General features: G+C 47.6%; 3 protein-coding genes across 3 annotated transcripts; all 3 read right to left on the bottom strand.

The window, feature by feature from the left end:
• Positions 1 to 36,667: 36,667 nt before the first annotated feature.
• On the bottom strand, positions 36,668 to 40,599 carry LOC149325931 (uncharacterized). The gene is made up of 3 exons (XM_089564416.1): positions 40,478 to 40,599; positions 37,106 to 37,429; positions 36,668 to 37,022 (listed from the first exon to the last, which is right to left on the bottom strand). The coding sequence occupies exons 1-3, from the start codon at positions 40,597 to 40,599 to the stop codon at positions 36,668 to 36,670; spliced, it is 801 nt and encodes a 266-aa protein (XP_089420542.1).
• A 6,097-nt stretch (positions 40,600 to 46,696) lies between these two features.
• On the bottom strand, positions 46,697 to 58,720 carry LOC149325930 (uncharacterized). The gene is made up of 7 exons (XM_089564415.1): positions 58,599 to 58,720; positions 57,727 to 57,808; positions 54,868 to 55,032; positions 53,636 to 53,856; positions 52,487 to 52,622; positions 49,462 to 49,538; positions 46,697 to 46,984 (listed from the first exon to the last, which is right to left on the bottom strand). The coding sequence occupies exons 6-7, from the start codon at positions 49,513 to 49,515 to the stop codon at positions 46,697 to 46,699; spliced, it is 342 nt and encodes a 113-aa protein (XP_089420541.1). The 5' UTR covers positions 49,516 to 49,538; positions 52,487 to 52,622; positions 53,636 to 53,856; positions 54,868 to 55,032; positions 57,727 to 57,808; positions 58,599 to 58,720.
• On the bottom strand, positions 51,617 to 70,680 carry LOC149325929 (uncharacterized). The gene is made up of 5 exons (XM_089564414.1): positions 70,639 to 70,680; positions 69,573 to 69,917; positions 61,558 to 61,632; positions 52,595 to 52,622; positions 51,617 to 51,846 (listed from the first exon to the last, which is right to left on the bottom strand). The coding sequence occupies exons 1-5, from the start codon at positions 70,678 to 70,680 to the stop codon at positions 51,617 to 51,619; spliced, it is 720 nt and encodes a 239-aa protein (XP_089420540.1).
• Between the last annotated feature and the right edge of the window lie 790 nt (positions 70,681 to 71,470).

Here is a 71,470-nt window from a genome sequence, read left to right as displayed (position 1 = left end):
ATTGTCAACGGTTTGGCCACGGATCGCAGAGTTGCCGCGGCCACAAAACTTGCGCGAAATGCGCGTCGAAGGAACACCATTCTGAGGAATGCGACGCAGCTCTACGCTGCGCTAATTGTGAAGGAGAACATGCTGCGTACTCCAGGGCGTGTCCGTCCTGGAAGAAGGAAAAGGAAATCATCACCATTAAGACCAAGGAAAACATTTCATTCAAAGAAGCCAGAAGGCGTTTTGCACTGACAAATACATTCTCTTTCACAGCCAAACCAAACTATGCTGACGTGGCGCGCAGGGGCGGTGCACCACGCAGCACTCCGGCATCTGCCGCGGCCACTCCCACCGCGCCTGTGGTAGTGCCATCAACGCCCCAGGCAGAGACAGCCAAGGCTGCTCTGCCAACTCCAAGCCAGGGAGTGCCGGCCCATGGGCCAGCATCCCGCAGGACTTCCCCCCGTCGGGGGAGGCCTGACACCAACAAATCCGCGGCTTCGCGGTCCTCCAGCACCTCTGGTGAGGTGATGGATACAACTACCACTCCGCCCGCTTTACGGCGGCGGACCGGCTCTCACGAGCGAAGAAAAGATAAAACCCCGGTAACGGGCCCAGAACAGTAAATTCCTTCAGTTCCATTCACACCCAAAAAAACAAACATGATATTTGCGATTCAATGGAACTGTAGAGGAATGTTAAGGAACTACAGTGATATAACACATATTCTAGGGTCCGTGATACCTCTAGCTCTATGTCTCCAGGAGACCAATCTTGGTCCACAACATTCAAATATCTTAAAGCATTATACAACTTTTAGGCGTGATCGCGAACATGCAAGTAGACTCTCGGGAGGCGTCGCAATCATCATCCAAAGCGGCGTCCCGGCTCAAGAAATCAAACTGAAAACAAAACTTGAGGCGGTTGCGGTTAGCGTCATCAGCTACAAAACCATAACAATATGTTCTGTATATCTTCCCCCACACATCACATTAACATGCCAAGATCTAGAAGGCCTGATCGATGAACTGCCGGAGCCATTTCTGGTAGTTGGCGATTTTAACGCTCACTCTCCGTTTTGGGGAAGCGAACGCTGCGACTCTAGAGGCCAAACAATCGAAGATTTTATACTTTCGAATAATGTGTGTCTTTTAAATACGGGAAAAGCCACATATTGCTGCCCAAGCTCAGCAAAAATGAGCTCTCTCGATTTAGCCTTCGCATCACCATTACTTTTTAACGATTTTAAATGGGATGTTTTAAATGACCCCATGGGCAGCGATCACTTACCTACCGTCATCAGGCTCTCATCATCCACTCCAATCATCCCCACAAGGCCACGGCGCTGGAAAATTCAGCTTGCCGACTGGTCACTCTTTACAAAAAGTGCCACTCTGGAAAAGGAATTTTGTGACGACCTTAGCACAGATGAAATTAATCAGAAGTTTACTGAATGCATAATATCGGCCGCAACACTCGCTATACCACAAACAACAGGACTTGCACAAAAGAAACACAAAGTATGGTGGACAAAAGAATGCACATTAGCAAAAAAAACAACAAAACAAAGCCTGGAGCGCTCTGCGTCGATATCCCACTGCAGAGAACTTACTTACCTTTAAGAAGGCAAAAGCCAGAGCACGGTATGTCCGAAGAAATGCAGAAAAAACCTCTTGGCAGAAATATGTCTCCTCAATAAACAGCTCAACAACATCAAAGAAAATGTGGGAAAAAGTGCGTAAATTTACTGGTGACCATACCCCTTTCACACTTCCTCTCTTGACAGCACCCGGGACACAAACATCTTTAGAAGAACAGGCCAACATACTGGGCGAGCATTTTGCTGAGATCTCAAGCTCATCCAACTACACAAGCACATTTCAAAAACACAAAGCAATAGCTGAAAAACAAAAATTTCCATCTGGAGCAGGTGTTCATGAGGATTACAACCAGCCTCTCACACTACAAGAAATAAATAAGGTATTATCTTCTGGAAAAAAGACAGCACCAGGACCAGACAACGTGCATTACGCTATGCTTGCACATCTCTCCGAGGCTGCTGTAGAGGCACTGTTAAAATTTTTTAATAAAATCTGGATAACTGGAAATATACCTGACGAGTGGAAAAAAGCAGTCATAATACCCTTTCTCAAACCCGGAAAACCACCAACAAGTCCTAGCAGTTACAGACCAATAGCCCTCACCAGCTGCATTGCTAAATCTTTCTAAAGTGTAATAAACATTAGACTGACCTTCGTACTTGAATCTCGGCAACTACTAGATAAACACCAATGTGGGTTTAAGAAAACATGCTCCACCACAGATCACCTTGTCCGCCTAGAAAACACCATCCGGGAGGCGTTCATCCACAAGCAGCACTGTATTGGGGTCTTCTTCGACCTGGAGAAGGCCTACGATACTACGTGGAAGTTCGGCATCCTCCGTGACCTAGCAGAGCTAGGTATCCGCGGCAGGATGTTGAACTGCTTGAACGACTTCCTGGCTAACCGCACATTCCGAGTCCGCCTAGGAGCAACTCTCTCCATGACTTTCACCCAAGAGAACGGCGTACCCCAGGGGTGCATTCTAAGCACGACACTCTTCATAATAAAAATGAATTCCTTAGCTAAAGAAATACCCAAGTCCATAATGTATTCAGTTTATGTAGATGACCTACAAATAGCATGCACATCCTCCAGTATATCAACCTGTGAGAGACAAATACAAATCACACTAAATAAACTAGGTTCTTGGGCAGACAGAAATGGATTTAAATTTTCCCCTCAAAAAACAGTAGCTGTTCTTTTCTCATTGCGACGAGGCCTACAGGTCGATCCCAGTCTATACCTGAATCACACTGCGCTACCAATTAAACAAGAACACAAATTTTTAGGCCTAACTTTCGACAAGAAACTCACATTTCTACCACACATTAACAACCTTAAAAAGAAAGCTTCTCAAGCCCTCAATGTCTTAAAAGTGCTCTCACGGAAGCGGTGGGGGTCCGATAGAGCAAGCCTTTTACAAATATATCGCTCTCTGGTGCGCTCCAAGCTGGACTACGGGTGCATAGTATATGGCTCGGCAAGAGCATCCTACTTGAAAAGATTAGACCCCATTCATAATCTTGGTCTCCGCCTATCATCTGGAGCATACAGAACATCACCAGTAGCCAGCCTATACGTTGAAACTAATGAGCCCGCTCTTGAGGACCGAAGAATCGCACTAACATGCACATACGTCTTAAAAATCCGTTCTCTTCCGAAACATCTCTGCCATCCAGTTGTCACCAAGTGCCCATCTAAAAGATTATTCATCAACAAACCACATTCTATCAGGCCATTACTACTGCGCTTTGAAGATAAATGTGAAGAGCTAACAGTACTAGATGCCCTACCGAATATTGCACAAATGAATGAATATTTGCCACCATGGTACAGCCTGCCTTCAGTATGTGACTTCACAATGACACATTTAGACAAAAAGCAAACGCCAAACGAGTACATATTACAGGAATTCTTTGCACTACAAGAAACGTATGACACCTACATTGAATTTTATACCGATGGCTCAAAAACAGAAAGTCATGTTGGAAGTGCAGTAATCCAAGAAAAAAATAAACAGATAATGCGACTACCAGAATGCGCATCAGTTTTTACTGCTGAGTGTTATGCCATCTTCATAGCTGTAGAAAAAATAGTAAGAGAGAACATCAAAAATAGCATCATTTACACCGATTCCCTCAGTATGCTCAAAGCACTGCACTCCAGGAATGCTACTGAACCCATAATAGGAAACATCATACATAACATAGTTAAAATCACAAAACAAAAGCACAACATTAAATTCTGCTGGGTTCCTAGCCATGTTGGAATTGTAGGTAATGAGAAAGCAGATGTATGTGCTGCACAAGCCCGGAATGGCCAAATAAAGCAAGTGAACATACCGCACAGGGATTGTTTAAAGTTTATCTACAGTAAACTCAGAAATAAGTGGCAGGCAGAATGGGAAGAGCACGCAAACAACAAATTACATTCTGTTAAGCCCATTTTAGGGGAATGGCAATCGTGTAGGCATCAAGAACGTTTTACCGAAGTTATTTTATGTCGGCTCCGCATTGGACACACCCACCTCACGCACAACTTTCTGCTAACCAAACAAAACAAACCTCTCTGTGACATGTGTGGTGCTGAACTCACAGTGAACCACATTTTAATTTCATGTATAAAGCTAGAAGAACTAAGAAAGAAATATTTTACAACATTTTACAGGGAAACCATCCCATTACACCCCATGTTACTTTTAGGTGATCGAGCACTGGTTGACATCTCATGTATTTTTAGGTTTCTCAAGGAAGCAAGCATTTTAAACAAACTCTAAGTATAGAAAGCTTCACCTTTAACAAAAACTCTAACCTTGTGTTTGGCGCATCATAGCCTCAGTTGCTTTTGCGCCATTAAAATCAATATAACTAACTAACTAACTCTTTTGGATTATACTCTTTGATTCTCCAGCTCCTCATCTCTCATACGACTTTCGCGTTCGCATTCTTCTTTGCGCCAAGCGCGCTCGGCATTCCTCTATTCTCGGCGCTTAGCCCAGTCTTGTTGAATCCTCGAGGATAGTTCTTTACCTTCGGAGCCAAAGCTTCCTCCCTTCTCTACCAGTTTTTCCAAACTCGACCTCTGCCATCATTCGCAGGAAACAGCGGACATCTGACCACTAGTACGACCCTGTCTTGACCCTCTTGTTGAATACCTTCGCAGCCTCAGCCTCCACACGCGGCTGACAGGTCCTGTCGCGGACGCCAATTATTGTCACAAATACCGCTCGTCGAGCGGCTGCCTGCCGCAAGCGCAGAGGCACAGGGGCAGCTCTGCGCTTCCCTGTGGCCTAAAAGGGAGGGTTGGACCAAGTTTATTTATTAAGGTCAGTCAGCCCGTGCGTACTGGGCGTGTGTCGGTGCGTTGGTCATCGAGAAGGAATTCTAGGGGCTGAAGGCTCAAAGCAGTCTGTTCTTAATGGTAGGGAGAAAAACAAAAATGCAAAAATGAACTATACAAAACGCGAGAAGCAGGACACGGTCAGCACCAAAGTAAACTCATCCGAATATAGATGAAAATAATAGAGGCGTGCAATGCAGTAAAGGTAGGAATATACATAGTTTGCATAGGCAAGAAAGGAAAAAAATTCAGCGGTCATTTCACGTAGGGAGGCCGAGGTGACGAAGCTGTGGGTGCGATGGCACGAAGGCTGCGTGCCTTGTGCGATGGAGCGCCTGCCTCGGCGAGGTAATTCGGCCCTGAATTACGCCACCCAACCTGTTCCGTTGCCTGTTTTCTCCCGACTGGCCTCAGCTACCCGCAACAGTCACGGGACGGCAGCCACCACACTTTTTCCCCTGTCAGCATCGGGGCGATTTCTCGGGGTTTCTCAATGCGGTGACGAGGGGCAGAGGGGACGCGACCAGTGAAGCTCCTTAGGAGCGCGCCGAACAGGCGCGCCGTATGGGAGGGTAGAGCGCAAAAGACTTCTTCCATGACAGCCGTCGCCGAGGCGGCAAGGCCATGCCAAGATAACGGCGAACACCACTCACATCTTTAGGCGCAGGGAACCTCAGGATCGCTCGAAGCTTCTCCGGATGAGAAGACACCTGTCGCCATTCTACTCGGTAGCTGAGGAAGCTCACCTGAGCCTGGCAGAATTGCATCTTTGCGGGATTCAGCGTGTTGCCAGCCACCCTGAGCTTTCGAAGGACATCTCTCAGGTGATCGAGGTGCTCCTAGAAAGTTTGAGAGTAGATGATACCATCTTCGAGGTAGGCGAGAGCATGATGCCATCTGGCGTCCCCGATTACATGGTGTATCAGCCGTTGGAATGTTCTCGGAGCTGCGAACAAACCAAGGGGCATTCTCGAGAGGTGAAACAGACCTCTCTAACACGTCAAGGCGGTTTTGCACTCTTCGTACGGTCGCATACCGACATGGAAGTACCCCTTGCTTGCGTCAAGAAATCAGAACTCAGCGCCACCGAAATTTCAGTCCGCCGGAGCTGAGAAACGACCTTGTCTCCAAGTAGCGACATGCTTGCTCCCGTGTCCAACAACGCCTTAAAGGTTCTCCCCGCACCTGAGGGGTCCATAAAAGGAGCAGGCGTGTTATTTGGTTCTTCAGCTTTGAATGCGGGCGTGATGTGGGTAGGTTTCCAAGCGTTGGTAGCCTCTACCGGTGCTACCGGCGGCCTGCCTCGTTTCCCGATCTCGAGAGGCAGTTTCTGGCCGTGTGACCGCTATGGCCATAATTAAAGTAGCACACAGATCTCTATGTTTCTCGCTGAGACGCTCTGGGGGTCTCAGAGGCACCTCGGCCATCCAGCCGCACAATGAGCTCCGTGGGTGCTTTCTAAGGAGGTGCGAGCTTTTGCAGCGGTTACATGAGCAATATTCATTTCGATACCAGGGGAATACAGGTCGTCGGCTGAGATATCCCACCACGACGTGTCCAGGAAGGTGCAAGCACCTGCGTGGGCATTTCACGAGCTGGGTTAGCGGCCTTTATTACCCAGTTCGGGGAAGGGGCTTTGTTCCGCCCTCGGTCCCCTCAGACAAGACGACTGGTCAACACTCCTTGTCACGCCAGCAGAAGGGATACCCTATCGCTGGGGTCGTTGTGTCCCATGGTGGGATAAAGACATGAATGGGTGGCTCCTTTCCGCCTCCTTCATCGCCGTGCCGGTGCCAAGGCAAGACAACGGCGGGTGCACGGCAGGACCACGATACCTCGACAATCACTAAGAAGTGTACTCGTATAACCACCAACCTGTAGAACGTAGAATTGTGTGAAATAAGACAGGTGCTAACACGGTGAATGTACGAAGTCGATGTGGTTTTTCACAACTTCGCTTGCACACGAACATCGACGGATATTCCGTGCCAAATAGAATAAAGTTGTGCTCTTCTGTGAGAAAGCGCTGCACCTCTGTCCTCCTTACCAGTGCTCAAGGCTTTCACCGTCTTCTATGCGCATCATTCGCAGGAACCTATATACAGTTACTCACCGTTTAGCTCACCAGTTTAGCTCACCAATTCGTCGCACCACTGCTTCACGCGTATATTACGATAGCACAAGTCTGAGGAAGTGCTCTTCCGTGCAACATCTTCCAAATTAAGCCTGCCTACGTTTTTGGCCACAGTGGTATCACAGGTAATCGACGCGTTCATGCGTAGCCCGGGGAGGAAACTCCTGGGCTCCTGATGATAACCAGCCAAGTCCATCCATTCTCTTGAAAACCGATCTGCAGTTTTCTTAAAAGACGAGCCTCTGCATTAACCGGATGGCACAACCTCCTTTCTCTATCCCCACCTCAGGGTCAACCGGAGAGTTTAGCATCTTTCATTTGGTTGGAGCTGTCTTCTGTGTATATGTTTTCATGTGCTTCCGAGAACATAGAGTACATCATACCTCCCCATTTTTTCAAAATATATGTCTGCCTCAACGGTTCCATCATCCTCTATCCAAAGATATCATCGAAAGATTGGATAAGCCGACACGAGCATGATGACTCCCATCCTCTGCTGCCGGCGACAGCGTCATTAAAGCAGGACACGTTTCCTCGGTACCCTTCACCAAGATGCTCGCAATATACATGAATTATTCTTGTGCCTTGTCTTTGCTGGTCATGTGAAAGACCTCTTGAAGGACCTTGGCACCTACTTGGATAAGTGAATGTTCGTCATTCTGGCAAGTCTGCCGCAGATGATGGTCCTAAACTATAAAGAAAAAACCCTCAAGGGCACTTAACGCATTTTAAGAGTGGAATGCGAAGGCATTACAGATTCCCATTGCTGCTGTTTAGTGCTTATGTGTCATTCTTTCATGCGTTTCGGGGTTGTTCCTTAGCCACTCGTCAAAACCCAACCCAAGGCAGAACAGCGCTAGCTCCACAGGGACAAGAAAGTAGTCGAGACACACACAGCGCTGCTCGTCTACAGGCCAAAACGGGTCAGTAGACGAATTTTCTTGGCGTTTGCTCTTTTTTTAGCAATTTTCTTTCAGTAGAGGTTCTTTCTTTCCTTCTCGCTTACCGTTGCGCAGCGAGGTCAGGCCGTCTCGTTGCCTTTACGGCCCGGTCTTCTGATTGGCATTAGCGCGAAGGATGCTGACGACGATTTACGTTGGAGAAACAAAAAAACTTTATACATATGAGATTAGCATAGATGATATAGTCAAGACTGAATAGAACAAAGGGAGATCAATAACAAAAAACCTCCTGGCGAGAGCCCCTAGATTCCCGCCAACATCTCTTCTTAACCCCTCAGCTCATCGCTGATTCCCCCCTCGTGACGTAGCCGTCGCCTGTGGCCGTAAATTTAGGGGGGGGGGGGGGGGGGCAAGTACTTCCAGCGAGACCCACGTGACTGAGAAAAGGCACAGCATCTTACCCTCAGGAAGTCGGACTACGCTGACGAATCGAGGCAGGAATACACATACACTTAAACAGAATCGTCATTTGCCCTCTGATCGTCGGAATGGAGCCAGGAACAAAAACACACCACCAAAAGAAAAATCGTCTCGGCGCTGCCGTTAGGCTGGAAGTTCGGCCTATGAGCGTAGCTGAGGCGTATATATTTCCGCGCAGCTCTGGAACTATGGCACGCCGCCCATGGAGGAAAAAAAAACTAGGAGGGAGCACGATGTCACGCGCTTGGCCTCTGCAAGCCACCCTCCTCTGACGCCGCTGCCGAGGGCCCCTTTGCGCACAGCCTGCACTTCGTCGCAGACAACGTGTACCTTGACGTCGGCCGTAGCCTGGTCCACCGTCAGCCTCGCTTCGAAGCTTCCCAGGGGTGTTGTTTTCCCCATTCCGAACCCTGTGATAGTGAATGGACGGCTGAGTGCTTCACAAGAGAGGTGTAACTTTTCCGCTTTGCTTTCTCGTAGCGTTACGCATTGGCAGCCCATGTCGATGTACGCTTTAATTGTCTTCCCATTCATGTTGGCATCCATGAAGTACTTCTGATTTCGCACCATGCTGCCAATTGTACTGCTGCTTTCTTGGGCAAGGACGGCTGTTTTAGCTTTGTCGCTGGCTGTCGAGCCTTTCCTCGAATAGCAGTCTTTGCTCTGATGACCTGATTTTCCACAATTCGTGCAGCGCTCTCTATGCTGAGGTTTTGGACATGCTGCCGAGAAATGTCCATATTGACACATGCCTTCCTTAGAAGATGAGGAAGAACGCAACGGGCCATTGGAGAAAGACGAAGTGACTCTGCTCCGTCTCGTGCTGACCTGACTGGCTGCCGGTGTTCCTCGGCGCAGGAGACTTCTTTGTAACGTTACGTTACAAGTCTGGTGGAGGCAGTGCCGGGTACGCTTCCAGCGCATAATCTACCTCTCACTACGGAGCTTACTCCGGTACATCAGCGCCTCGGCCGCCGCCTACGTGGAGAGCCCCCGGAATTTGGACCACTTCCGGCCGCTACCAGGTCGACGCAGCCTCGGGCCCCTGTAACACCTGCGGCAATGACATCTGAGAGTAGGCTTCCCGCAAACATCCTCTGCCATCAGCCGCGAACACCACCGTCTTTTCATGGAGACGTGTTCGAGGACGCCGAGGACTGGCTTGAGGCCTTCGAGCGTGTGGCACGTTATAACGGGTGGACCGATGAGCGTAAGCTCCACAACGTCTACTTTGCTCTTGAAGAGTCGGCGCGGACATGGTTTGAAAACCATGAGGCTTCCTTTCCATCCTGGGAAGCCTTCTGTCGTGACTTGAAGACCACTTTTCCAAGCGCCGACCGCCGGGAGCGAGCAGAAGCTGCGCTGCACTCGCGGAACCAGCGCCAAAACGAGAGCGTGCGCATGTTTTATGAAGACATGACGCGTCTTTTTAAGCGCGCAGACCCACAGATGCCAGAAGACAAGAAGCTGCGCCACCTGATGCGAGGCGTGAAGCAAGAACTTTTCGCAGGACTAGTGCGCAGCCCACCGCGCACTGTTGCGGAGTTCCTCAGTGAGGCTACCACCATGGAGACGACGCTGCAACACCGGGCTCGTCAATACAATCGCGACGTGAACATCATTGGGTCCGACGCACTACCTATGCAGGGCGGAAGCGATATGGATGCACTACGCAACCTCGTCCGTGCTGTCGTGCGAGAAGAACTGCAAGCACTCCGGATGCCTTGCAACACGCCGTCCTTTCCATCACTAGCTGAAGTCGTCCGGGACGAGGTGCGTATGGCAGCTGAGCGAGTTCCTGACGTTTCCTACCAGCTCGACGCGAGACCCACCTACGCGTCCGTCCTACGTAGGGCTCCCACGCAAGACAACAGTATCAATACCGCAGCTCCAGCAATGGAGCCGCAGGGTCCTCCTCGCTACACCCCTGCGCCAACCTATCAGCGACCCCGTAAGAGTCAAGTATGGCGGGCCCGCGACCGTCGGCCCCTCTGCTTCCATTGCGGTGAAGCAGGTCACCTCTACCGGGCGTGCCCGTACCGCCGCGTCGGCCTGCGCGGTTTCGCACCTGACGACCCCTGCCCTCAAAATGGCGAGCGGCCTACTGAAATCGAAAGCCACCTTGCTGCGCAACAGCATCCTGTTACGTCCGGCTACCAAGAACGTCGGTCTACGTCCCCAACAAGTTACCGTTCCTCAAGTCCGAGCTATCCCTGACGCCGACGCTCTCCCAGCCCTCGCCGGGAAAACTAATGTCAGCGGCCTTCGGAGGCAGGGTCGCTGATGTCGCGAAATGTGAAGATCCTCCGTCCTCGTCACGCCGACTCGACGAGATTTCGCTGGGGTCAGGTAGCAACAGCATCCGACGGGCTGCCTTCGACCGATACGACGACATTCCGCTTGGGACAGGTGGCGACAGCATCCGACACACTACCTCCGATTTGCGCGTAAAGATTGATGGAGCCGATGTAACGGCGTTACTAGACACCGGTGCAGATTACTCGGTAATGAGCCACGGTCTCGCCCGCGAATTGAAGAAAGTTTTGACGCACTGGTCCGGCCCGAAAATTCGCACGGCGGGAAGTCACTTGATTACCCCTGTAGGCAAGTGCACAGCGCGTGTCGGCATCCGGGGTTTTGTGTATGTCGGAGAATTCGTCGTACTTCGTGAGTGTTCCAAAGACTTGATCCTTGGCCTAGACTTCCTGCAGACTAACGGCGCTGTCATTGACCTGAAAGAAGCGCGTGTGACGTTCTCGACGAAACGGGCCGTGGAGCGCATTGAAATCGAGGATCCGGAACTCAACGTTCTGCGTATTGTCGACGATGATGTGAGGGTGCCAGCACGGTCTAGTGTGCTTGTTCTTGTGCGTCATGACTTGTTTCACGACTACGAGGGCATCGCGGATGGGCACCTCCCGCTACTTCTCGAGAAGGAGATAGCCGTTGCTCGAGGACTCGTTCAACTCCGTAACGGTTGTGCTACTGTCCTCCTGACGAATTTTGCTAAGGAGATGCGGCACCTCGCCAAGGAAACGGCTGTTGCCTTCCTTCACGACGTTACTGCCTCGCCTCGTTTTGCACCGCCGGGGCCAACCCTCAAGAGGAGGCTACATCTTGCCGTCTCCTTCAAACCGTTAAAATTAGCCCGGACTTGACGCCCGATCAAGGGAATCTTCTTTCGGCTCTTCTGACTGATTTCGCAGACTGCTTCGCCACTGGCTCCAAGGTCGGTCGTACTCCTGTCGCCAAGCACCGCATCATAACCGATGAGGCCACGTTACCGGTATGCCAACGCCCGTACCGGGTTTCTCCTAAGGAACGTGAAGCCATTCAAACGCAAGTGAATGAGATGCTTGCGGACGACGTAATCCAGCCTTCGACGAGCCCATGGGCGTCGCCAGTAGTCCTCGTCAAGAAGAAAGATGGCACCCTGAGATTCTGTGTCGATTACCGGAAACTAAACAACGTGACCAAAAAGGACGTCTATCCGCTCCCCAGGATTGATGATGCCCTCGACCGTCTACGCGATGCCAGGTACTTCTCCTCATTAGACCTCAAAAGCGGATACTGGCAAATCGAGGTGGATCAGAGAGACCGAGAGAAGACTGCATTTGTGACGCCCGACGGCCTATACGAGTTTAAGGTGCTTCCGTTTGGTCTTTGCTCTGCGCCGGCCACGTTCCAAAGTATGATGGACACGGTTTTATCAGGTCTGAAGTGGCAGTCGTGCTTAGTGTACTTAGATGATGTCGTCGTTTTCTCGCCTACTTTCGAGCAACACCTGGACCGGTTGCGCATTGTGCTTCAAGCACTCAAAGGCGCACAATTAACAATCAAGCCGGAGAAATGCCATTTCGCTTTCAAAGAACTTCGCTTTCACGGCCATGTTGTCAGTGCACAGGGCGTTCTCCCTGATCCGGACAAGACTACCGCAGTTTTCCACGTCCCAGCGATAAAAAGACACTTCGGCGATTTCTGGGCCTTTGCTCTTACTACCGACGCTTCGTCCAAGATTTCTCCAAGATAGCTGAACCACTGACAGCACTAACCAGAGAAGACATACCGTTCCTGTGGGGAGGCGATCAAGAACAAGCTTTCCAGGAGCTCCGAAGCCGCCTCCACAGGCCCCCCATACTCGCCCATTTCGATGAAAACGCAGCAACTGACGTCCACACTGATGCCAGCAACGTTGGCCTTGGGGCTGTACTTATCCAGTGGCAAGATGGCGTAGAACGAGTTATAGCTTACGCGAGTCGAACACTATCCCGATCGGAGGCGAACTATTCAACGACCGAGAAGGAGTGTCTTGCGGTAATCTGGGCCATAAGCAAGTTTCGACCATACCTGTATGGACGACCCTTCCGTATTGTCAGCGACCATCATTCGCTGTGCTGGCTGGCCAGCCTCAAAGACCCGTCTGGACGCTTGGCTCGATGGAGCCTTCGTCTTCAAGAGTATGATGTTACCGTTGTTTATAAGTCGGGACTTAAACACCAAGACGCAGATTGCTTATCACGCGCGCCCTTAGACTCCGCTGCAGTGGAAAACGCCGACGATTTTCCCTTCATTGGGGCCATTACTCAATCTCATATGGCTGACCTTCAATGCAAGGACCAGGAGCTGGCGCCGCTCATCGAGTATCTAGAAGGCCGCGGTGGTCGGGTACCGCCTGTTTTTCGTCGTGGCTTGCAGTCATACACTTTACGAAGTGGGGTTCTCTACAAGCGCAATTTTGAAAGATCACAAGAGACATTCCTGCTCGTAGTACCTATGGATCTACGGCCTGACATCTTGAGCGCTTGTCACGACGAACCCTCCGCCGGCCACTTGGGAGTTAGTCGCACGTTTGCCAGAATTCGGGCGAAGTATTATTGGCCGAAATTATTACCTTCAGTACGATCCTATGTTAAAACCTGCCGTGACTGTCAACGTCGAAAATCTCCCCCCATGAAACCAGCCGGATTTCTTCAACCTATTGCTCCACCGAAAACTCCTTACCAACAGGTGGGAATGGATCTTCTTGGCCCTTTTCCAAAGTCAACTAATGGAAAGCGTTGGATTGTTGTCGCGACGGATTACCTGACCCGGTATTCTGAGACCGCGTCGCTCACAAATTGAACTGCCACCGAAGTCGCCGCATTCTTTGTTCACGACGTCGTATTGCGCCATGGCGCCCCGGCTATTATTATTACCGACCGTGGGGCAGCTTTTACGGCCCGCCTGACTAAGGAAGTGCTGAATCTTACACACACTAGCCATAGACAGGCCACGGCGTACCACCCGCAGACTAACGGCCTGGTGGAACGGCTAAACAGAACTCTGGCCGACATGCTGTCCATGTACGTGGATATAGAGCATAAGACCTGGGATCAAATTCTCCCATACGCCACGTTCGCATACAATACGGCACTTCAAGAGACGACGCGGATTACTCCCTTCGAGCTTGTCTTCGGCCGCCGAGTGACCACTCCCCTGGATACGATGTTGCCCGTATACCCCGACTGCGAAAGTGAACTTGATATGGACGTCGCTAGTTTTGCTCAGCGTGCAGAAGAAGCGCGGCAGCTGGCACGGCAGCGCATATACCTACAACAGCAACTAGACGCTGATCGCTACAACCAGGGACGGCGCTTCGTTTCCTACGAGCCTGGAGATTATGTATGGATTTGGACACCCGTTCGCCATCGCGGACTGTCTGAAAAAATTACTGCGCCGGTACTTCGGACCATACCGTGTCCTCCGCCGCATCAGTGACGTTACTTACGAAGTAGAATATGCCACCCGAGACCCCTCAAGCCGCAGACGACGCAAGCTCACTGACGTTGTACACGTCGTCCGAATGAAACCGTACCACGGTCGCCCTGCTGACCGATCTGGAGACGGATAGTACCCCGTTTTGTGTTGTGCTCCTCCTGTACCAACCAAGCCCACTATCTGTCAGCCCGTAGCTCACCAGTATGCTCCTAGTCGGCCGCATCGAGGCGATGCTGCAAACGAGGGGGGCAATGACACATGCCTTCCTTAGAAGATGAGGAAGAACGCAACGGGCCATTGGAGAAAGACGAAGTGACTCTGCTCCGTCTCGTGCTGACCTGACTGGCTGCCGGTGTTCCTCGGCGCAGGAGACTTCTTTGTAACGTTACGTTACAATATGAAGAACAATTAAAACAAAGTGGCTCGCCTTCGTCCTTGAATTTTCGTCGGGGAGCCCTCGTCGATCCGTTGTCTCCAGCGCAGTGTTGAAGCTGAGGCGCCGCTGGTGACGAATAGTTTCCTCCTAGGACGCATTGAGGGTACCGAATAGCTGGTGGTTCATACAGCGTCTTGGCTGCAGTTTCCTTTATGACATCTGTTCGCTCGTAGAGCCGCTTCATGCACCTGAGCAACTTGTCCGGGCTAGTGTAGTATCTGACGCTGAGGGACCGCACACGATTTTCATTGTCGAGTCCAGTGATCAGGTATTCAACACAGGCCGTGTCGCCGACATTGCAGCGCCTTGCTTTCGCCAGCTTCTCGTAGAAGTACGCCTCTATACTTTCGTGGCGCTGTTTCTAGCGTGCTTCCATGTCCCGGAAGGTATGCTGGAAACTGGATGCTAACGGAAATGCCTTCTTCAGCTCGTGTTTCTACTCTTCCCAAGTGCGCTGGACATTCTTCAGGCCGTCGTACCACGTCTTGGCAACGCCTTGCAGCTTTGTGAGTGCGAAGCACGTCGTTTGCTGGTCGCTCCAACCGTACGCTGCAGCCAGGTTGTCACCCTTCTTCAGCCACATTTCGACTGTTGGCTGGTCGTTAGATGACGGGTCATAACTTGGCGCCAGTTGTGGGCTTGCCTCGGCCAGTCGTCCATGCACGACGCATGATGTTCCCGTCGGTGGGTGATGTGGCGTTTGAGCTGCCTGCAGAAGCTGCGCTGCTCCCTGCAAGGCCCCACGTACTGCCATCTGCACAGCAGCCTGCATCAGCGCCTGGAACTCGAAGGCCCCGGGGGCTCTTCCGTTGTGGTTGTCCAATCCGTGGCCGTCTAACGTGTCGGCGTTCATGGAACCCCGCCCTGAATTGGTCTGCGCCTCGTCGTTTCGTAGAGTAGCGCTTTCGCTGAGTTCCGCTTCCCTTGCCCCCACAACGTTGGGCGCGTCGCTGTCTGTTGAAAGGCCCGGTCGTGGTGCCACCTTGCTCGTACACTATAAAAAAAAAGGTAGTTGAGGTTACTACATTTTGGGGTAGTAACGACTGTCACATATATGACTACCTAGGTAGTAACTGTACATAGTAACTGCGAGGTACCACCTCTGGAGAGAAAACACCTTAAGAAATAATCTAATGACTTTTGACATTAGAATGTTATGCATATAAGATAGTAATAGTGCAAAATAAGAGCCAAAATAAAAAAACTAGAGCAAAAACAAAAGATAAATTAAAAAAAATGCCCACTTTCAGGAGGATTCGAACCGCCGACCTTTGACAAGTTGTTTCTAACCTGTCTCTATACTCTCTATCCTACCACGCTAACGACTACGCCACGCCACCTTTTTTTTTTTCTTTATTGCCTGGCTTTGACACAAAAAACTGGACAACACAAACAATCAACAAAAGACAATAACTATGTACACACGACTTGTGGTCAGCCAGCATAAATCTGGCTTCGTCCAATTAAAACTCACGCAACGTACAGAGCGGCTCTATACTTGAGAGCCACTCCGGAGGCTCCGCAGCGGCTTTCTGAATGGCCAGAAACATCTCCATACTTTCGCGAAAGTAAATTCTGGCAGGTCTTGCGTCACTGTCACAATGCCAGCCTGCCATTCTGGAGCGCCATATACAGTGGAGGCCTGTCAGCATTATTAAATCGAAAGGCACCCCATCCTCATTTTCAACACATAAGAACCGGATGCCATACGGGTCTAGTGGAAATTCTTTCTTTAATGTTCGCTGCAATACATCCCAAAAATAAACCCCTTCCCAACAGTGTAAAAATACATGGTCTATTGTTTCCGGCTTTCTGCAAATTAAACAGTGAGATCCCCAGGGTAAAAACAATTCCTTTCCCTCTAAAAATTTTTTAACGGGTAAGGTCCCGGTGTGCAACTTAAAAAAGAAGGTTTTTGTTCCAGGCGGCACCTGCATTTTTTTAACTCTCTTTAAAACATCCTTGCCTGGGCCTCCACTGTACAAGGCCCTGTACAAGGGCTCGGGGAAAACTACATCGCACAAAGCACGGTACAGTTTCTTTCGTTTCACACTGGACAGAAAGTCATTGGAAAATCGCGCGGAAAGAAACCTTACACTGGCTACGACTTCCCGGTAAAAACCGGTGACCCTACTATACACCTCAGCAGTTCCGACTATGTACTCTGGAAGTAGATGCCGCAGCCTAACTTGGCATACGGTACGCAAAAAAGGGTCTCTTGTGTCCCTAAAAAACAAAAAACGATTGACCAGCTGTCGCAAAAACAAATGGCCCAATCCCAACCCGCCGTGTTGTACCCGTCGGAACAGGTTGGTCCGGCTGCAGCGCTCCCATTCAGACGACCAGATAAAGACGGCGAAAATTCGGTGTAGCTTTTGAATACTTAACCGTGAGCAGTGCAACACCTGCATTACGTACCAGAGCCTGCTGATAAAGAACAGGTTGCAAACAGTGGCTCTGGCGAAAATCGACAAGGTCGTTCCTTTCCACTTATCAGCTCTCTCCCGTGTCTCTTTGACCTGTCCTGTCCAATAATGTTCACTGTCACGGTAAGCATCGAGCGGAACGCCCAAGTACTTATCTGGTGTTGTCGTCCACGGTACGCCACGCCACCAGACGTTAACTTGTCAACTTATGTGCCGTGATATGTGCAGCCACAGTTTGTTTCTTGTTCTTTTCATTGCGTGCAAATGTAGCAGCAACATCTACATTCTCGCACGGGACAACATTGTTGTTGAGAAGGACCTTTCAGTGGCTGATGGCCAATGACATAAGGAAATCTTCTGTGTTAACGAAAAAGAGTCTCTGCTGAGTTTTTATTGTCGAAAGACATGAATACCTGACTTCGTGGTGACTTTCTAATGTGTCACAAGGAGTGCATGAACATCACATCAGAAACTCAACGCCCATTTTTGGTGCATCTTGTAGTAAACCAGAAGGAAAAATGAGCACAAGTCAGGCACAAAAATTCAGGGGGCACTTTGACTGTCTAAAGTGCGTAGAGGCGAAAGCGTTTTCCGCACCACTTTCACTGCTTCTGTGGCACTGGTGGCGTCACATGTAATTGAGTAGTAATTACGAAGTGATGACAAATCACTAATTAATGGTTAATGACAGATTAATGCCTGAATACTAATTAACTGCTAATTAATGACGATTAAGCTTCGCCTTTAGGAGTGGAACGCGACAGCGTGTTGTAGCGCTGCCAGGGAGTCCACGGAACGCCATCACCCGTTCGGCGCGATGCCTTGCCGTTTGAACGCAACGGTTTTTGAGGAAAGGAAATGGCGCAGTAAAGCTGTCACCTCGATGGACACCTGAACCGCACCGTAGAGGAAGGGAGGAAGTGGAAGTGAAAGAAGAAAGACGAAGATGGCCCGTAATTAAGAAAATGAAAATTGTATTTGAAGAAAGAAAATTACGCAGTAACTGTCTCACATATCTCGGTGGACACCCGTCAAAATTCAGGGGGGGGGGTGCACTTTTTTGACCTAAAGTGCGGTCACTGATGTGTGGTTAAGATGTTAAGCTTGGCCTCTAAGAGTGGAAAGCGAGAGGGTCTCGCAACGCTGCCAGGGAGTCCATAGAACGCCATCTCCCATTCGGTTCTACGCCTCGCTCGTCGGTAAATTGGTTTTTGAGGAAAGGAAATGTATTTCTCTCTCATATCTCGGTGGACACCTAAACCTCGCCGGGAGGGAATGGAGGAGGATGGCAGTGAGCGAAGACACCGTATTCACTAGACGTGCCTTTGTTCATTCCAAACCATCGAGCTGGCATGGCGGAGTGGATAGCATACTCGTCTCGCACTCCGAAAACCGGGGTTCGATTCCCGAGGTCGACCAATTTCTTACCAGGTTTTATTTACTTATATGGCCTGACTAGAAAAGGTAATTAGTCTAATTGGGTAATTAAGCAATTAACTAAGCTCAGTCCCACTTACTTGGAGCATCACTATATGATCCCTTCAATTGGCTGCATGGTTACTAGGCAAAGTACAATTGGCCCCGTTTGAAATTGGCGCACTGTGACGTCACGACCGTTTCGACCAACTGAAAAGCGTGACATTATCTGTCGACAACTGCTGCTTACAACGATGAGACATTAAAGGCTTTCGCCTTAATAGCTTGGGGTTGGTGAAAAAGTGCAATTAAGAAATCAAATTAAAGAATGGAACACATACGCGCTGCGTATATTGTATTGAAAACAAACAACAAAACTGGCAATTTTGTTAGATTTGCTGCCAATTAGGAAACCCTTTTCATTATATAAAAAAATAGGGCATTGAGTAGCAATGTCACCGGGAATGTTAGTATACGTACATGTGCATATTCCGATCATCCATTTCCAGATCAAGGTAGTAATGGATACTACCAGGGTTATAATGAGGTAGTACAAGTGTAGTAACTGCCAAAAAACGTAGTAACAGCAGAAGTTACTACCTTGTTACTACTTAATTTTCTTTCGAGGTAGTAACAAGGTCGTAGCAACATAGTACATAGGTAGTAAGGGTTAAAAAAAGGTTGTAACAGCAGCCGTTACTACGTTTTCACTACCTTTTTTTCTAAGAGTGTAGGACCGTCCGTCGTTGGCTTCGACCGGAGCATCATCGTGGCTTTCGCGGTCGAAGCTCTCGTTGAAGGCGCCAGTTTCGCAAGGCAGTCTTGATCCCACTTCTGAAGATGTTTTTGCTGTAGTGGACACAACAAACTTTCGGCCAAAACAAATAAATGAGCAGATTTATTAGCCTCCGAAGGTTACATGAAAACACTGAAGAGACGGAGCACAGCACGCATCTCCTTTTCCGGAAGAGAGTTCGAACGGCACTGCCCGTGTGTTTCTCCCCGACCGGATGTCGAGGGGGCCGCGGTAACCGGCTAGCAGTGTTCAGGTGTGGCTCCGCGCCTCTCGGGCCCCCCGCTCGTCTTCCAAGAAGGGGAGCGTGGTCGCCGGTGCTCGGAGAATGCGGACCGCCGCAGGGCTCGAACGGCCGGCGTCGCCTGTGCACTTGTTCCCAGAATCCGGAGCGCCTCCGTCGACTACAGCAGGCTATGTAGCTCATAAACTGGCCACAAAGTTGATTTGTGAGCACAGCACAAGTGCGCTACTTACAATAGAACGAGGAAACATTTACTCACTAATCGAGGCGAAAAGCAGAGGAGGGCTGAAATACCCATCGGAAAGTGTATTGGAGAAGTGTTAAAAATCGGAGGCGCTGATCAGGTCGGCAGTGCGCCTGAATAAATTGGCATCATGAACACTACCCTCCGATCTTCTGCATGAGATTCTTCAGACATTCCACGGTAGAGTGAACATCGTGAGCACATGTTCGACAACCCTCCGTTCGACAATCATTACATACGCCATGTGAGAAGTATTACAGAAAATTATATCACCTTGCGCTTGTTTAATGTTGGCAAGCAGGCAACTGAGAGCCCGCACACAGCTCGGGTCCGGCAGGTGTCTAAAAAAATAACTCAATTAAAGGGGCAGTGACTGATGCTGCAGTATGGATCCAAGAATTAGAGCTGGTTTTTGTCATTACGTGTGGTATTAATTTACTGTAAAATATAAACGCAACCAGCCCATACAGGTTCTATGCTTCTTGTTGACACTGCATCTTGCTGCCACAATATGTGCTTCAGGATTAGACTTTAAATGTGAATAAGAATCATACATGTAACAGACTTTCATGTGTGGCTTTGGCACAAGAAAATTCTGTTCAAAGGCTCGCTCACAATTTAGACTACATTAAAGCCTGTCGTTCTGAGTATTGAAATGTAGAGCTTTGTAATATGAATGTTTCATGTACACCGACGATGCAGGCTCAGGTTGATGGCAGTCACTGTCAGTTTTTGCAGGAGTAAACAGGACTTCGATTTAGCTTTATTGCTACTGAATGAACCAGAAAATACCTGCTTTCTAAAACCAGATTTTCATCTGTTGTGGTAGCTAAAAAGTACGTACATTTCCAAAAACAAATCAGTTAAGTAACATCAATAGTAGGTGTGCACAGCGAAAATGCTAGTTCTTGTTTATGAATCTGTATGATGTGAGCTTTACACATGGGTATGTATTATTGTTCACTAATGCTTAAGAACAGGGGCTGAAGTTAGCAATCTCCCAGAGCCTTCTTTAAAGCACCATGCCTGCACAACTGTCATGTGGGGTACAGGGCGTTTGAAGTATCTGTTTTTGTAAAAATATGGAGTGCGCGTTTTTTTTATACTAGAAGCGAAATAATCAAGAGGGTAGTGTACCGTACTTGTGATCAGCATAAGTTGAAGGTGATTTTGGCCTTTCAGTGTAAAAGTGTTAAACGGGGATGGTCATCCCTCTGTACACTACAGAACAAGCACCAGTATATACGTTTTGCAACCTGGAACATATTCATGCTCTCAAATGATCAAAACACTTTTACATGCACTCGGTAAATTAATGCTTACCGCACGCCTAATCCTGTATCGCCGACCTACTGCGCGCCCAGTTATTCATCGGGTATAACCTCCGCCTACCCGAATCATGCCCTGGCTGAAGAACATGTAGATTCGTTGGTCTGTTAAGATGTCCGATGATGCCGGCTACAGGAAGCATGACACTGTGGTCGCATGCAAAAAAAAATTCTAATGACATTTCTAATGCCAAAGACATGCGGTAGACGCCGAACGTGCCTATGCGGTCGCCGATGATGCCCGTAAGGGTTACTGTTAAGGTGAAGGTTGCGCAAACATAGGACGACCCACAACAAAGAGGCAGAGAAACACACAAGCGCTAGAGACACACACACAGCGCCTCTGTGTGACTCTGTGTCTCTTCGTTGTGGATCGTTCCGCGTTTGCGCAACCTTCATCTTCACAGTAACATGAACCAACTAGGCCCAACCGAAGTTTTATTAAAGTTCCGGTAAGTGTTGTCTGACTTCCGCACTTTTCCTGCACATTCTCCCAGTTTAAGTTTCTACCTGTCAGTGCACCGCGCTTTAATAGGCTAACTTTGCAACCTGTGTCCACGAGACACCTCACAGGTCTTCGTGACACCTTGTCCTCAATTATCGGGCTCGTCTTCCGGCACAGATTCACAACTGCCTCGCGCTTCACCCGTTCTCCCCGGTTGACGACGGAGGCCATACCCAGTTTCCCTGCACCTTTGCTGCCGTCTCGTCCTCGTCGCGTCCCCAAGTCTTCAAGCTCCCTGGCAGCCGCAGAGCGTGTACGCCAAGTCTTCTCAATTTCCTCCTCCTCCCTGCGTCCCGCTTCCAGAGCGCCGGAAAAAAAGTTTTGGGGTCCCGCAACAAAGCGAACCGCCGGACTTGGTAACGAAGGCCATTAAGAAATTGGGAGAGAAGTTGCTGACTGAGGATCTTGTGTCTTACACTTTTCTTCGACCTATCCTCGCCATCAACGTCCCTCAAGGTCTCCGACCCGAGTCTCTTCAAATGGCTCAAGAAAGAGCGTGCATCTGCACTAAAGTTCCGGCACGGGTTCAATAACTTTTTGTCCTGTCCGGTCGCTGTGTTCAGTGCGGCGAAAGGCGCACACTGTACATCAAGACTCTGCTTATTTCAAGCTGATGAGGGGGCGACCAGCGTCGACCGAGGCAGTAGCCGAACTCTAGTGGCAGGCGGCTTAGCGCATCAGCATTTTGATGTTTATTCCCATTGCGGTAGACCAGATCGTAGTCGTAGGCTGAAAGTTTTATGCACCAACTTGTCATTCGCGGAAACAAAGTTGGTGGCATAGGCGTTCGTGGTCCCAGAATGCCGAATAGCTGTCGGTGATTGGTTATAAAGGTCACCTTTGGTTGCGCATTGTCCAAGAACTCCAGTGTGACTGGGGGCCCTTCGTTTCCTGCAATTTCTTCCGAGAATACTCTTTCGCATTTCTCTTGCAGTTGCTCAACCACGTTGTGGCTCGGCGTCTGGTGTATGCCACATATCGTCACGCCTAATGAAGAAATCCAGTTTCTCCCTGGAGGGCTTCATCGTAAGCCCTTTACAACAAGCCGAGGTAGCGTATGGGTCTGGCCTTTGTAATTAACCTGCACGTTGGCAGAGCCCAATAGTGGCAGATTCTGTCCAGACCACGTTCGTAGGTGCGTGTCGTCTTGTTGTAGGGCTGGTGCGTCAGATGGCCACGAAGTTCGGAACTTGTCCTGACTGATCAGAGTACAGGCTGCGCCGGAGTCCACCTCGAACTTAATCAATTGATGATGTACGCTTACTTTGGTAAAAATCTTCGGTCGCGTACCAGGGTACATGGTGTTCAGGTCGTACAACACAGATGGTGCTGCTGATGTTGTTCCATGGACATCAGATCGCGGCGTATTCTGTGAGGTGTTGACGCTGTGATTAGGTTAGTACTTTATCTTGGCAAGTCTCGGCTTCGCAATGTAAGCTCTTTCGATATGCCCTCGCTTGTGGCAAAAATTACACTTGGCTGACTGGAATCCACATTCCTGGGGGTTGTGCTGATCGTCACGCCGCCACCAGCGTTGTGCTTTTTTAACCGATTTCGCAACAACAGAAGGTTTGCGCACCTGGTTGCTTGTCTGGTGCACCAGCTCGGTGTTCTGGTGAATCCCTCTCTGCTGTTGACCGGCGCTCTCTGCTCGTAGGGCGATGTCGTAAGCTTTGTTGAATGTGAGATCCTTCTCAGCGAACAGGCGCTGCTGCAGTGACTCGTCACTCAGTCCGCACACAAATCTGTCACGTAACATCACGTCCAAGGGAAGCATGATGGTGTTAGCAGAAGAAACTGCGTCTCGTTTCTGCCCGGTAGCCGTTGTGGTCAGCGCCCCAACATTCCAGTCGGCAGCGAGCTACTTGAGCGCTGCTACGTAGGCGCTCAGAGTTTCTCCTTCGAGTTGATCTCGTCGTTGGAAGCGAGCCCGTCTGTATACCTCTGATGGCCTTGGTTCGTAGTGCTTTTGCTGCGCTGCTACGATGTCGTCGTAAGACGCTGCCGCTGGTGCGCTTGGCTGAATAAGGGCGCAGACAGTGTCGTAGGTCTGCTGCCCGCGCAGCGTCTGCAGGCTGGCCCTCTTCAAGGCTGGGTCTGTGGTGTTGTTAGCTTCAAAGTAGAACTGAAGGCGTTCATCCCACGATGAGCCGTTGAATTCTGGTATTTGATTGGCAAACCTTCGCGTAGCCATGGCTTGTCAACAGCATTGCGTAGCACGGGTCGTATCCACTTTCTCGTCGCCACTGTCGTGTCCGGTCGCTGTTTTCAGTGCAGCGAAAGACGCACACGACATTTTAAGACTTTGTTTATTTAAAGTTGATGAGGGGGCGACCAGCGTCGACCAAGGCAGAAGTCGAACTCGCCGCCCGAAGAAAGGAGGGAGTGGTGAAGCGTCCACGGGAGGGAGTGGCTTCCCAAAACAAGAGGAGGATGCGGGGGCGCACCGTGGGGGGGTCATCTGGCGACAGCGCACGAAGAGGGGCAAATGGCCGTTAGGACGGAACACTACACTGGTAACACACACAAAAAGGAATTAAGGAGACACAGCACTTAGTGAAGAAGGGGACACAGCACTTTTCCACTTTTGTGCTCGCCTGTTCACTGTCGAAGCGCTTCAATGCGAGCAGCTTGAAATACTTGTATTTGGCAGCGCTGGCCAGCTCCTCATTCCTTCATGCGAAATCCTGAGCCGCCGCGACCATTTTGCACAGTGCCATCCCAATCGTTTGTTTTTCCTGCCATCCTCCCAATTTGGCCGCCTGTTTTAAAATAGTCCCTGATTTTAGAACTGTGCACTCCACTGTGAACGTCGGAATCATGCTTCCCAACATTAGTGCACTCCCAAAGTTCGGTCGTGAGAATTCTGTGAATGCGGTAGCGAAATGTTGGCCCTTTTCTCCCCGAGTACAAGGGTGAATGCCTCGCACCACAGCTTCACCAAGATCCCACCGCTGCCACCATTTGTGACGTTCCCACCTGTCGGGGATCAGTCACAAAGCAATGTAATTTGTTGCTATCTACGGGTCCTGCTGAAGCGAGGAGAACTAAGCCAACACACACCTTCGGGCCAACCTTATTTATTAACGCTCTGCCTTAAGCTGAAACTGGGGCTTCCGCGCACCGCTGGTTCGTATGAGGAGTCGGTCCAGTCCGGCCAGCAGGTGCCTCGCTCTCGACTGCTAAGGCGGGGTGGCGCTCAGCCTGGTGACGGTCCCGCGGTTCGGCGAACTAGCCCGGCGACCGCTGACTGGGGACTTTGATCTTGACACGGTCGGTTCTTCCAGGTGTCTCGGCTGGCGGTGCTATGATGGGTCGAAGACCCAGGCTCCTCGGTTGTCTCGGCTGGCGGTCAGTTTGGTACGGTCCCCTGACGTTCGGCTTCACCAGCTTTAGACCTATGCGATCTAACGTCTGTTCACCTCACCCGTCTTTGCTCGTCCGTTTTCCGTTCTCTTTCTTTGCCGCCGCAGGGTGTATTTAGGATTCTCTTTCTCTCTGTCGAGGTCCTCCTCGCCCAGCGGTTTCTCCACGTCGCTGCTCATTTTCCTGTGCCTTCATCGGCGATAGGAGCCTATTCGTGTAATTCTATAAACAGCTTGTGAAAGAGAGTACAATTTAATGTACCAGCAGTGTCACCGTCGCCATCATGATCAGCTGGACTCTGCGCACAGGAAAGCAAAGGCCTCTCCGATATCTCTTCAGTTAACCTGGTCCCATTTTCCAGATGATCTCTGGCTGTGCAGGTGCTCACTAGTGAGACCATTTCCGTACTGAAGCTAGACCATCACTGAAACTACTCCAGACACAGCAGTATTTACATGAAACAAAACGGACTAAAATTTTGTTCTTTGACAAAAATGTGCGGCTCGTTTATTGTTTTTTTTTCTCTCCCTTCAATAGTTGAGTTTTCATCTGCAGGAGATGGCGTTTGGCTTTTTTATCTCCATTGTGAGTTTGTGCTGCTCCAGCTGCCCCCTTGACAACTTCATACCGTGGCCAGGCCGAAAGGAGAAGTCGCTTATGCCAGCCGCTAAAGCTATACTATTGGCTACAGAACTGCTGGAAGAAGGGAATGCAAGTAATATTAGTAATAAGGAGCGTAGAAGTAAATGAAAACATAGATAAGGAAGTGTGAAAACCAAACATGGCAACAAAATAAAGGCACGCGGTGAACTTAATTCTAGATGAACAGCAAATTGAAGCAAACCTTCGAACTGGTGCAATCACAATGCAATAGATAAGCGGTTCGGTTCCCAGTGTCTCTCTGTTTTCATCTGTGTGCATTCATACGTGATGTCCAATGCAAAACCAACTCACCGGATAGTCTACGCTCTTCAGCTACAAAACAAAACAAATTGCGAAGGTAATACTTGGCCAGCTGCAGTTTTTGAGCTAAACAACTTTGAAGCACTTGTCAGAAGTACCCGCAATTCGCTGCCTTTATGCAAGAGCATAAAGCATGTGGCTTTCTGAGTGGACACAGGCCACCAACCACCGCGGGTTCGAGCTTCGCGCTAGCCAAGGGCCCCGATCAGCTGTCACCACACACACCCTAGGGAACCGCTGCGGCGCACTCAACCTCCGCTGGGAGGAGAGCGATTCGCCGCAAAGAAATAGGCCTCCAAGTTCACAACGGAGATGTTTATTCACGTCGTCCTTCAGCACATACACAAACACTCAATAGTCAGCCCGTCCCGGGGGCGCGCGAGGAGCAAGGCTCCGCTGCGCGCACGAAGCGAGTAGAGTAATGCGCGCCGCTAGCACGCCGCTGCAGGAGAATGTCCTTGCGGCAGTGCTGTGATCTCTCTCGTGTCGACCGTTGGGCCGGTTGCGAGAGAGAGTGGGCAATCAACGCAAGGTACGCCTGTCGGAGCTCGCTGGACCCCGCTGGACAGGCTCGAGCCACTTCAGGTCGGAGGACACGTGCGGGCGAGCTCGAGTATGCACTGGTCCGAACGGCAAAGGCCGGCTCGGACAAACAGTAGCGTACGAACTTTACGCTGTCTCGGAGCAATCTCTCTCTGGGCCCCGCTCGGACGGTCGCGCGGCGCACGGCCGCCCAAGCGGGTCCCGAATTCCCGCCAAAAGGCGCCAATGGCAAAGGCCCTTGGGGAGCCGGGGCGGAGCTGTGGCCAAATGAAAGTGATTATTCACTTAGCCGCCTCTCCACCGCCTGATGCGGGAGCAAGGGAAAGAGGAGAAACAACGCGGGAAGCCGGCAACAGCCACGCAAAGGCAACGGCGGGAAGCCAGCATTCCCACAAGCACGAAGTATCCGTATGCATGCTACTTCTCAAATACTTAGTATGGCATAAGGGTTATGCTGCATGGCTAGGAGACACCCATCTAGTGTGGCAGGTTTTTTAGCGACAGGTCGATGTGGTGATGCGCTGACCAAAATGTTTTGTAAATGTCACTAGTGTGCTTTGATATTGTGCCAGAAGCCAAAACCCTTAATTTTTGAAGCGTACACATTTTGGAATGAAGTGAAAACGGGGACCACGCAGCTCAGCAAGGAGCACACAAAAAGCTTACCATTTGCCTCTTGGGTCGCATGTAAGAGGGCCACGAGGGGTGCTGCTGCAAAGGTCGGTGCTTGCCGTCCACGGTCACTGTAGTAGCTGTTGCCCACTCTAGCATTCATATGACACGCCACGGCACCAACCAGTTGCAGTTATCTGGCTGCATTGCGGGCTGCTACCACCTGGCCCAGTGGATGTTTTACAAGATTAGCAACCTCATGGCAACATCTGCCACAAACATTTTGACACATGCATTCACCTCAGTCCACTGATGTTATTGCAGTGTTTCATGCACAGCTAAGTGTTTCATTGTTCAAGCAGTAGCATCAGTGAAAAACACCAAATGGCGTTAACGTTGTTTACATTTGTTCACTCAATGTAAGTTAATCAGTTTGTTGAATGCGCAGTCAGAACAAGGTTGCACAGAAGCACGTCCCACTGTGATAGGCTGAACCATCACCTCCTGTATTGGCAAATACAGATGTGTGTCAGAAGACGCAAGGTTCACCGTAGAAATTTTCTGCAACTGGTACGGGAGTAGTTAAACGCATAACAATATGCTAACGCGATAATGAATTCCTTTTACGCTATATTCATTGGTTATACCTTAGCCTCACCCCCTTCATAAAATCTAAGCAAACATCTTTGCCACTCCTGCGTCTAGCTGTACCGCTTCCGTTCACACCCGTCGTGCGGGGCCACTGCGTCCTTCCAGCCCTGTCGCTATTCAATCACCCCATTTTCCTTCAGACCTGCTTGTATGGCAGCCGCAAGACGACGGATCGGGTGTTGCTCACAAATATGCAACAAACTTGTTCGGGTCCTAACATTGCACTAACAAATTTTGTATCCTGTGTTTTCGTATCTGCCGTCTCTGCTACTGCACTATTGATCTCGATCACAACAGGTCGCAGTCTGCCAAGTAAAAACCAGGAACTTAGGCGTTTAACACGCGCGCAACGGCCTTTCATCTGGTGGTGATCTCTCGTGTGGGTGATACGGTAATCAGCAAAGCAATAATCCTCACATCCCTGGAGACCACGGATGTGAGACCACGGAGACCACGGATCCGTGGAGACAGCGATCAGACTAGATCAAGCGGCAACCACGAAGGACACATCTGACGGCAGATGCGAGCGGGATCGTGAGTGGCCGTCTGTCACGGCTCCGAAAGGAGCCCCAGGCCTCTTCCCGAACCGAGGCAAAGGGTTGGAGCTTTGACGCCCAGCGGTAGCCGGTTTATGTTCAGCCTCGCGAATGAGGACAGAACCACGAAGTCAGTCTCCGAAAACAAGATCTATTCTCAGTATCAATCACAGGAGAATAAGACGCAGGCATTTACAAAGTGAAAATAACAAAGCACAAACTACTACTTCGTACACGTATTAATAAGTAACACACAGGAAAAGCTAGTAATTACCAATACAACAGCAAATTTGAACTCATGGGTTACATTCACATTGCAGAGAGACACTGAAAATTACAGAATAGGACTGGAGGGAAACTTCAGAGTGAATTAGGAAACGGTCCAGCGAGGGCGGCGGCAGTCCACTCACAAAGGCGACACAGAAGGGGAGCTCTCGAAGGTGACGGTCCTTCCGGAGTCCTGTGGCGTTCTTTGGAGTGCGATGCGGCGGCGGCTCGGGCAGTCCGGAGTGCTCGGAGGCGAGAGGCGCACTACCGTTGTGTCCGACTCGGCTTCTTCTCCAGCCGTCGGTTGTCAACGCACAAGACACGCCCATCCAATAATTCACTCTAAAGGACAGCCCCCATAAAAAAATACCCATAAGCGCACCAAGTAGTCGATACACACAGGACGGAGCACGTAGGCTTCGCTCCTTCCACTCTGCATGGCCGCCATGTTGAGGGTGGAAAAAAAGTAGGACAACCAAAAAAAAGGTAACGTACGCCAACATCTTCTGTCCTGCAAGGGGGCACCTTGAAGGCGAGGAAAGTTACAAAGATAAAAAGGAAGCCCAAAGTTTTGGGCTGTTAGGGGTGACTTTGAGCTCGAAAACCTAACACATAATAGACAACAAGCCGGGTGTACTTACCCGCTTGCGCACTGCGGGGGGTCTGCCTAACTGGACGGAAACCAACACGCGAAGACGACGCGCACGTACTCGCGCTCTTGCAATGATCAACCAAGGCACAGACATACTGGACACATTGACATGCACTTTTAACCAACTCTAGAAACTTACAGATGTTTAATTACCCGATATTGAGAACATATAAATGCCTGCCACTTTTGTGACACGGCCCCCCACTTTCAGGATATGGAATAATATTTTAAACTAACGAAACGTTTCACGCAGGCCGACACAATACATGGAAATGCAGTAAACCATAAGTAGCACATAACAAAACGAAGTTCAGACAACATATAGGAGTACAACCCGATACTCCACGCTGCAAACAAAATCACAACAAATCTACAGCCGGCTAAGGTAGTCCGCCCCTACGTTCTGACTACCCTTAATAAATTGTACGCGGAAATTATACTCCTGGACGAGCAAACTCCAGCGAAAACTCGGCTGTCCAGCTGCCTGCTGTTCTATATATAGGCCACCGGCTGGTGATCTGTCTGCGCAAGAAACTCGACACCATATAGGTAGGCCGAAAACTTCTGGACTCCCCAGACCAAAGCAAGGCACTCTCCTTCGATAGTTCTGTAGGCTACCTCCCTAGCCAGCAACTTTCGGCTTGCATACGTGATAGGGTGTAGCATTCCCTCATACTGCTGCAGGAGCACAGCGCCTAAGCTAGTGGCGGAGGCGTCGGTGCGCAGTAGGAAGGCCTCTTTGAAGTTCGGCAGCCGCAAATTGGGGGGATTAGATTTACAGTGCTTGAGCTTGCGGAAGGCTTCCTCGTGCACGGGCTCTCATTTCACAGCGTTACTTTTACCCTTCAGGGTCAGCTGGGTGAGGGGTGCACTTATCTCTGCATAGTTGGGGATAAACTCCCTTTAATAGCTTGTCAATCCTAGGAAAGCTTGCACCTGGCGCTTTGTCTTTGGTGGCTAGGCCGCTTGTATCTTGTCCAGAGTTTTTTCCAGGGGCTACAGCTTTCCTGCTCCGATTTGGTGACCTAGGAAATTAATTTCTGTCATCCGCAGTTCACAGTTGCGGGGTCGCACCGTGAGCCCGGCTGCTTCGATTCGACCAAAAAGTTGTTGTGGTGCGGCAATGTGTTCTTCCCAGGTCGAGCTGGCGACCAGTATGTCATCGTAGTAGTGTTCTACTCCAAGAATGGCGCCGACCACCTTGCGCATCACTTTGGCGAAAACTGCGGGCGCCGTATTGATGCCGAACGGCATGAAGCGGAACTGGTAGAGTCCCGACGCAGCGGGAAACGCTGTCTTAGCCTTGGCGTCGTGAGACAGCGGGATCTGCCAGTATCCTTTTACGAAGTCCACCTTGGAAAAAAAAATTCAGGGGGGCTTAGCTTTGGTTAAGCCTGGTAGGTTGTGAAAGCAAAAGCGCAGCGCCTCCAACTGAAGGAACGCAGTGCGCCGCGCCTACAGGTCACGCGTGGCTACCGGCCGCCGCTGCGCGACGACTGAAAGCGTCTTGGAACGGAGTGCGCCACGTCTACAGGTCACGCGTGGCTACCGGCCGCCGCTGCGCGACGACTCAAAGCGTCTTCTTTAATTCTTGTTATATTTTGTTTTTGGTGTTGTTGCGACTGAGAGAAAGAAAACAATCTACAGCTGGTATGACGTCACAGCGGCAGTAGCGCCACAGGTGCGCGGCGCGGCGTAACTGCACCCGGGCTATCTGAAGGAGCGAGTTGGTCGCCCATATTCACTCCGCTAAAGGTCAAACGTAAATGCGGCCGGGTCACGCGAAGGCTTGAAAGTGCGAGTAGTATTGCTTTCGCAATAATATCTCTTGTCTCCCGCCGTGGCAAAATCGGTTCTGGGCATAGGCTCCGAGTCTCGTCGATGCAAAGGCGATTACTTCCGTCCGGCTTTTTGACCAGGAGTACGGGACACTGACTTCTCAAAAATTCCCAGCCTCTCGATTTCTTGCACTTCGCTCTCGATACCTTGCCGGGTTGCGAACGGTAGAGGTTACTGCTCGACGTGTACTTGTGCGGTTGTCGTAAGTGGGAGATTGCACTCCATCCATTCTGTTTTGCCCGGAACATTAGAGAAAATAGCCGCGTGCTTCTCCATTGTGGACAAAATGAGTTGTTTCTTCGCGGAATGGAGGTGTGGGGGTAGTGTCACTTCTGCCACTCCCTCTGTTTTCTCAAACTCTGGAACCGGCAGCTTACTGTCCTCATCACTTTCAATCAGGCTGCTGATCACCAGGCACAGTCTGTTGGGGGGTGCGTCTCCCCTCCCTTCGTACGTTTTTAGCAGGTTTTCTTGAAAAATTTTTGACCCGCTAGCTGTCTCAATGGCGTAATCTGCGAAAATAGCCGCGCGCTTCTCCATTGTGGACAAAAGGAGCTGTTTCTTCGCGGAATGGAGGTGTGGGGGTAGTGTCACTTCTGCCACTCCCTCTGTTTTCTCAAACTCTGGAACCGGCAGCTTACTGTCCTCATCACTGTCAATCAGGCTGCTGATCACCAGGCACAGTCTGTTGGGGGGTGCGTCTCCCCTCCCTTCGTACATTTTTAGCAGGTTTTCTTGAAAAATCTTTGACCCGCTAGCCGTCTCAATGGCGTAATCAGTGAAAATAGCCGCGCGCTTCTCCATTGTGGACAAAAGGAGCTGTTTTTTCGCGGCCCGGAGGAGTGGGGATATATGGGGATAGTTTCACTTCTGCCACTCCCTCTGTTTTCTCAAACTCTGGAACCAGCAGCTTACTGTCCTCGTCAGTTTCAATCAGGCTGCTGATCACCAGGCACTGTCTTTTGGCGGGTGTCTCCCCTCTCTTCGTAGCAGCACTAACTGTTGAAACTCCGTTTTCTTTTCATATTTACCCTGTGTGTCCTTTGTATGTCATTCTCTTAAGCCCGCCTCCCGAGACGAACAACCAGACACCTCTCGCTTGTTTATGGCAGGCGGCGGCTCCCCTCGGGCGACGGGACTCTGGCAACCCGAGGGAGAGGGGCCAAAGGTTGAGACAGGTGGAGAGCTGCTCTGTCTAGAGGAGCTATTGAAAAGGGCAGAACGATCGGGGAGCCCCAACGATGAGCATGTAATTTCTCGAGCTCTTGCTCCCCTCCTAACGAACAGTTTGATTGTTTCTTGTTTCTTGCAATAAACGAAGTTACATAAACAATAACAGTCTACTGCCATCAACGAAGAACTAAATCAGTTTAGTTTCTACAAATGTTTGGTGCCGAAACCCGGGAACGGATAACTCAGGAAAATCGACCGGACCCAACGACTCAGCATACTAACGACAGCAGCATAGAAGTTCTCAGGAAAAAGAGGAAGGCTGCCAGAAGCCAAGCGACGCGAGTGACCAAAGAAACGGACGACATCTTGGCTGCCAAGGAAGCACCCACCATCGAAAAGGTGAGCGTGCTTCTTGAACGCCTACAATTGATCAAACACCAGCTCTACGATGTAGACGCAGCAATCGAGCATAACATAAAAGAAGATGAAGCGGAGGTTGAATTCGAGCAAGTCATCGAGTATAGTGACAAAATTGCTACCTGCATTTGCCGACTAAAACTCAAAAAAGAGCAAACCGAACAAGGAAGCAGAAATCAGGAAACCCGGATTCAAGCTACCGTTGGTAGGGCTTCCGTGGCTCAAAGGATTAAATTACCGAAGCTAGAGCTAACAAAATTCGATGGCAAACGAAAAAACTGGCGGCCATTCTGGGAACAATTTGAGGTGGCAGTCCACAAAAACACAGAACTCTCTAACATCAACCGCTTGAATTACGTGAAGACGCTGCTGACCGGAGAGGCCGTGACAGCAATTGCCGAACTGCAGGCTTCAGGTGGTTGCTACAACGACGCGGTCGATATCTTGCGGCAACGATTCGGAAATCCGGAAGAGTTGATTCAGGATCACATGCAGGGCCTAATCGATGTGAAACCTGTGTTCTCTGCGAGGAACGTGCGAGCTTTGAGAGGGCTTTACGATGAGATACACTTTCACATGCGGGGGCTGAAGGCACTGGGCATCGAGGAAGATGGCTACCAGGCGATGCTGTACCCGGTCCTTCTCCGCGCTCTTCCGAAGGAAATGATCTTGGTCTATCATCGTTCACACTCTGAGACCCAAGAGGAAGCGACGTCTGCGGTGGTCGACGATTCAGGGTCGATGACATCGTCATCGGACAGCTCACACTTGACGCCGCTTCGTTCCCTGCTCAGATTCTTCCGCTTTGAGCTAGAGAGCCGCGAGAGGACGCTGGAAGACAGGCCCGACGACGCACATGGTAAGCCTGCTTCTCATTTTGATGGGCACGCATAGAGGAAACGCATCGAGGGAACGCTCACCCTTCTTCGGCCTCAGCCCTGCATGGTGCAGCCAACTGCATGCAATGCGTGTTTTGCGAGTCAAAAAGACATGAAAGTCAAGAGTGCGAGTCGAAGATGACAGTAAACGAGAGGAAGGCAATCCTCACAGCGAAAGGCGGATGCTTTCGTTGCGCGAAGCATGGACAGCGTTCAAGGCAACGCAGGGTTAATATCAGTTGCAAGAGATGCAAACGCATACATGCGACGGCGATGTGCGACCCTGCTATCAGCGATGCCGAGAACGCATGGTCGGCCAACGAAGGGGTACAGCCAGTGAGCCTGCATGCCTCAGGAGCAGAAAAGGACCCCACTCACCGCACAGTCCTGAAGCCTACTGTTATAGCCTTGAACCAAGGGACTAAAGCAAGAAAAGTCTCTCGAGTTCTCTTTGATAGCGGCAGTCAGAGAACCTTCATAACAGAAGACTGCTCCAGAAAACTCGGGTGCTAATTGCTTGGGACAGAGTTAATGTCGGTGGGAGTATTTGGAGGCGGACAGAGCAGACGCACATTCAGGCGAGTTGAAGTGTGCGTTCTCCGACGAGACGACCCAAAAACGCTGTACAGAATCGAAGCCTAATGGCTGTTTCACATGGTGCGATTGTTGACGCAGCGCAGTGCGATTTCTGCCGGTGTGCGACAGAAATGCGCGTCGTTCTCGTCGCAGGGCCACTGCGACAGAGTTTCAACAAGTTGGTCGCACTGTCGCAGCGTCGGTGCGGTCGCAGCGATGGTCACAGTAGTCAGCCAATAGCAGCTCAGGCTACATGACAGGAAATGACGGAAGGGAAACCGACGAAATTTGGCGTTGGCGCTATTTTGACTATCCTCTGGCTCTGGAAAGGCACGCCCGCCGCGAACTTCTGCTACCCAACGTTTATAGATACTTTTTGCTGCTACCGTGTCACGCACGCTATTCAACGAAATTCTGATTGACGAGATAGAGAAGCGACCACTTTGGAACATTTCATTGAATGACTACCGAAAAACGAACCGCAGCCACCTGTGACAAGACGTGCTTGATGTTATGAAAAAAATTGACCCATCAGGTATGTACTTTTGCTGTTCTCTCGCGTGCTTAGAAATCACCTTGCGTTTCGTTGGCGGGCGCTGTCACTGTTTAATTGGGACGCGGGCGCCTTGCGTTTCGCCTGCACCGAAACGCGGCCGCCACTGCCAGTATCGAACCAGTGCCCCCGGGCGCAGGCCGATCGCCCTAAAAAGTGAACCACCGCTGCAGGGCAGCAACTGTTCTAGCGTTGCGCTAAAGCTTTCTAATATGCGAGCATGCATGTAAACCATTACTGCGCAAAGCCGTGCACTATTAAACGAAGCCCTTCCGTTCGCATTACAGTCTGGTGTTTGTAGCTCTGGCATGCTAAGCATGTTTTAACTGCGGTAGTTTGTTCTCTAAACCCAAACAAACGAGGGACGCCGCAGTGAAGGGCTCTGGAAATATCGACCACCTGGGATTCTTTAATGTGCACTGACATCGCACAGTACACGGGCCTCTAAAATTTCGCCTCCATGAATTCGACGTATCTTGGTTACTATAGTAAGATGCAGCTTAATAACAGCAGCAGTTGGTAACATTAGCCCTGTAGTGCGCTAATCGTTCGCAACAGTAAACTAAATCATCATCGTAATGTGTTACTATATCAGACAAGCCACAGGCATCGAAATTTATTAGTTTATCATTTCATCTAGTGGTTGGCTTCTCTTTTGGGTAAAATGGAAATCATGCACTCATCAGGAACGCTTTTTTGAAGTTATTTTATGTCGTTTACGTATTGGACACACACACCTTACCCACAACTTTCTACTAACAAAACAAGACAAACCTACCTGTGAAAAATGCGGAGATGAACTCACAGTAACTCACATCTTAATCTCGTGCAGAGAACTTGAAACATTGAGAAACAAGTTTTTTACCCCATTTTACAACCAACACATCCCTCTTCATCCGTCATTGATTTTAGGTGAAGAAGCTCTTATTGATAAGTCCAGCGTTTTTAACTTTTTAAAAGAAGCCAATGTACTTGAAAAACTGTGAATTCCTACCCTGTGCTTAACAATTTATTGACACACCTCATCAACCTTCTCCATCGTGAGAAGACGGCTCAGGTCCCTATTCCATCGGGTGGGAACCTCGAGATCCTTGCCCAGTCAAGGATGGCTGCTGAGGTGCTGACCCTCTTTAAAGCTTTTACCATAAGTCACTTCTAAAATTTTGTCGTACGTTTTTACTAGGCTGCATGAATTATCTTTTTAGGCCCTTTACACCGCCGTTCATTTAGACTTTTGTATAACATCTATATAAAAATATTTTTTATACCCTGAGCTTAGCGCATGATAGCCTTAGTTGCTTATGCGCCATTAAACTCAACTCAACTCTCTTTTGGGTAAAAAGAAAAGCTATAACAACAAACTACTCCTTTCTCGTGGCAGAATTGTGTTTGTGTGCAATGCAATTACGTAAAAATGAATTTTTTTCGAACTCAAGGTGTGTCTTCTGTAATCGCTAGACTGTGTGGCATATGTTTTTGGTACAATTGTTGCTGTCAGTTTTTGTGGTTCTTTGTTGCAAAGTTTTTTTTATCACGTTTTTTTCGTTCACATGGCAATTCACCTGTACATTCTTAATGTGATACCCTCCCTCCTACTGTAATGCCATTTAAGGTGGTGTGGGTACTGTGATAAATATATTAATTAAAAAATGACCTAGTGTGCCATTATATGAAGCAGTAAGTTGTTTCTTTGTAACACGTATGTTTGCCCAGTACGCCTCTGCTTATCTGCCTACTCACCCTCAAGCAATGTATGCTTAGATGCGGTAGAAAATATAATCGAGAAAAAAAAGAAGAGCTACAAACAATTTTATTATATAAAAAATCAAGTACAAGGCTAATTATAGCTGTTGACCAGGACAATCTTGACACAAGTGTTTCCATGGTGAAACATTGGTAAATACTGAAAGAATGTAATGCACAGGTAAATAAATTATATACAGCGAACTTATACAGTAAAAAATGAGGATTATTTCACTATACAGAAAATAACAGAGACCAAAGAAGGGTACAAAACATATGAACTGTTCCAATTGAATTATCCACTAATGACGCAGGCCAGCAGATGTTCGCTGCCATGGCACAGCACCACAATAACTTGAAAAATATGTACAAAACAAATCCCTGCTTTCTGCAGCTGTCCGGCTGTAGTTGTGTCCAGATGGTGGCTGAAGATCAAGCATACCCGATCCACCATCTGAAGACAACTGACCATTGGCTGCATCTCGAGGTTCATCATCAAAAGTAGCAGACATGTACTTGACATCGTCACGAAGAAAGTTGTGAAGCGCACAACATGCCATCACAACATAGTCGGCATTGCTTGGCAGAAGGTTGATGCTGCGTCGAAAGATGCGAAACCGTGACACCATAACCCCGAAAGTATTTTCCACGCACCTTCTGAAAAGCAAATGGTAAATGATAAATTCGCACGCTGCGTTAATGTGACTGTAAAATAGACACAGCAGATTCACCACAATCACCTTGCTCTGCTGAGCCTGTAGCTGAAGATTCTTTTTTCTTCACCTTGGCTCCTGCCAGAATAAGGCCGGAGAAAATCCGGCCGAAGCTGGAACGCTTCATCTCCCACAAACACATGGGGTGCTGCCGTCTGTGTGCCTGGCAGGTGTTCTGGTCCAGGGAGCCTAAGACTACTTCTTTCAAGGCACTTGCCAAACCGTAACATGTTTAAAGTACCCCCATCGCTTTGTCGACCATATGCACCAACATCAACCATCACGTACTTTAAGTTGCTATCGGCAACCGCCAGCAACACAATGGAGTAGTCATGATGTGAACAGCGCGAACTACAAGGGACAAGAAAAGAAGGGACACAGGACGAGCGCTGACTCGCAACTAAAAGGTTTATTCACTGAAACCTTCTTATATGAAGAACAATGAAAGGGAAGAAACAACACAAAAAAACTAAAAACCATGAAACGCAACATTCGTCAGGTGCTCCCGAGAAAATTCAACTCCCTATCGCAAAGGAAAACAGATGGTTTGCTGACGCAATTCAGTTGATCCCCTGCGATGTGAAAAGCCTCGACAACTTCTCGTGTCGTCTGATCACTGTGGGTGTATAGTACACGTGTTTGATTGAATAATGCGGTGCATTTTTCTTTTTCTTTTTCATGACTACATTCTAGACAATGTTTGACCAAATGTGAAAGGTCATCACCAATGTTTAAGTTGTTCCTGTGCTCTTGTAGGCGCTTGTTAAGGCAACGCCCTGTCTGACCAATGTAACGCGCTCCACAGGAAAGGGGTACACTGTATACAACACATGTTTTACAGGCCACAAACTTATCCCTGTGCGCAACGCCACATCCTTCTTTTTTCTTCTTGGCCTCTTTCTTTCTTTCAATGGCAGGGCATATCTGTTTGAGCTTGACGGGGGCTGAAAGGAACACGCCAACTTTGTACCTACTTGCTACGTTCTTTAGTCCGTGGGAGACGCGGTGTACATATGGCAAAACGGCAAATTTCTTCTTTTCAGGCTGGACGTCTGTCGTAAGCGGAGTGGCCTGACGCTTTAATAACTGAATTAACCGAGAACACGCCCCTGCTATCATCTGGTCTTGATATCCAGCAAACTTAACCCTAGACAACTGGGTCTGGAAGCTATCTTGAATAGTGTGATGACAGGATTTGGTCAAAGCACTTCGCAAGCAGGAACTGATTATGCTATTTTTTACCAATTTGGAATGACCGGAGTGAGAATTAAGAAGTGTCTTTGACGACCTCGGGTTATACTTCCAGCAAACATGGTTCTCCTCGAAATGCAGCCGCAGGTCTAAAAACTGCAGTTCGTCGTTAACTGGTGCCTCAAAAGTGAACTGTATCCCCGACCCACACTCCCTGAACACTTTAGAATGTCAACCATTCGAGCCGGAAAACGCCCACGTTCTACAAAAATAAGATAGTCATTGACATATCTGACGGTCTTGAGATGTAGGCCAGACAGGTTCTTTTCCAGATCCCTGTCAACGTACAACAGAAAAATGTCACTTAAGACCGGGGCGACGCTGGACCCGATGCACACTCCTGATTTCTGCGCAAATAGCTTGCCTTGCCACCCTATGAAAGTGGAATGCAAATAAAACCGTACCAGTTCTAGGATGTTTTCCACAGACATCCCGCATTGTGTTACGAACGCCACTTCGTCATTATTATCTGTAATGTACCTTTTCACACGCTTTAACAGGCAGTCATGTGGAAGGCTATAATACAGGTCTGTGACATCGATACTGAAGGCTGCACAGGCACCCGGGTTGTTCTACTTTAAGAAGGACACGAGGGCGTCGGAGTTGGGGATCTTGAGAGGGTCGAATGCATCCAAGGACGAAAGATGCCGTTGCAGAAATTTTGACACGTGGTGTTGCCATGTGCTCCTTTCCGATACAATCGCTCTGAAGGGTACGTCAACTTTATGTGTCTTCGCGGTGAAAAAGATGTCCAGGTGCAATTTCTTGCACTGCCCAACCTGCTTGGCCAAGCGTTCGAGGCCGAGAGTGCTTAGAAGGGAGACGCCTTGCTCCTTGACCTTGGCCTCTTTCAGCGGAGTCACCTCGAAGTTCTTAATGACCGCGGCCAGGGCATTTCTTGGAATTGGCTTTCAGAAAAGATGGTAAAACAGCCTTCCTTGTCAGACAACAGGACCCTTAGGTCCTTTGAACACATCCACTTCGCTATGGTGCCGACTGGATTGCGTTTGGCTGCTTTTGTCTTGGTGCGCTCTAGGACTTCGACGACCCTCTTGCTCGTACTCGAGCACGTGCACGTACTCGAGCTCTTGCAACGATCGACCAAGGCACAGACATACAGGATACATTGATATGCGATATCAACCAACTCTAGAAACTTAGAGATGTTCAATTACCCGTTATTGAGAACATATAAATGCGTACCACTTTTGTGACACTTTTGTGAATAGGTATTTGTTAGACCCTGCAAGGCCTTCCAGCATTGCGATGCCTTGATCGATAAGGATACGGTTTTTGGTTAAGTCCTTGACCACATCCTCTAGATGGTTGACTTTGCGTGCAAGCCGGTGTCGGGACTGCTGCAAACTTTCAATTTTCTTCTTGATTGCAGTTTGTAGATTCGTGTACCGCTTAACTTTGCTTCACAGAAAATCCATTTCGGGAGGATCTTGTTGGGCCTGCAGCTGAAATGAGGTTTGACACAAACTAAGCACTACCTCATCACATAACAGCGAAGCAAAACACTTCCACGAGCGCGCTGGTCTCCCAAGAATCCTTGACCTGGACGGCTCTCGGAATTAGGGTAATTATCGGACCCAAACGCGAGCCACGACTGTCGTGCACAAAAACCGGGAACGCCCCACGGCGTCTCACGCGGGTCGGATTACCCTGGAATGCCGACCGAGCAGCCGCCCCCGGGGTCCGAGCGGCGTCATAACTCAACTGGCCGTCACTGTCCTTAAATAAGCAGGTGGCTGCGTTTTCTCTGTCTGGTGGCGTCTTCTGCACGCGCCCGTTTCTTCAGAACTGTTGATGTTTCAGCTTTCGGGCCATGGCACCATACCGAACGCCAGCCAGCTGGACTGCCGCCGACAACTCCCATTTATGTGGGCGCGCGCGACCCCGCTTCGTCTAGCAGTGTCCTATTTTGAAAGAAAAGCTGTCGAACGTCCGAACGACGCGTTCGCAGCTGGATTGAGCCGCATCTGGTATCCGTCAAGACGTGCTGACCCGTCGTCGTGCGATACGTTTTTATAGCTCTTTGTACACTGGCGCGAAGTGTTCCTGGCGAGAAACAAGCTCTGCGACCCCGACACTCGCGGCTTTCCCCGAAAAGGAAGGGGCAATGGGAGATTTGGGCGAGCAGGCCGCTCCCTCTCTGGCTGCTGCCCGCCTTCAGCTCTATCTGCCGCCTCCTGCTTGGCGCCCTCCTCGCAGCCCCCCGCCGAGAGGTCTCCAGAGTCTGCAGCGGCGGGACACAGCAGAAACATGGGCGCTTCTAATGAGCCCGCGCTCGTCCACAGGTCTCTTTCTGGCCCGCTCAAAGGCGAAGCTCACCTCCCTAAGCCGCGAGGAAAGAAAGGGGGGGGGGGATAAATACACATGGTGCATGCTAACACTCTACACGCACCTCTCAAATATCAGCTAAAGGTTGCAGCGCGCTTAGATGAATAAACACACACAAACAAGGGCTGGTAGCTTAATTTCAATACAATGCCAGCAGTCCCGCTAATCCGTTACAGCTTCCGCGTTACATGCTACCCCCGCGGCTGTAGTCGGTCGTTCCCCTCCCGCGTGGCGAACAAACGTCGCCTAAATACATGGCGCGAGACAAACACAAACGGTACTTAGCACTTTCTGCCCATGCCAGCGAGGAATTGCCGTTCAAGCCGTGCTCACAAAGCGCGTACAAACAATGAAAGCTACTACTTCACGATCTGCATGCAGTGTCCTTCACAGTCCGCGGCACAGTGTTCTCATGTGCGAACTGTGCAGTTGGCAGAGTTCGAACTTTTCATCACATGTTCACATCACTGTTGCGGATGACACCAGGGATTCCTCCGCGTCCTCCGCACGGCCGGTACGCCGCCGTCCGAACGCCAGAGTTGGGTCCCTCGCATAGTTTCCCTCAGACTGGTAAAATATAAAGGTTTAATTACATGATTAAGGTGAGACAAGTAAGGTAAAGTAGGGAGACAAGGTAACAAGATTGAAGAACCCCCTGCTCCATGCCGAACCGCGGCTTAAATAGGGTGTCCTGTCCCCAGGTCATCAGTGGGGGAATTTGGTTAATTAAAAATGCGTCCAATGACTGAATTGGGTCACGTGTCCATTTGTAGTGGTCCGCCCATAAGGACGTCCCCCCTCACCGTCGCCACTTTCTCGAAGATGCTGTCCGGCCGATCCCTCGCAGCAACGATGACAACCTGCACTTCACAGCGAGCCGTGGGAACGGAGGGCTGGTGTCGCACTTGCGCCGAGAGGTTCCAGGAAGACAGGAAGTCGTTACCGAAGCGCGAGCACGCCAGCACCCGCGCTGGCCATAAACAACACAGACCAGCCGCCGACACACCATGACGTTGCGTTCCGTTTGGGTTTGGCACCGCTAATGGGAGTTAAGCCGAGGACCGTTCCCGCGCAGCGGATGTCCACCCCATAAACCACCAGGGGGCACCCTGTTGACGCCGTCCCTTGCTTTTGGGGTGCCAGGGCCACCACGCCGACGCCTCTTCGAAGTCGTGTCTATTGACAGTTTGCAGATGTCTGGAGATTCTTTGTAGGCTGGCGTTTCCTGTCCTTAACACATTGTAGCATACAGCACCAAGAAACCGTTCCGATGCGTCGGCGCTTTAGCGGGAGGCGTCGAGCGTAACAGCCAGCAACAGTTATGCAGATGAGATAATGCGTCAGCGTTGCTGTGCGAGCTCCCTTTGCGGTGCTGCACCACTATATTGAACCTTTGCAGCACTAGCGCCTAGCGTGTTACTTAGCCCCGTGTGGAGTGCTGAGCGTTAGAAACGCAAGGGGGTTGTGATTCGATACGACTGTAACCGGTGCGCCGAAAAGCCAGGTGTCGAACTTATTTAGACCCCAGATTACTGCAAAGGCCTCCCTCTCAATAGTGGACCATCGGGTTTGCGTCGGAGAGAACTTGTGCCTCGCGAAGGCTATCGGGACCTCTGCACCGCCCTCATCCCGCTGAGAAAGGCAGACACCGGCGGTGAACGCGGAGGCGTCTGTTGCGAAATGTGAGAGGACTCGAATGTTGCGACGGTGAATATTGATGAGTGAGTGAAGACACGGATACAAATTCTTTAGCAAACAAAACAGGAAAACTGTAATTAACTTTACGGACATCTACACAAAGAGTGGTAGGACGGAACGCACAACAGAAACGTCTTTCTTGCCGTCGCAGAGGCCACTGTCTTGCCGAGGTGGCCCGGCCTTTCTTTCCTGGCCTGGCTGTTTCGCGCCCAATCTCGCCTCGAAGGCGCCGCCGACGAAACCCGATCCCCGGGCCAGCCACCAGCGCTCAAAAACAGGGAGTGTCCCCGCAATGCTGCCTTTGGCCCCCCGTTGCGCACTCACGCGTAGGGAAAACACACACCCACACAACCGCAAAGGAGGGCACACGGGCGACGACAAACACAGGCATGTTTAAACGACGCCGTTCGTGGAAAACGCGCACTCCCCGTTCCGCAGGAAGAAAAAAAAAGGAAAGACACAACAACCTCCCGGCCCCAGCAGTGGCAGCGCTACGCGCACAGCTCGAGGGGATAGAGAAGCTGCACCGGCCTTCTCAATGTGCATCGGTTGGGCTGCTTCACAACACACGCTCGGACGTGGTTATCTCTTCCGTGAATCACTTCAACGATCCTCCCCACCTTCCACATCTATCACGGCGCCTTTTCCTCGTAGATGAGAACTAAGCCTCCCACCGAGGTCTTTCGAGCTTGCTGTTTGTCGCAAGTGTGCGCCGACCGTAGCGTCAAAAGATATTCCTTCTGCCATCGCCTCGAAAATTGCTCCAGCATTCGTTTACGGTGCATCCATCTTCGTGTCACAGCTTGCGCTGACGAACTGACATCACTACAAGGAGACGGTAGCGACGTCAATCTCTTTCCTGTTAGAAAATGCGCCGTAGTTAGAATTTCAGGGTCTTCTGGCGATGCAGAAATGTAGGTTAGGGGCCGAGAGTTAACGATGCTTTCCACCTCTTGCAGTACCGTGGTAAGCTGTTCGAAGGTGAGTCTTGCCTGGCGTAGGATTTTACGGAGACAAACCTTCACAGTCCTCACCATCCTTTCCCAGAATCCACCCCACCATACTGCTCTTTCCGCGATGAATTTCCATTTGATGCGTGTCTTGGCACAGTGGTCGTGGAAAGTTCCGTCAAACAAGGGGTCTCTCAATGCTGCCAATTCTTTAGAGGCGCTGTGAAAAGTTTTGGCGTTGTCAGTGTATATCACTGATGGCAGTCCTCGTCGGGCGGTAAATCGTCGGAGAGCCAACAATAACATTTCGGACGATAGGTTCGAGACAAGCTCGAGATGAACTGCTCTAGTAACTGCGCAAGTGAAGAGAGCAATGTAAGATTTGGAGACCGTGTCCTTGTCCTTAGTGAAGAGGGACCCGGCGAAGTCAATGCCAACCACCTGAAACGGTTCCGACCGGCAAACTCTTTCTGGTGGCAAAGGCGCTGTCGGAGCTTCTCGACGCTTCGCGCGACCATTTAGACAGATGTTGCATTTGTTTACAACCCTTTTTACTTGTAGAAGTCCTCGTGGGATCCAAAACCTTTCTCTCACTTCTGTGGGGGTGTCTCTAGCGCCGCCGTGTAAAGTTCGTAAATGAGCGTCTCGAATAAGGAGCTCCATGAACGGATGGCTGGGAGGGAGGAGCATTGGATGCTTCACCTCTTCATTTTCATCAGAGAATTGCAGCCGCCCTCCCAATCGTAGCAATCTCTCTGTGTCCAAAATGGGCTATAGCTTCTGTAAGCTCGATTGAGATTTCACTGGGAGTCCTTGGTCAAGACGGGATATGTCATCCGTGTAAGCCTCTTCTTGAACGGCTTTCAACCAGTAGGCTTCGTCCCTTTCTATCTCTTCCGCGGCTAGACAAGAAGCAACCTTGCCTGACGGACTCCGGCAAGCACATATGAATCTGAAAACCCAGGCAGTTATCCGTAAAACTCCGAAAAAACTACTCAGGTGGGCCAAGTCCAAGATCGGCATAAATGTCCTTACTTGCAACACCTTTACTCCTTTCCTTTCCACCGAACTTTCCTCAGCCGTTGGAACATAAATCTCATTTAGAGCTGGCCAGGAATCCTCCGTCTCTGAAAGCCATGACGGTCCAAACCACCATAGTCGATCTCCTTGAAGACTCTGTAGAGTGACTCCGCGTGTCACACGATCTGCGGGGTTCTGTGAACCGGGGCAATGCCTCCATTGGTGTTTCTCCGTGCAAGTTTGGACGTCGGTCACTCTGTTTCTCACAAACTGGTTCCACTGCAAAGGGTTTCCTTTCAACCAATGAAGGTTATGCTGGAGTCGGTCCAGAAGTTCATTTTCAGTTGGCCGGTATGCATCATAAGCAGCCTTTGCTATTCTAGCACCTAGCAGCGCAATCATCAGTTCAAGTCGGGGAAGGGTCATAGCTTTCAATGGTGACACTCTCGCTTTCGCAAAGAGAATTTTCGTGTGAACGCATCCGCTGCTGTCCTCTAGTCGTAGGTAGGCGCAGGTCCCGTACGCTCGCTGACGCGTCGCAGAAGATATGTAACTGTACAGTCTGCGGCTGAACTGGAGCAACAGATCGAGGTACGGTCAGTGAACAAAGGTCTATCAGCTCCGACTTCCAGCCTTCCCACTTCCTTGCGATATCACTGGGCAGTTTGTCATCCCAACCAATGTGTCGTTGCCACAATTCCTGAGTATTTTGGCTTGCATGGTAAATGGCACGAGCAGCCCAAGGGGATCAAATATTCTGGCGATGGTTTGTAGAACAAGTCTTTTGCAGTTGTTCTCTCTGTCCAAGACGCTTGAGAGGGACTTGGTGGCCACGGTGATTGTGTCGTTTGCAGGATTCCAAAGAAGCCCAAGAATTTTTACTGTTCCAGATGAGTCATTCAGTGCCTCTTGCGACACAAATAGGTCTTGCAAGCGCCTAGAGTTCGACGACCACTTTCGCAGACTCATTCCACAAGCTCCAAGTATATCGTTTGCCAGCGCGAAAATCTCCTCCGCATCCTTTTCATTGTCTGCCCCAACCAACAGGTCGTCAACGTAGAATGACGCCGCCAGAAGCGCAGCTACGTTTCGCTTTGGCTCCTCAACTTTCTTAAGGTGATATTGCAGAGTGGCATTTAGCAGGAAAGGACTAGTCTTGGTGCCGAACGGCACACGCTTCATTCGCCACTCTTCTACTTCAGGTTCAGGTTCCTCATTTTTCGGCAATCCCTTAAACCAGAGAAAACGGATGGAGTCTCTGTCCCCTTTTCGGACACTGATTTGCAAGAATGCCTTTTCAATGTCAGCTGTAAAAGCGATAGAATGCAGTCGAAAACGGATCAGCAACTTGATTAGATCCGCAAGAAGACAGGGCCCTTTCTCTAAATGTTCGTTCAGGGAGGGAGACCCTTTCTCATGTGAGCAGGTGTCAAAGACTATGCGTAGCTTTGTCGTTCTTGAGTCGCTGCTCAAACCAGCGTGATGTGGCATATAATAAACCGGGTCAGTGGCTTGTTCGTCAGGTGTTACATGCTCGGCGTAGCCCATCTCTATGTAGCTCAGCATTGTACTTTCGTAGTCTGCGCCGAATTCAGGAGTGCGCTGAATTCTGTTCCCCAGGCTCTTCAGTCGCTTTAGTGCCTGGGAGCGGTTGTCACAAAGATGTCCACTGTTTTCTTTCCAAGGAAAGGCAACTTCGTAGCGGCCGTTCTTCATACTGATGTTTCTTTCAAACTGATGAACAATTGCTTCCGCTTCCACATTTGGCCCTCCGGAGTCCACTCTTAGAACTAAAGGAGTACAGAGGAGTGCCCAGAACACACTTTGGAGGAGTATTCGCTTGTCCTATATTCCACTCCTTTTTCCAGAATAAAATTACTCCCTCTGGACAAAGAGTGATTGAACACCTACTCATGGAGTACTGTCCTACTCCTACAATAGAGTACAGGCACTCCTCCGAGGGAGTAAAGCTACCACATTCAAGCAGCATCCAGGTGGAGTTCCAGGACTCCGTTCATTAAGAGTGACTGTACTCCTTCAAGGAGTATCAGCCCAGATGTTATTTTACTCCTTCGAAAGGAGTTTCACTTGTTTTCAATGTATCCTACCAATTTTCTGATTTCACATATTCTTCAGAGCAAGTTATTCATATCTTTTGCAGGATCCACCTGCTCTACATCTACAAAAGAGTAATGAGCAAAATGGATTGTGATCTTTGAGCAGAATAATTTTTGCTCATACAACTACTTTATGGCTACACTACAGTTTGCACATTAGTATGGTGCTCAGTCTGTGTTGGGAATAACAATGCTTCAATAAATAGTGCCACAAATGTACAGCACTCATAGCTTTTTTATTTTTCACTCATTGCTGCAATTGTTGTGGCTGCCCGAAACACACTCGGGAGGCGCTCGCTGGGATCAAGACCCATTAGCGTTTCAAGAAGCAAACAGGTCCGCTTTGCTTTTGGGGTGTACTTGACATTGAATGCCCAGAACACCGCCAAAAGCAAAGCGAACCCATCTACTAAATCCACCGCAGTGAGCTGTAATCTCTCAAAGGAAACAAGGACGCTAGATGATTCTGCAGCTTGCTCGGCCGAGTGAAGGACCTTCGGGTACATATGCATTTCTCCAGGTGCCTGCAAATATGAACAACAATAATGCAAGTAAGGGTCAAATTCAATGCCCTTTTCATATTATCCTGCATATAACCCCATGAAAAAAGAATGCAACTAGAATGTAGTGATCGCGTGCGTCATGTTGCCACTAATGTGCACCTAAGGCAGTAACATATCGTGACCAAGTGCAGACACCTTTCATTGCAAACCTTTATTCACAGCTACAATTTTATGAAGCTCAATACAATTATCACTGCACTAGTCCTTTCAAAAGCTGTGTGCAAGTAAAAGAAGCACATATTTACCAAATGAAAATTGCAACATGAGCAAGCTCTTCTGCAATTATCAACATGATCAGCCTGACTACGCCTATTGCAGGGCAAAGGCCTCTCCCATGTCTCACCAATTAACCCTGTCCTTTGCCAGCTGCGGCCACCATATCCCCGCAAACTCCTTAATCTCATCCGCCCACCTAACTTTCTGCCGCCCCCTGCTACGCTTGCCATCTCTTGGAATCCACTCCGTTATCCTTAAAGACCAGCGATTATCTTGCCTTTGCATTACATGCCCTGCCCAAGCCCATTTCTTCCTCTTGATTTCAACTAGGATGTCATTAACCCGCGTTTCTTCCCTCACCCAATCCGCCCTGTTCCGATCTCTTAACGTTACACCTATCATTTCTTTTTCCATAGCTCGTTGTGTTGTCCTTAACTTAAGCTGAACCCTCTTCGTTAGCCTCCACGTTTCTGCTCCATAGGTGACTACCAGTAAGATACAAGTGCGGCATACTTTTCTCTTGAGGGATATTGGAAAAATGCCATTCATGATCTGAGAGAACCTGCATATTCGCTCCACCCCATTCATATTCTGCTAGTTATTTCCCTCTCATGATCCGGATCAGCGGTCACTACCAGCCCTAAGTAAATGCATTCCCTTATCACTTCCAGTCATTGCTAAAACCACACCTATTGTGCATGATGGTTGCTTGTGACATAATACATTGTACAATTTAAAATATACAGTAACCTTGAATCTGGAAAACACTTTAACCAATGACAGTTTTCTCACTGAAGAGAAATGGCTGTTGCAGTTTCTCTTTCTCAGATACCATTAACTGAATTTCATGCTCTAAAAATTGTGAAGGAAAAATTATAAATTTTCATCTTAAAGCTACAGACAACAAATTTCAGTTGCACATTTTTTTCTTTTTAATGATGCATAAGGCATTACTATCCATGGATAACCACACAGCATTTGCCTATGACTGCTGTATAATTTGTAATTAAATATCTCCTCTCTCCTGCTTCACTTTTAAAAACTGAGCAATGGCAATGGCATCAAAGATCAGTATAAGCCAGGTGAGGCATGAGGAAAACTGCAATATAATTAATTGCTGCCTCTTCATTCGTTGTGATTCGAACTCTTAAGGCGGGCTGGCTTTAGCATAGAAACTAATTAAAACCATGAAGTAGCGATATCATAGCTTTTTTTGTGCCTTCCATGACCTATACTGAACACTAATGTGATAGCAATTGCTATGCTATTGAAACTGAAACAGGCAAGAAAAGAAATCTGATTGTAATTATTCAGTAATCACAGGCGAATACCATGCAACAATTGTATGCATACGAATGCCCAGCACGTCGCTACAAAGAACATACATAACCAAAAATTTGTTTATACTCATTTAAGGTAATACTACTTCCCATGCAAGAACACGACAGCGGTGTGTAAAGTTTTTGCTTTCATAATAATTAAATCTATCAATTGGCAACTTAGAAAAAGCATGTCTGCTCTTTATAAGCACGCAATACTGACATTGTTTGACACTAGCATTTGGCATGAACGAGAACTGTGATTACTTTGCACATTATGTGCCAGTTCATACCATTATGCACAGTTTAGATTTGCAAATGTAATATGTAATTCCTATGACTGCCACACTAGTGCACTGCAAGCCAATGAAGCTGTCTTGCATTTGCAATGTGCTCACTACTTTTACGCAACACTGATCACTTCAGTATATCTGCACCGTCCTGTTAGACGGCCACGGGATAGCTAAAATTAAGGCTACTTTATGTGATGGAAACCAATGACTAGACAACAAAGATGAAAAGCCTCAACCACTGTCCTGGTGCTGGGATGTCTAATAAGAGACCAGAAAGACTCGGTTTCAATATGCCAAACCCTCTGCATAACTTTACCCTGTGCGAAAATACCCCACCCCACCCTAGCTTAATTTCTGTCCACGTGCAGAAGACACTGGGAGACCATGTGCATCATGCGATCTGGGCATGAAAACTTGCTACAAATGAATCATTTGTAATCAAATTACTGGGCCCTTACTTAAGCCAGAAACTCAAGCACTCATCAGAGCAATCCTATAAGGAAGGAAATGTGAACCAGCAAGAATATTCCACTGCACAAAAAACCAGGTTACATTTATATGTCACTATTTTGAAACATTAAGTCTTAGAAGCAAAAAAGCAGGTGCATACCAGCTGAGCAATGATTGCAGCAGGGCTTTCCTTGACTAGTCGTGGTATAGCCATCAAGACTTCTGCAGCATAGTGATCTGCAGCAAAAAAGGGAACTTAACAATATACGTGGACCGCATGCAAACAGTACAGATCTTTACATGGCTGAAAGAAAGTATTGAGTGATGAGCCACAATGCTGAAAACCACACAGAGCTCCCTGTTCATGGCTAGGTATGGCAAGCTCCACTGGCATGCATCATTTGGAAATCTACCAAAACAAACAGCGAAGGACATGCAGTTAACCCCTCAAAACAGATGCTTCCAAGGCTCACTGCACCTGTTATAAATATTACCGTAAATATTGCAATCAAGCTGCCCGTGTACTGTTCTGTCAGTGTAATATTGTGGTCGACGATTGCCATGGGCTCAAGATTACACGCGCATCCAAATTCTGCTCTAAACTATCACAGAGCCAGATTACGATAGCAACAGGCATATGTAGTCACCTGGCAGCCTCCCAGGAAGAGTGCAGTGGAAAGTGCCTACGTATGCTGAACACAGTTGCTATTTGTGGATTTTTTCCCCCATATTACAAGCTCTCAAGTTGGGGCGTGTGGCCTTTAGTTGAGTATAAATGTTGTCCTGTTTTCTTTGCATGGCTGATGAGACTGACGAGGCTTTTTGAGGGATTGCATGTCATAACACGTTTCCCTTTTGTCAATAACCAAAGTCTGCCTACCATTTCTTGCCATCCTGTTTGAGAAACATTTGTTGTTTGCCTCTGGCATTCGATGCACTCATCAGAGCATTCTTTTTGCCTCCTCACCAACAACGTTGAGCATTTAGCCTTCACAACGACCTCTATTTGTGCTCTTTCAGCCACTTGCGTGGCTTTTCATGAGGCATTTCCTTGCATTTTCAGTTTGTCAATGAAAGTGGCCACACACAGATGCACAATGAGGATGAATAAATGAAGTGGAGTTCACTAATTCAAGCGTATTAAATGCCTGGGGAGATGAAGATCACAAATATAATTCATTTGCCTTAACGGTACTTACTTCTTAAGATTTAAACAAACGAAAATAACACAATAAAAATGAAAACTACTGTTCGATACAACTCAAGATCAGAGTGGGAAATCCCCTCACAAGAGACCCCCCCAACCAGTGGCAGTGATCCGCTGTTATGACGTTGCAATCAACTTTTTGATCCTGCCAGGCCACAAGCTGTTGGCTGGCAGGTGCAAGCCGACTGAGTGTGATGTCATGCTGCACTGCAACAGTGTAAGAAGCCAGCGCCACACTGCGGCTCCATAAGACGCACGGGGTGGCGGATGAGGAAGAGAAAAAGGAAAATGATACGTGGCAGAGAGGACGCGTGGCAAAGTAGAGGAAGAGCGCGGTCTGCGACGGATGTGTACGAGCTCTGCCGGCTCCCCGAGTTCCCAGGCTTGGGCATCAGCCGCAGCCGTCCGGGTGACCAGACCCAGACAGCCGTCATCGGGAGCCTCAGCCACCAGAACCAGGCGCCTCTCTTCCTCTCCGCTGCATACCCGGGCTACCTGACCTGGGGGCGTGCCCGGAGTACACCAGGGCCTAAAGACTGCCCTGACGCCCAGCCACACCTCCTCGCTCTATGCAACAGGCTCATCACTGGGACACAAAAGAAACGTAAGTGTGCTTTTCCTTTTTAACTCTCTTCTCGCAACTGTTTTGTTTTCCTTTTCTTTTTCTTCTTTGTTCTCTTGTCTCTTGGTTTTCTTTTTCTCGTTTCATTTCAATACTTAAATAAGAGTTTCCTTTCCTGCAAATGCCGCCTCCTTTATTTCTTTCCTTCAACTCATGAATTTTAATGCGTAAATTTGACCTGAAGTCTTTCCCCTCAAAAATTAAAATTCATAAGTTAAAGGAAAGAAATAAAGGAGGCGGCATTTGCAGGAAAGGAAACTCTTATTTAAGTATTGAAATGAAACTAGAAAAAAAACCAAGAAACAAGAGAACAAAGAGGAAAAAGAAAGGGAAAACAAAACAGTTGCGAGAAGAGAGTTAAAAAGGAAAGGCACACTTACGTTTCTTTTGTGTCCCAGTGATGAGCCTGGTGCATAGAGCGAGGAGGTGTGGCTGGGCGTCAGGGCAGTCTTTAGGCACCTGGTGTACTCCGGGCACGCCCCCAGGTCAGGCAGGCCGGGTATGCAGCGGAGAGGAAGAGAGGCGGCCCGTGTTGAGAAGCTGTGGGCTGGGAGGGGAGAGAGGCGCCTGGTTCTCGTGGCTGAGGCTCCCGATGACGGCTGTCCGGGTCTGGTCACCCGGACGGCTGCGGCTGATGCCCAAGCCTGGGTACTCGGGGAGCCGGCAGCGCTCGTACACATCAGTCCCCGACCGGCCAGCCACAATGGTTGGAAGGCCTCATTTCAGAAAATTTGCCGCTGTGTTCTTGGGTTAAGTGATAAGAGACAACAGCAAAGCATAAAACTTAATTCTAAACTTGTATGTTAAGAAGCACCTGAAACATGCATTAAAACTGCTAATGGAAACACATGCAATAACTTTTGTTAACATGCTTTTTGAGAGGTAAGTAAGAATAAGAAGCTAGTGACAAAGAGAGTTAGTGCATGCAGATGTGTTTCACGCTGAAGAGCGCAGGTCCACATGTAGAGGGTGTGATGAGTAGACTTGATATGGAATGCAGGGAAGCATGGTCAGCCTGTGAAAATAAAACAGTAGCGTCAGTAGCCGCAACTTTTAAGAGATGGCACCTTTCAAAGTTTTTGCTGGGCATAAGTGATGCTAAATGCTTATTATGGCTGCTTCACAAGACTTTAGTTTGGACAGGCCCTAATTTGCTCCCTGAACGTACTAATATGATTGTTCCATGAGATTAGATGCATTTTGAACACGAAAGCTTTCAAGACTGCTACTGAAAGACTGATGCCATTAAATGTTCAGTACAGCACAAAAACAACCTCAGTAGAGAGGCTGGCATCATGACTAATTTTATGTTTTTCCTAATGTCAATTAGATATTCAGACCACATGGAAAGCTCACACTCATTGTCGAAGTCTTGTACTGTATGCTTGCTTCTGCAAGCTAAAGCAAGTATTGTTTCGCCGTATTTTTCCACAAGTTCACAAATTTTTTGTTTCCCATTCACACCAGTCAGCCTCTGGAACTCGCTGTGGAGCTGAAAAGGACAAAAGAGAGGCCATGGTTCAGCATTTACTTACATTGGATGTTGTTCTTGAAATATTACTGAGTAGCTGCATGAACTACACTTGTATTTAGGCTACCCTCTTTAACTACTGAGTTAGTGAATGCTGATTAGTGAATGCAGAGACCGGAGCCAGTGTTCGCGTCTCAGCCATGAAAGAGTTTTAGTTCAGAAAAAATGTTTCTGTCAATATAGCCATTATGAAAAGGCTGGCTTTTTAATTCTCTATACTGATTCAGGAATAGTAAAAGGTATGAAAAAGTTGTACAATCAACAAGGACAGGTTATAGGGACTTGCTGGCACCAAGCTACCACGTGTTTTAAGTTCAGTCTTGCACACAAAATATGCCCATACACAATGGCTGTTAAATTAGAGTTAAAAGAAAAAAGTCAACAGAAAAAAAACCATGCCAGTAGGAGGTGAAGCACATAAAAAATGGCATGTTCTTCCTCATTATTGCAGGTAATGCATTAAAAGTGAAATAAAAAGCTCCATAAGAACAGCGACCACCTTATAATGATATGGTGCAGCACGCATATGAAAACCGAAGCTAGAAAGTAAGCAGGTGTTGAAAACAAATCCCAAACCAAACTTAAAATTAATTTCAAAAATGAAAAACAAATAATGGCACTGCTAAAGAAGATAAAACTATGAATTTAAATTTGTTTTAGAAGAGGTGCTTGTCATGGTTATTTTCCTTGCCAGGCTTTAGTTTCACTATGCATGTGTAGCACTGCCATTGTAAGCTGGTCTCTATTCTTATCGAACCTTAGTCTTTGTTCCATCCTTGCACAATGTCTCTAAGAATGCAAAACATGGCATTTTTTTTATTTATTTTGCTCTAAACAGCTACACTTCCTATACTTTCTAGCATCACTGTAAAAAAATTCATAGCATATCAATTAAAGCACAGTAAAATGTAAGATGGCATTGGCACTTAGTGACAGCAGCTTATTCATGCAATCAAAAAAGATGTTGCACTCGCCTCTCGCTCAGTGCCTAGGGCTGGGTATACATCAAGTAGCTCTTCCAAAGCTGGTTTTTTTTTATGTAATCCCTTCGAATCTGAAAAGTTTTATCCATTGACTGTCTGATCTTCTCGGCATTTCCACCTGCCATGCGGATTTCTTTTTTCATCAGTTCAATGTGCCCTGCAAGGCTCCTTTCGTCATCCGAATGCAAAAAAGGGGCATTCCAAAATGCTCTCTGCAAATTAAAAAGCAGACATGACATACGCGTTTACATACAAAAGGTATCACAAAAGACTTAATTCAGCAGTAAACTTCCACTGAGGTTTATGATTGGCTTTAGACCATGCCTATCGTGTGGCTGCTGGGCTAAAATTTTCAAAATAGCTGTACAATTTCTCTGTTATAGTACGCATTACAACTGCAGCCCTTATGTGAAATTGCGGACTATTACCGACGTCCTCCTACCGCGCCAAGCTTAGACTACATAGAATGGACATGACAAAGAGAAGAAGTCCTGAATTCCAAATAAAATTTCATTAAATGCACAATAATTTATATAGACCACTTTGACAAGGGGGCAGCCATGTTAGCGACATGGTGATCCAGTTATGAATATTATACCGAAAGAAAACAACTCGTCGAATAAGGACACAAGATCCACATGAGCACTAACTGAAGTTTTACTTATGTACAAGATGAGTAAATAGGCAGCAGGAAGGAGCGGAAAAATGTGGATTGGTGCGTGGTCACCAGGAAGCAGTGTAGTCACGTCACAGAGTGAAAAGATTATAAAGGATGGCGCAAAACTGAAGTTAATAGCAATAAGAATCGACAATATAAAGGGCTGTGACAGGTAAAGAACTTTGAAGAAGGTAAAAACGATCATGGCGAAACGCCGGGGAAAAAAGTGAAAATTGTAAAGGCACAAAAGAGAACGAAAAAAAAAGAAAAAAAAGAAATGTTTACCGCTGGACAAGATTTCACTTCACGTTAACACAGATCACTAGGTAGCCATCCTGGGCGACACCACCAGAGAAGTGCAACAAAACAAGTGCATAAAAGTTTGCTTACAGACAACACATGATGCACATGAAATGGCAACAAAAGATGGTGCAGTGCTCATGCATTCCTGTAGTGGGGTAGTCTAGGCTTAGCACAGACCGGACTACAAGCTTATCTTTTATACTTTTACTAAAGCAGAAACCAATATTTTAATAAAAAGGCATGATTCGGAGGGTGTGTTTACCTTTCTTTCAAGGAACTGTGGTCCCTCAGTACTGGTCACATCCTCCCCACTGGCAGAATTGCGTTCTTTTGCTTTTCGCCTTTTCGCATCCACTTCAATGAAGCCTGCTGGGAGTTTTCTTCTGGTATTTTTGGCTTTGAACTTTAGGGCAGTCTGCCATGTGAACTGCAAAGTTGTTTTTTTTAAATGAAGACAGATCAGTAAATCAGTACTTTCGCTTACATCAAGAAAATAACAAGCAGTAATTGACACAGTAAAATGCCATATTTGAGAAACAAGGTATTCTGTGCAGCCAAGGACTTGTACGTCCACACACAGATGCAGAAGCAAAGAAAAAGAAAAGTTGCATGATATTTCTTTTAGGCTGCTTGCATCAGTGAAGAAAAGTCAGCCCGAAAATTTCAGAGTACAAAAAAAAAGCCCAGAAAGTCCAATTATTTTGTTGTGCAACTAAGCGAACATTAAGAAACAATAATATGTGCAATGATGAGCTGCAGCCAATGGAAAGCAGCGCATTTTTGCTTTTCATAAGTAACTGCATTCAACTGTCATTCATTTAAACTAAGAAGCTTGATTTGGAAACCCACCCAACACACAACTGCTTTCAGTTGCTAGCAATTTATTATTCTTTATCACCGACTAGTTCCAAGGAGATAAAGGCAATCAAAGATGTTGTAGTCTTAATCAAAAAAGGGGCAATTTCAGCAAGCTTAAAGTCGCATTGAGAAAAACTGCAGCAGCATTCAATTTTTGTTCTTAGTAAAATTCAAACGTTTGGTTCTTGTGGCTCTGCTAACATTTCTTGGTCAAAAAAGATATCCAATAGAGAGAAATTCGATCTTGAAAATGAAATATTTTCACTGCAACTCAGCATAAACTTGTGATGATGACACTGTGACTATTTTGCGGACTTTGTGAACCCTGACTGGAAATGCATGGGTGTGCACTATCATTTCAGAGGTGAAAGAAAAAAAGTAAGATAATCAGACTAACGTCATTGCAGGTTGCTTGAGAAAGCGACCAGTGGCATTGAGACTTGTCTGTATTTCATTTTTGGTCTTCCCTAGATTATGGGAGCGGTGCATTCAGTGAAAGTTGTCTCTCATCAAAATATGCAAATCAATTGACTCAGGCTATCTAACATTGGCCTTCACTGTTTCTTAAAAATGCAAAAGCATTTTCCATTGCTTACACGTTTCTGTAAAAAATTCAAAGCCAGTATGCTAGTATCAGGCATCTGTTAAATCCACACATTGGATGGTCATGGATGGCGTACAAGCAGACTTTTCATGAGCTCAGACTTAAGAGAAATTACTGCTGCTGTGCAATTAAGTCAGATGAAATCCTAGATAAGCTGCAGACTGAAAACAGTTACGAATGCACAGCCTGAACATATCCCAGATGCCACTGACATGCATCACTCATAATTTCCACTCCTGAAAAGAAGCCAACCTCAAGACTATGACAGTGAGCTAAATTCCATAGTCACTATAATATCAGTACTACGTAATTTGATTTTACAAAACACCAGATCTTCGGTAATGATAACTATGTGACATGTACATTGTAAATGACTTATTTACATTACTCACCTCATTATTTCATGAGTTTGGTTAAAGTGTCAGTTCTAAATTTCGTGAAGCAAAACTGGCAGGCCCCTTAGTGCTCCTTTCTTCCCTGCATACTACACCTAACAAGCTGTTTGCAATGCTGTGAAGTCTGTGGCAATATGAGCCAATTCGAACGCTGTTCACTGCGAAACATGTTCCTCCGCATCTCACCCCACAACTCGCGGCTCAATCACTGGGAAGGAAAGAACACCAGTGACCAGCTGTGCTGAGCAGGAAGCTGGGCTGACTCGGCAGACCCCATGCTGACGAACGGCAGTGCACTGTTTCACAGCCAGCCTCTGCTGTGCTGCGTTCGTGTGAACTTTCTTTGCTAATTTAATCAGTGAATGAAACACTCTCTGTACTTTCAAGGCAACATCCCTAATTACACTTTCTATTACTGCAATAACTGTTTGAAAAAGAGTCACAACGCCACTCAAATAGTTAATGACTATTGGTTGCCTTCCTTAGCCCTGAGAGCTCGAACTTTCAATGTGCGGCAAAAACAACTTGTGAGATAAAGAATAAATGTGCAAGCTCTTGGATGCTGCATAGGCAGGAAAGTGGCTCAGCAATGCATCATGCCTCGTTCTTGTTGCAGTGGTCGTAACAGAAATTCGGCAGAATACATAAAGAGAAAAGCACCAATGGCTGTTATTCCTGAAAGGGGACATTTCTTAAAGTAATCCAAATGCCTGCAAAACCCTCTCAAAGTAATTCAAATGCCTGCAAAGCTCTGTATCTTGAACAAAGACCTAAACATTCCTTTTTATGGCAAACTGATTCACATAGCAAATACAATTTGTTTTGCCAAAGCCACCACGAGCTGACAGCTTTTATGCTCGTTGCAGCTGCTTTAGAGAGGAGAGGCACTCAACACAAAGGAAAAAAAAAGAACAAACTTAAGCAGTCAGTAGGTAAGATTACTTTTCAACTGCTACCTGTCAGCACTCACCGACTGAACAAGTTAGCCATGAGGAGAGAAGGGAACCATTTTTAGAAATTTGGAAAGAGAGAGCTCATGAGGAGTTATTGCCACATTTTTTTTAATAAAGGAACAACATGCCAATCTCAGACACATCTCGTCTGCAATATTTTGCCTCTAATTATTCGTGGGAACAATTTTTGCAACTTATGTGATTTATAAAAACTTGAAAAACAGATCACAAAAATAATTTATTTACAGCATAGAGGTCCAAACTGTCCAACCACTTAAAGACAACTGTGAGGAAACAAGAAAACTACTCACATGTCCTTCACCACAGGCATCCCTCAGATGAGATCGCAGCACAAGTTCTTTTGCTACCTGAGCATACTGAGGTCCTGGGTACCTCCAACAACCAAAAGTATAGCGACAATCTCGCCCCTATACAGACTTAATAGTTCTAAGTTCTCATCCCTCCTCATCTGGGCACATGGGGCAGTTGAATTTAGATGAAAATATTTTAGAGGCTTCTCCCTTTTCAAGTAATGTGACACTCGTCACCCAGCCAATGTATACATATCCTACTTTTCATACGCAGCCTTGGGCCAAAGGTTTGTACAACAATGGCAATGGCTCGATTCCCTTATCATGAGTAAAAACTATGGATTGGATGCATATAAGGAAGCAGCAAGCAGGGGAATCACTGCTGCGACCCAGAACGAGGAATTAGTCCTGACAATAGCCCACTGCCTAGAAACAAGTAGGCGAATGACAGCTAAAAATGGCAGCCTACCACCAAATGACTAGACGTTTTAAATGCCGTGTGCTATTCACAGGCGTGCAGAGTGGTAAAAACATTTGAACATAGGAAGTCTGAAGTTCCCACACATACATTGAGTGCATTCCATTAATGCTGCAGCTATTTATGCAAGGCTGGATATTTAATACATATATCTAAGCGTGATCACCTGCTGCTTTAATGCGTCTTGAATGTATTCTTTGAGCAGCAGCATCAAGGCATTTTATCGCATTGCGGTAGCCCAGATTGGAATATGAGTGTTGAATTTAAAAATACCATAAAGAGCAACAATTCTTTTAACAAGCACTTTAAAGATGATAAAATAACCCTTATATTTAGGCTGATAAGCCGAAGTACCCTCACACACAATTATACATGCAGTTAATTGTTCACTTACAATGTATATGATGACATCTCAAACCACAGCCAATCCACGATACGCTTTCGTAGAGCATAAGGGACGTCGCCCTGCTTGCAAAGAGACAGCTGAACTCTAATGTCAATTGGTGTCCTTGGAAAAGTGAATGGCACCATTGCTTTTTGCTGATAATGGTTTCCTGATGATGCAGCCATTATCTGTGGTTCATCATTGCATTCAGACACTGCAATGAACGAGGCAACCCTAGACAGAAAGCCACATGAAGGGAAAAAGAAAAAATCAGAAATGGAAAATGCAAACAGAATAAAGGTTACAGACAGGACCATGATGGCTATTGATGGCTATAGACATATATAACTTGATCACAGTTGCCTTCTTGTTACTGGATATGTTTGTGAGCAAGGCACTCTGGCTAGACACAATCGATGAGTACTGTCATCAGCACACTTAACACGAACGTTCGATTGCGTGTCCTTCACTGGTATCACAGCCCCTGAGCGCTGGGCGCTGAGTCCAAGACCATGCTGCATGGTGTGTTTCTGGAAGTTGGAGACAGCTCGTGCCCTGCTTCCACTTTAATATTGTTTCAGCCGCAGTGGCCAGCGCCCAGCGGCGCTAATGTCAGTGGAGGGCACGCGCTCCAGCCTTCGTGTTAAGCGTGCTGACGATTGTACACTTGGGCTGGTCACTGCAGGTGCATACAGGGTGGTCCACCTCAGACTGCAAAAAATTTTAAAAATTGCCTTTTTGAGTTAGAAGAGCGCTTTTTTCGGCACAGCATTGTCAGCGGTGGAGTATATTGGAATATCGCTAAGACATGCCGACTAGCAGGCTGGTTAACTAATATTGAATAGTTATCTTTTAACGATTACAGTTAGGGTCCTTAATTATTGACAGGCATGTAGCCCACCGTAAGTAATATCCATATCAGTTTTAGAATTTCGAAACTACAGTTACCCTTGACGCTGTTGCCCATCAAATTTTGGCTACATCACGTCAAAATCCATGCACTTTTGAGAAGCTTGCACACAAAGCAACCTCTGCAGTGCAAAAACTCGTCGAAATATCCAAAATTTGTTGGGCCACAACGGTGAGGTTAGCCGCAGCTTCGAAATTCTAAAAACTGATATGGACATTACTTACAGTAGACTACACGCCTGTCAATAAATAAGGAGCCTAACAGCAATAATTAACAAGTTAACTATTCAATATGGGTGAGCCAGCCAGGTAGTTAGCATATCCTAGCTGTATTCTGATGTACTACACCGCTGACAATGGTATGCCGTAAAAAAAGCGCGCTTCTAACACAAAAAGCCTATTTTTAAAAATTGTGTACAGTCTCAGGTGAAACACCTTGTATACAAAAGGCTTCAAAGCACAATATATAGGAAACAGCAGATGACTGCAACAAAAAAGTGCTTCTAAATTTTTAACGTAAAACAAAGCAGCTACATTAACAAGCCACTCAACTTGTGTGCGTACAACTTCCAAATATACCAGCTTTTTTCCACAGCACTTTTGAAACATACTAAAATAACTTTTACTATTGTGCCCTCTCAAATGCTTCCACAATGAGGCATCTGCCATGGTAGAGGCATTTTTAACCTTCATGACAACCTCATAGCAGTGGCCACCCGTAGTGACAACAATGCAAAGTAAGACATGAGTGACTGATGCTACACAGCTGTGCTACGCTCACGCAGCCATATACACTCGTGCCTTGTTAATACGACCACCATTAATATGGACAACTTAAACTACGAACAGTTTTTCTGGGAACCAAATTTTCCAATGTATTTCCGCCTTGTTAACATAGAAACTTGCTGTCCAGACAATAGAAGGGGGGAAAATGCACAGAGCCTAATGGGGCCCATGCATTTTTGCCATGTTAATATAGATTGTGATAGAACAAAATCTCTACTGCCCCGATCAGATATTTAATTTTATGCATTTCGACGGCAGGACACCAGAGGAAAGCAGAGAAAAAGTGTAAACGACTAAGCGATGGCCCTTTTCTTTCGTTCTTTCATGCTTTACAATACGAAGTTGCCCCGTTGGTGCACCTTAATTAACCGTATCCTATGAGTGGCTGAGAAGAAAACTCTCTCTGCAGCTTGTGCCTTGCAGAAAGCCACATTCAGCCGCTTTCAGCTGAACAAGTGACAATATGCTGTTAAACTGATCATTGGCTGGAAGGAAGTGTTGGAGAAGTCTGCACTGAATTCCAGAGCCACACGCTGCACAAACGCAACAGCAACATATCAGTCCTCACAATAACCAAATTAACCATATTATGCATTCGCAAGCATAAATAATTCATGTAAGATTAAAAAGTGACAGCAATAACTAACCCACATGCACACAGCACATAAGGTAGCAGCTGAGCTGCATTATTCGTGCCAAACCACACAGTGATAGGTCATGCACCTGTGGAGCTGTGACTGAGCTTATCATTTTGCTTGTCACAACTACATTCACCTCAGGATAGACATTTAATTGTAGTAGCTCTTTTGCACAAAGAAAGAGTGCAGGTGACAAATATGACTTTCTTAGGCTGCTTACATAGGTTTATCTGAAATGGTACATATGCCCCACTTCAGGTGATACCCATGGCACGCTACATTTCTGCCGCCCTGCTACCTGGCAAGTTCTGTCCCAGTGTGAACTTGTCCAGCACATTTAGTTGCTCTGCCCTTTAATATAAGTAGGCAAATTCTGACGAAGTAATCGAAACAGGAAAAATCACAAAAAGAAAGCGGCTCCTAAACGACTTGTTATTTGCCTCATCAGGTTGTACAGTATATGCAGGCAAATAAAGTGGCGCTTATCTCAACAAAACTTTTCTGCTGATAACACCAGTGGTAGTAGCACAATCTTTGAGAACGCTTGCGGAAGGAGAACGCACTTGCGACACTTACGAGCTTCCTGCGGCTTCGCCTGAAGGGGTGCCTTCAGCCACCAAACAAATATCAACTACCCTGATTTTGCAGCCGTCTTCTAATACTGTGTTCTCGTCGACGTCGACATGCGTGTCGAACGCCTTGCTGTACACCTGAAAGTGGAAAGAATAAAACTAATGCCCTGGCCATACCACTACTTCCACGGGTGTGACAGTAAAGGCCGGTGTATGTGCGCGATGATAAAAAAAATCAGCAGCTGTCACAAAATTAATGCACAAGAATTCATGCGCAAGGAACTGTGGTTAAAGCACTTCCAGAACAAATCTGTTTGCACTTATTTATGACAACGAGAACTGCTCAGAGCTGCGCTTTCAAAAATTCAGGCGCTTTACACACAAACGTAGCTTCCGCGTATGCATGTCTTGTAGCACCAACGCTTCAGAATTGAAGCGGCCGGTGAATATGCTCAGGAAAAAGCAAATAGAGAGCATTTGGATTTATAAGAAAAGCTACCTTGCACAATTAGCAATTTCGCGACAGTTCCTTCGAAACAGTGACGCGTACTGGTTGCGGTATACCGAAGCAATATACCTAGCAATTAAATGTGCGCTTTGTTAACGCGCGGGATTCTGTGGCGGCAATGCTATAGCTCCAATTACGAAAACCTAACGCTGCAAAAATTGAGTTTTCAAAATACGTGCGAATGCAGAATACACTTTCGCGCGCATTTAGAACTTTCAGTTGTGAAACAAAGTCAACGAACCGTACCTGAATGATCGCATTGTCACCCACGGACTGCAACGACGAGTGCGCCTTAAAAGCCACTTGCAGGTCACTTCTTTTGGTGCCGCACACGGAAATCAAAAAGTTCGAAGGTCCGCGGCTAACGAGGCATTGGATAGCCATGGCCGAGCCAGCGCTGCCAGGTAACGGCAATAGTAACGGTGCAGCGGAGAGAGCGGGGAAAAACGCGCGCGAAACCAGCGCGGCATCAAAGTTGAGTAAGCAGAGCCGCAGTTACGCCGGCAAAATGGGAAATTGTTATTTTGAAAAAATGTTATGATGCAATTCAAATTACTAGACTTCTGTTCAAACTATTGAATAAACAGTTAGTAAAATTAAAACGGTTATGGTTATTGAAACTTCAGATATAAAGTTTGAAAGAGCGGTAGGCAGTTTCGTATGTTTTACAGTTACCAGCGTGACGGACGCCGAAGATAGATAGATAGAGGGAGAAGATAGACAGATAGATAGAGGGAGAAAAGCTTTTTCTTTTATTATTCGTGCTGTTTGCCATTAGACATAAGGAAAAGGGAAAGAAAGTTATATAAAAAAAAAGCTTTCACACGCGCCCATGGCCATTTGGCCAAGGCCAGATACAAGCGAAAGAGAGAAATTGTTTCTCCTTCTAGACGCGTTCAAAATGGCGGCTCCGCCGCAGGTGCTGCTGTATCGAGGTCAGAAATGTGCGTTTTTCGACACAAAGTACATGCTTCTTTTAGCGCATATTCGTGACGCGCATAGCTGGGAGCCGAACTTCCGCGTAACGTGCGGTATTGAGGGGTGCCCAAAAACGTACGTCATTGTTGATTCCCTGAAAAAGCATGTCTACCGATGTCACCGGAGCGTTGTTGGCATCGACGCGCTGCCGCAAGACTCTGGCAATGCCTACAGTAGCCGCACGGATATCGGCACTGAAGACCAGGTGGGAGCAGAGCCTTCTCAACAGTCTCCGCCTTCAGCAGACACCAGTAACGTCACTGCTGATGAAGTCTATGTCGACGCGTCGCTCGAAAGCAACCGTCGTGCAAGCGGAGATGCTGCTTTCGCGCAGTTCCTTGCTCGAATGCCAAAGACACTGTGCTTATATTTCTTTAAACTCACGGAAGAGCACAAAATCCCGTACTCGGCAGCAGAGAATGTTTTCGCCGACTTCAGGTACCTATTGAAAGAAACGCTGCACGGTTTCTCTATTGCAGTTCAAAACTACTTGCCACCAAGTTTCAGTTTGAATGAAGAGATTACTAAGCTCCTCAGCTGTAACTTTGTCGACGAGATGTTTTCGTGCTGTCGATCCAGTTACACCCGAGAACTGTTTGCCAAGCAGAATATGCCATACACAGCACCACAACAGCACAAGTTCACCCCACAAAGTGTGCCAACGTTTCAGTATGTGCCAATAACAAGAGTGCTGAAGAATGTCCTTGAAGTGCCGGATATTGCCAACATAGTTTTCTACCCTTCACCTTCGCAGTCAACTGCATCACATTACCAGGAAGGCACTGAAATCCTGAATGATTTCAGAGATGGAACAATCTATAAAAACAACTTGAAGGACGTGCTAACCACTTCAGAAGCGGATACTATTTTTTTGTCTATGTATGCTGAAGGAGTTGAAATTTGTAATCCTTTAGGGTCCAAGAGAGGCCTACATAAGCTTTTTCTTGTCTACTTTACTATTCTGAACATTCCTGCTGCGTATCGCTCACAACTCAAAGCCATTCACCTTGTGCTTGTAGCTCGGTTCAAAGATGTTAACAGGCATGGCCACAACAAGGTTTTCTCACCTTTAATAAATGATCTGCAGCAGCTAGAAAGTGAAGGCCTCACACTGCAAACAGAAAGTGGTGTCATTCAAGCAAAAGTTGTGGTGCTTGCTTTTTGTGGAGACAACCTCTCGATGCATAGTATAGGTGGATTTAGTGGTTCGTTTTCAAGGGGGAGGATCTGCCGTTTCTGCATGGCACATTCTGAAGACATACAATGCATAACCAACGAGTCAGCATGCAATTTGCGTACAGATGACATTCACGCAGAAAATCTTGCATCCATTGCCGTGAATGAAGACCTGAAGCGTGTGTATGGTGTTAGTGGGCCTTCACCACTCTTCTCCTTGAAGTACTTCTCAGTGTGCAATTAGCTGCCACCTGATCTAATGCATGACATCTTTGAAGGGACTGCATCTCATGTTCTTCGCAGTGTTGTCAGTGGCCTTATAAATGATCCTGTGCTGTCTATGGATGACCTAGACAAGGTTAGTACATTTTCTTACGGGTGCAATGACAGGAAGAACCGACGAGAACCTGTAACGCAGTCTTTTTTGTCTCCGAAAGGAAGCTTGAAAGGTACAGCAGCCCAGAAATGGTGCCTTCTAAGGCTTTTGCCCTTCATTTTTTCATCTCAGATACCTGAGCGCAACCAGCACTGGGAAATTTATCTGGAATTTCGAGAAATCAGTGATATGGTGTTGGCTGAAGAGGTGCCAGTCTCATGGCTGCCTTATCTTCAGCAAAAGATCGAACAGTTCATGCAGCATTTGTGGCCACATATCCCAACTCGGGCATAACGCCCAAGATGCATTTCATGGTGCACTACCCAAGAATGATCAGCCAGCTTGGGCCACTCGTACAGTACTGGTGCATGCGTTTTGAAGCCAAGCACCAGTACTTCAAAAAGCTGGCTTCTCGCTGCATGAATTTCAGAAATATTTGCAGGACACTTGCGGCCAGGCATCAGCTCTTTCAATCATATCAATTGAACAGCCTGAGCATTGGCAGCAACATGGCATCTACTGGTGCGAAAAAAGTGCAGCACAATGATCTCCCTGCTGTGCTCCAAGACATGGTCGGGGAAGAGCAAATCTGGCAAGCAACATCTGCCACGTTGGATAATTCAACGTACAGAAAAGATGATATTCTCATCATGGCAAAAGGAGAGCCCCCTAGGTTTGCCCTTGTGGACTCCATATATATGACTGAGCAAAAAGTTTTCCTTGTAATGGTGCCACTGAGAGTGGTGCAGTTTAGGCAGCACCGCTACTCCTATCAAGTGGCTAGAAAAGAAGAATTATTCATCAGCCATCCTGGACAAGAAGTTTCACCACAGCGACTGGACCTTTATTTTCAAGCTGAAGTGATGCCGCGATGTGAAATCTTCTTTTAATGATGGCACAGGTACAGAACAGATGAAAAGCCTGTAATTGCCACGTGCACAAGTTAACACCACTCAAATAAGAGGCTGTTGTATACTTATTACTAACAATTTTCATATATTGAACTTGATTATCAGTTACTACATTGCAATTTCTTGAAGTGTACATGTCATTTTTCATTGCTGAACTTGCACTCTTGTTTTTTTAAATAAAATGTTTTCATTGAACAAAATAATTAAACATGGTGCTTTTGATGTCGAAGCATTGCAACTTGAAGTAATTTCATGTTGAGTTTTGCACAGCTAGCAATTCAGTGACATTTTTTGTTGATGCTGCACATACTGCTTCAAAAAACATGACAGTAGTACAAAACGCTTTGAGCTATTTATTTTTAACCATCATTGACCTCCTAAGTGCTGCAAAAGGTTTGCTAAAGGTTTCCTGCTAAACTTAAGCACGTGAATCGTTACTGAGATAAAGGCAAAACACTGTTTTGTATTTTTTAACGAGTCAGAAATCATTCAGCACTGTTCTTATTCACAGGGAGACTATATATCAACATAGATAAATTACATAAAAGCTTATGCGGCATAAAAATAATCATATAAATGAGAGGATATGCTCGAAAACATACAAACTATGCCAGCAGACGAGACGGGGAAGAGTCGCTGGGACGAGCCCAGGCAATGCCACTACAGGCAGCTTTGCAAATATTTCCCTAACTTTGCTTGGGCAATTAAGCAATCAAGCACCCGCACAGTTTGCCAGAACAAATGGAGCTTTTTAGATGCTGATGGAATTTGAGACAAAAATGAAGGTATTAGGCTCTGTCTCTGCACACACATGCACATAAGCGCTCAAGTTAGCATATAAACTAGAAGAAATGCTCGACTTAGCTGCACCAGTGCACCATCATGCATGACATAGAGAAATAGTGGGGATGAACACAACGAGTGCTATACAGGCAGCTTGACGAAGCTTTAATGTATGGGCAAGTCATGTTCACACACATCGCAGCCCTAGTGAGCTTTTTGCATTCTGACAGGGAAGTCAGACACAAAACAGATGAGGGTATTAGGCTCTGTAGTGTTCATAACTGCGTACATGTGCATGTTAGTGCACACATAAGTAAACGTTTCAAAATGTATATAAATGGGCTTACAGCCAATAACATAACATGAAAAGAAATTTAAATACAATACGTTAAGCAGACTGAGTTTGAAGCAATGAGAATAATTAATGAATAAAGATACGAAATAGTCTGTAATTTAAGTATGAACAAGCAGCTATGCTCATCACAATGTATTGCATATCGAGGCTACCTCCTCAATCACCACTTTGAAATATGTTTCTCAGCACTCACACTGTTGTAAGCCTTTGGATTGTGAGTTATACCAGGCAAACTGTGTGCATAGGAACACCTAGATTTTATTCTGTTCTCAGAGCATGATGCTCACATTTTATGTGGGTTAATTGTCTATGGTAATAGAGCCGTTTTCTGAGCGAGATGTAATCAGGCAATCACAAATGCAATGGAAATGATTCTTATTACTTTATTTCAAAACCTGACAAACTCTAATTGAATACATTTGCAGGAGAATATTGTACTAAAAGCAATTTCTCATATGCAAAAAAAGAGTAAATAATTAAGTGGTTAAGTGTCAGACTAGCATGATGAGTACTAAATTTGCTGAATCATTAGTTATGTTATTTTGTGAGCAACTACCCGAAGAGGTGTCTAAAAAATATTACTCTGCGTGCCTTATAATGTTACATTTCATGAGATAAGTGAATGAGTTCGATGACGAATACTTTGAATAATTCAGAAAACAACTGCGGCGCAATTTATGATGTTCGACGCTAAGAGAAAAAAAAATGTCATAAATACTTGGGATTCGCGTGGTTGATGGGCTTTTGAAAATATTTACCTCGTCCTGCCGCTAATACATGATGTCGCAGCTTTTAGAAAGCTGCCGCTATAGGTATGTATACAGACGATTAACCCACAGTATAAAAAACCAGTCGCAAGATAAAGCTTCATATATATCCACTTAGCGCCCGTCATATCTAACCATATCCAACTCACGCGACACGGAAATGTGCATGTTTTCGACGCATTAATTCGTGCCCGTTCGTGCGCATCGCTTAAGTAAAACTGATGTCGTTGGTGCATGCCCTCATCAAGCATCGGGCATGAGCTTGCTTTACATAGCGTTTGTATTTAGTTCCCTGACTTTTGCCGACGTTCGGGGTGGACTCAGTGACCAAAGAAAGCCTATATTTGTTTCCCAAAGCCTTTGCATCTAATGAGAGATCCTATAGAAAGCCAGTCAGATGTGTCCGTATATGTGTAGCTTCCGCGAAAATACAGTTAAACGCAAATTTGAAGGAATGCATGGCGAGCGCTCACAGCAAGATGAACAAGTGCCTCGCTGTAAATTCTTCTTTGCGGCATAAGCAAAATAATACCAGTTGCTTGCTACGGTTCGGGAGGAGGGATAACCGCAAACTTGACAGGACTGCAGATCGAGAAGAGGACAGGACGAGCGGTAATCTCGATCTTCAGTCCTGTCAAGTTTGCGGTTATCCCTCCTCCCCAACATGTCTGACCAACTGGCCCAAAGCTTCCCCTTGTTGAACCTTGCTACGGTGTGCGATGCTATCTATTGTGCCGCCCGCAGAACCGCATGAACGTTATCATTTGTTTAGTTCCTTTGGCGGAGGAGTAAAACAAGCCCCGAACTCTCTCAGGGCATGCAGGAGTGGAAAAGCCATTTTACTCGTTTTTGAAGAGGAGTGAAAAGACGCTTTCACTCTCGTATTTAGAGGGAGTAGATTGAGGCCTGCAGGAGTAGCGAGGCCCTTTTACTCTTACTGCAGGAGTAGCAGTTCTTAGAGTGTGGTCTATAATGCCAATGCTTTCCAGATCCCAGAAGCCTTTTACAAGTCTTTCAGTGCTTTCAAGGACTGTGCTTACCCTCAAGACACAAAGGTTGGCTGAATTGTCAACTGAGGTATGCACTGATATCGGGCCCTGAAACATCCAACCGACGACCGACCCCAGGGCAACCAAGTCAGCGTTTTGCTGGGAACGTTGAATTTCGCCCGTCATAAATTTCCACAGGTGTTCAGCGCCAAAGAGAAGTCCAATTCCGGGTACCGCTGGCATGCCTGGCAACAAAAGCTTGTCCGCTATGGGCCGTTCTGTCTCTTATATTGCTCTGACAAAGTCTTTTCGACAGGCACCTGGACTATGTCGTTGCAGATGAAAGGAACCTCAATGGCCTCTATAATGTATTCCTTGTCATCGTACTGGCTGCGAAGACGCACTTCGACAAGACGCCGTTTTTCTGTTGCTGATGTGGCTGTCCCGAACGTACTCAGCTGGAGAGAGGTCTTTCCGCTTTCTTTGAGGCCTAGAAATTTGGAGATGTCCTCAAGGATAAAAGTGCAATTACTGCCCCCATCCACGATGCCCCGAATGTAACCGCGCCGACCTTCTCCAATTGCCCAAATCCGGCAGGTTTGTGGAAGAATTTCATTGTTGAGGGAATTACGGCTGCTTGCATGCAAGCTGCTAATATCCAATCTTGGAGTCTCCTCTAGTTTCTTCGGTTTCCAGTTTGGGTCACATACTGATAGCACATGTCTACCGCTACACTTTCCACATTTCAGTCGGCAGCGGCAATCTTTCGAGCGATGTCCTCTCAAGGTACATCGGAAGCAGCGGTTGTCATTTTTCAGTCTTCGTAATCTTTCTTCCCGATTTATTTCACTGTCGCAATCCGCTGCGTTGTGAGGTGAGCCGCAGAAAAAGGACTGTTCCCTTACTTGCGAAGTTGCGTGCAGTACAGCAGACGTCGGAGGGAGAGACAACTGTTTCCTTTCGCTTTCCTGCCTGCCTCGCTTGTCCACTTTAATACTGCCAATTTCGCTCTTTTCTCGGCTTTCAACTTCGACTATCAAAAATTTTAGAAGTTGTTCCATCTCACCGTCTGTAGGGCCCGTGGCAGATGTAGCCTCACCGTTCTTAGCGTCGCTAGGCGAATGTGACAAGTCCGGAGTATTGGCCAGCCGTTCATAATAGTCAACGACGATGCTGGCAGGTAGGGCTTTCAGGAGAATGTCTGTCATCATGGAAGACTAGCTTGTCAAGCTCACCTTAAGTCCATTCAATCCGCGCACATGGCACTGAACGTGATCCAGGAGCTTCCGCAGGCCTCGCACGTCGTCCGATGATGTCACGGACGGTAGGGATCTCAGCTGGGCGAGGTGCTCCTGTATAATCTGTCGGGTGTCGCCAAAGCGCTTGGACAGAATGGTCACTGCATCGTCGTAGCATTCTCCTGTCGCCTGTAATCCGGCTATCGATGATGCCGCCGCTCCGCTCAGAAGGCCCCTCAAGTAGTGAAACTTTTCCCCTTTGGTGATGTCTCTACTCTTGTCAACGGCTTCTCTGAACTGCTCCCAAAAGCCACGCCACTGTCGAAGCTCACTGTTGAATGTCTGCAGCTGAAGGGTGGGCAGCTTGACTGCACTGCAGTAAGTAGCTCTGCCGTCTCTGTCGTCAATAGGCGCGGACCTCTCAGCAGTTCGGCTTCTTTCGCTTTGAGCTGTCCAAGCATGCACCTGGCTGCATCCTCGTACCGCATGACAGTTTAAAACTCGGAAGCGAAGTCTTCGTCAGCAACGGCTGCCTCCAATTCGGCGTTCAACTTGAGCAGTTCGTCGTTGTTGGCCGCAAGTCTTTCGATGAGGGAGCACAGCGTTCCGATGTCTGTCGTTCCCAGAGCTGTCTTGGCCTCGTTGATGAGCTTGGTGTTTTGCTTTCGACGCGCAGTTCTCTTTTATTTCGCCCTCTGCATGCTTGCGTCGAATGGGGACCGTAGCGTCACTCACTTTTTCCGTTACCGTCGCAGCCTGGTTCCAGCTTTCCGAAGTTCTCCGAGTCCTGGAGATCGCAGTTCCCGGGTTTCGGCACCATATGTTGCGAAATGTGAGGACTCGAATGTTGTGACGGTGAATACTGATGACAATGAAGACACGGAGATTCTTTAGCAAACAAACAAGGAAAACTGTAATTAACTTTACGGACATATACACAATGGAGTGGTCGGATGGAACACACAACACAAACGTCTTTCTTCCTTGCCGTCGACGAAGCCACTGTCTTGCCGAGACGCCCGGCCGTTCTTTCCTGGCCAGGCATTTTCGCTCCCAAACTCACCTCGCAGGCGCCGCCGATGAAACCCGATCCTGGGCCAGCCATCAGCGCTCAAAAGAGGGAGCGTCCCCGCACTGTCCCGGTCCCCTTTGGCCCCCCGTCGCGCACACGGGCGTGGGGAAACACACACACACACACACACACGCACACAAACGTAAAGCGTGGCCCGCATGGAGCGTTTTTCCGGGCGATTCATCGGCGTCGACGGCACCGGAGCGTTTTTTTGTCGCCGGAGACGACGTTTTTGCCAAATCGTCGGCTTCTGTCGAAACAGAAAAAAACGTCGACGCCGCGCCGACGCCGGGAGAGGGCAGCGACAGAGGGCCAATGAGAGCCGGAGCGGGCGTCACGTGACGTCACGGCGGACGGAGTCACGCCGGCTGAGAGACGCGCTCGCGAGCTCTCTCTGGCACTGTAGCTGTGTCGCTTCTCGTGTATCTGCGTCTGTAACTGCGTCGTGCTTCCCGGATAGACGGGCGTTTGGCGCTCCGAGGGTACCCAGTTCTAGTTCACTATAGTACCGAGGCTTGGGCTTCGGGTTTCTCGGCCGAAACGGCCGAGCAGCGTGTTGTCTTTCGGAGGAGTCGCTTTTAGCTGGCCGTGCCGTCCCTCAGGGTATCAGGGGCACGCGTAAACGGTAGCGCCATCTAGTGACAAGACGCCAAAACACATCAACGCTGTGTTGAAGACATTTTTGTCCGTAATTACTGATAACTACGATGGGGGCATTGCGAGCCTTTTTTCGTTCCAAGAAGAAAAACTGCAAATAGATGAAAATGTAGCAAGTGACTAAAAGCTAGACAACTACTTCACCAGGTGTCGTTCTTGCGAGGTA

The sequence above is a fragment of the Amblyomma mixtum genome, chromosome 10 (assembly GCF_055824585.1).
Source record: "Amblyomma mixtum isolate Tamu chromosome 10, ASM5582458v1, whole genome shotgun sequence".
Taxonomy (NCBI): domain Eukaryota; kingdom Metazoa; phylum Arthropoda; class Arachnida; order Ixodida; family Ixodidae; genus Amblyomma; species Amblyomma mixtum.
This window is presented reverse-complemented; position numbering and strand designations above follow the sequence as displayed.

Bases quoted from the DNA above. Each gene is read 5' to 3' on its own strand.
- LOC149325929 (XM_089564414.1), bottom strand. From the start codon at position 70,680: ATGGCTGGCCCAGGATCGGGTTTCATCGGCGGCGCCTGCGAG. The intron at 61,633-69,572 runs GTGAGCTTGACA...TTCCACTTTCAG, and splicing joins GCGGATTGAATGGACTTAAG to GTGTACAGCAAGGCGTTCGA. The intron at 51,847-52,594 runs GTGTGAATGGGA...TTCTGAAATGAG, and splicing joins CGAGTTCCAGAGGCTGACTG to GCCTTCCAACCATTGTGGCT.
- LOC149325930 (XM_089564415.1), bottom strand. From the start codon at position 49,515: ATGGCTATACCACGACTAGTCAAGGAAAGCCCTGCTGCAATCATTGCT. The intron at 46,985-49,461 runs GTATGCACCTGC...TCATATTTGCAG, and splicing joins CTGCAATCATTGCTCAGCTG to GCACCTGGAGAAATGCATAT.
- LOC149325931 (XM_089564416.1), bottom strand. From the start codon at position 40,599: ATGTTTCTGCTGTGTCCCGCCGCTGCAGACTCTGGAGACCTCTCGGCG. The intron at 37,430-40,477 runs GCCTGCTCGCCC...TGTCCCTTGTAG, and splicing joins CAGCAGCCAGAGAGGGAGCG to TTCGCGCTGTTCACATCATG. The intron at 37,023-37,105 runs GTGATTGTGGTG...TTTGCTTTTCAG, and splicing joins TACAGGCTCAGCAGAGCAAG to AAGGTGCGTGGAAAATACTT.